The sequence below is a fragment of the Hemitrygon akajei genome, chromosome 1 (genome assembly GCF_048418815.1).
Source record: "Hemitrygon akajei chromosome 1, sHemAka1.3, whole genome shotgun sequence".
NCBI classification, from domain to species: domain Eukaryota; kingdom Metazoa; phylum Chordata; class Chondrichthyes; order Myliobatiformes; family Dasyatidae; genus Hemitrygon; species Hemitrygon akajei.
Window position 1 is genome coordinate 172,836,801 of NC_133124.1, and position 71,696 is coordinate 172,908,496.

Consider the following 71,696-nt stretch of genomic DNA (forward strand, 5'->3'; position numbering starts at 1 on the left):
CTTTGCATAATGAAGTGGTGACTGGGTGTCCTTTCGTGGTCTGCTGGTGCTGTGTGTTCAGGGATGCTCTTCTGCACACCACTGTTACAACACACGTTTATCTGAGTGACTGTCACCTTCACGTCAGCTTGAAGCAGCCTGGCCATTCTCCTGTGACCTCTCTCATTTCACCCACAGAAATGCCACTCGCTGGATGATATTTTTCTGTTTTGCTTTTCGCTCCATTCTCTGTAAACTCCAGAGACTGTTGTGCATGTAAATCTGAGGAGATGAGCAGCTTCTGAGATACTCAAACCACCCCTTCTGGCACCAACAATCTGTCAAAATCACTTATATCACATTTCTTTCCCATTCTGAGATTTGTTCTGGGTGACATCTGAACCTCTTGACCATGTCTACATGCTTTTATGCACTGAGTTGCTGACACATGATTGGCTGGTTAGATATTTGCATTAATGAGCAGTTGTACAGGGGTACCTAATAAAGTGGCCAGTGAGTATACATTATGATACTGGTATTCACAGTATTTATGGTATTGATGCAAACTATTTGTGTATCTGGCAGAGTGTGTTCATAATATTTATGTTGCTTGGTGCTCTGTCATCACGTTATTTGCAGGTTACAGTTCAAAGTAGGTTTATTAACAAAGTATGTACATTATATAGAACCTTGAGATTTCTCTCCTTACAGGCAGCAACAAAACAAAAAATCTCAATGGGACCCATTAGAAAAAGATCGTCAAACACCCAGTGTGGGGGACAAAAGCACTAATTTCTGAACTCTGCTGACCCACGACTGTGCTGCAACACACAGCTCGAACCACATCATCAAGTTCACCAATGACACGACCGTGGTGGGTCTTATCAGCAAGAATGACGATTCAGCTTACAGAGAGGAGGTGTAGTGGCTAATGGACTGGTGCAGTGCCAACAACCTGTCTCTGAATGGAAACGAAACAAAAGAGATAGTTGTTGATTTCAGGAGGGCATGGAGCGACCACTCCCCACTGAACATCGACGGCTCCTCGGTAGAGATCGTTAAGAGCACCAAATTTCTTGCTGTTCACCTGACGGAGAATCTCACCTGGTGCCTCAACACCAGCTCCATAGCAAAGAAAGCCCAGCAGCGTCTCTACTTTCTGTGAAGGCTGAGGAAAGTCCATCTCCCACCCCCCCCCCCCCCACCCCCATCCTCATCACATTCTACAGCGGTTGTATTGAGAGCATCCTGAGCAGCTGCATCACTGCCTGGTTCGGAAATTGCACCATCTCGGATCGCAAGACCCTGCAGCGGATAGTGAGGTCAGCTGAGAAGATGATCGGAGTCTCTCTTCCCGCCATTACGGACATTTACACTACACGCTGCATCCACAAAGTAAACAGCATTATGAAGGACCCCACGCACCCCTCATACAATCTCTTCTCCCTCCTGCCGTCTGGGAAAAGGCACCAAAGCATTCGGGCTCTCACTACCAGACTATGTAACAGTTTCTTCCCCCAAGATATCAGACTCCTCTATACCCAAAGCCTGGACTGACACCTTATTGTCCTATTGTCCTGTTTATTATTTATTGTAATACCTGCACTGTTTTGTGCACTTTATGCAGTCCTGGGTAGGCCTTTAGTCTAGTGTAGTTTTTTTTTCCTGTGTTGTTGTTATGTAGTTCAGTCTAGTTTTTGTACTGTGTCATGTAACACCATGGTCCTGAAAAATGTTGTCTCGTTTTTACTATGTACTGTACCAGCAGTTTCAGTCGAAATGACAATAAAAAGTGACTTCACTAATTATGCAAACTATAAAAGTAAGGAAATGTCATCCAGAACTGAAGTTACAGAAGTGAGTCCACAGCCACGAAGCCGGTCACAGTCGATCCAGGCCGTTAGTTGCAGGTTGCAATCTCAGTTCACCGCAGAGACAAGTGAATCTCACCGAGCAGCGAGCTGAACACTCACCCAACACCTTTAGCGTTCAATCTGGCCCAGAGTTTAAATCGGCCTAACAGTGGGTCATGTTTCGCTCTTTGACCCGGGCCATGCTGCTTTCATATGCTCAGATCCCATTGCCTCAATACGGCCCGTATCCAAACTTTACTATCTGACCGTACCCGACCTTTCCCCTCTGGCCCGTACCTGACCTTTCCCATCTGGCCCAGTGCTTAAATCAGTGAACATGAACATGGTCTCCCCTCTTGGGCCTGGGCCTGGGCCCTGCCATCTCAATTCAGCCCATATACACCACGTCACAGGTGTGCTGCACCGTCTAATCTCAGTTCACACCACAAAAATGCCAAGTCGCACGGGGAGTTCAGATGCTCAGCTGTGAAAGGGAAGTTATAGGCGACTGATCACAGTGATCGGTTTAGAGAAAAAGTGTGATTAATAAAATAATTAGTAGTTTTCTTTGTAGCTCGCAAGTTGTTGCTGTGTTCACCAGCACTAGCTTAAACCCTTTATCACTGCAGCTTGCTCACAATATTTACGGTTCAGGGCATTTCTCTTCCAATATTTACATTTCATATCGCATGTGCTCAATGTGTTGTGTTCACAATCTTCACAGTAGCTGGTGCAGAAGGTCCATAATATTTTGACAGTGAGACTGGTTAGATCCCACAACACCAAGTTCAGGAACAGTTAATCCCCTGCAACCATCAACTCCTGAACCAGCGTGGATAACTTCACTCCCCTCCACACTCAGCTGATTCTATGAGCTACAGACTCACTTTCAATGACTCTTTACAACCCCTTTAGTCAGGATTATTTTTTATTTGTACAGTTTTTTCTTCTTTTGCACCTTGGTTGTTTGCAGTCTCCACATACAGCATTTCCTAAATTCTGTGGTATTTCTTTTTCCGTAAATGCCTGCAAAGAAATGGATCTCAAGGTGCTCTGTGGTAACGTACAGCACGTTAATAAATTCACCCGCAACTTCGGACTTTGGTTTACAATATTTACGGTATTCAGAGGGGCTGGTTCAGTGTTTGCAGTTTTCAGAGGGACTGGTTTGCAACATTTCCCGTATCTGAGGCTGATTAACAATACGGGAGCCAGTGAGGCTTCTCACTGATATTTATTATACTGGGTTATAGATAGATAGATAGATAGATAGATACTTTATTCATCCCCATGGGGAAATTCAACATTTTTCCAATGTCCCATACACTTGTTGTAGCAAAAACTCCTTACATACAATACTTAACTCAGTAATAATATGATATGCATCTAAATCACTAACTCAAAAAGCATTAATAATAGCTTTAAAAAAAAAAAAGTTCTTAAGTCCTGGCAGTTGAATTGTAAAGCCTAATGGCATTGGGGAGTATTGACCTCTTCATCCTGTCTGAGGAGCATTATGTGTGTTCACACAATATTTTCAGTATCTTGGGCAAGTTTTTCCAGGATATTTACGATAATTCATGATAAGGACTGCTGACAGGTCGCTGACCTGATTAGACTGGCTGAGATCGGGAGTTTTTATTGACTTATTGAGGCACAGCGCGGAATAGGCCCTTCTGCCCCTTAAAGCCACACCACCCAGCACCCCCAATTTAACCCTCGACTGATCACAGGACAACTTACAACCAGCAATTCATCTACCTGGTAGGGCTTTGGCTTGTGGGAGGAAACCCACACGTTCATGGGGAGAACATGCAAACTCCTCAGAGACAGCTCTGGGAATTGAACCCAGGTCACTGGTACTGTAAAGCCTCGTGCTCAACACTACGCTCCAGTGCCATTGGGGGAGGGAGGGGGAAGGGAGGATATTCAGAGCTTCAGGAGAGGGCGTGCTGAGAGTGGGTGAGAACACAGAGGAGAGATTATAATGTGGAGATGTTTGGAGACATCCACTAAAGCACAGAACAGAGAGCAAAGTATTTGTTAAATTGTGGGAGATTGGTTAGTGTTGATGTTCAAAAGGATCTGGAAAGAGTTAGTCTGCACAACGCTGTGCCCTGGGAGTGTGAGTGACTGGGGGTGTGAGTGAGAGTGAGAGTGTTTGTGAGAGAGTGAGTGCTCTGCCCATTCTATACCATCCCCCTTAGCCAAACCTCCAACCCACCCCCACCCCCAAGAGAGGAAAATGCCACTGTCCCGTCAGATGGAGACTGATGCCACGGTGGGCTCCGAGGGCACCTCCAGTCTCGCCATCTCCCCCTCTCCGAGCTGCTGGTAACGATCCCTCGCCAGCCTGAGGGGTTGCAGCATCACCTCCTCCAGCTGGGGGAAGAGCTGGAAGAGAGGAGACAACGTCCCGTCACATCCTGGGAGCAGATTCGGACTCACGTTCCCCTCTGTTGGCATTCCCGGTCATCCTATCACAATCACAAGGTATCTCCTGATAATATTCCCAGGAATTCAAGCTCGGGGTTTCGGAGATGGGGAGGGGGGGAGGGGCGAGAGGGGGATCATGGAGACGAGGAGGGATGTAGGAGTTAGAGGGGTGTCACAGAGATACAGAGGGGTGTTGGGGCAGAGGGGTCTATATTCTTATCTCAAAGACAATACCACTGTTTATATTTTGAAGAGATTTGGTATCTCACCAAATACTCAACAGTTTTTTTAATAGATGTATGGTGGAGAACATTCTGACTGGCTGCATCACTACCTGTTATGGTGGATCACAAGAGGCAGCAGAGGACTGTAACCTCAGCCAGCTCCACTCCACCATGGCAGAACTGTCCCCTCCACTGAGTACATCGTCAAGAGATTGAGCCTCAAGAGGGCAGGGTAGGAGCGGCAGGGGATGGGATGCAGAGAGGGTGAAGACCTGCTCCCTTCCCCCTCCGCATTCAGTATGAGCCTGATTCCCGCTCCCCTAGTGAATTCACCCCCCCACCACTCTCACCCCCGTTACCTTGGTCAAGGACTCGAACATGGGCATGAGGGTGGAAGTGATGAATGCGCTCTGTGTGTGAGATTTCCACACTCGGTCCCGGTCCATGAAGGGCGACACTGGTAAACCCTCCGACTTCTCCCGGTCTCCCTGGAACAGGTCCAACTGCATCAGCAGTGATAGAGACCGAACCTCCCCTGACAGCGAGGCATCCCTTCCCTCCTCACCGCCCCTCCCACAGCGCTCCATCCTCACCACTCCTCCCACAACACTCCCTCCTCACCGCTCCTCCCACAGCACTCCCTCCTCACCACTCCTCCCACAGCACTCCCTCCTCACCGCTCCTCCCACAGCACTACCTCCTCACCGCCGCTCCCACAGCACTCCCTCCTCACCACTCCTCCCACAGCACTCCCTCCTCACCGTTCCTCCCACAGCATTACCTCCTCACCGCTCCTCCCACAGCACTCCCTCCTCACCACTCCTCCCACAGCACTCCCTCCTCACCGCTCCTCCCACAGCACTCCCTCCTCATTGCCCACCCACAGCACTCCCTCCTCACCGCTCCTCCCACAGCACTCCCTCCTCACCACTCCTCCCACAGCACTCCCTCCTCACCGTTCCTCCCACAGCATTACCTCCTCACCGCTCCTCCCACAGCACTCCCTCCTCATTGCCCACCCACAGCACTCCCTCCTCACCGCTCCTCCCACAGCACTCCCTCCTCACCGTTCCTCCCACAGCATTACCTCCTCACCGCTCCTCCCACAGCACTCCCTCCTCACCGCCCCTCCCACAGCACTCCCTCCTCACCGCCCCTCCCACAGCACTCCCTCCTCACCGTTCCTCCCACAGCACTCCCTCCTCACCGCTCCTCCCACAGCACTCCCTCCTCACCGCTCCTCCCACAGCACTCCCTCCTCACCACTCCTCCCACAGCGCTCCCTCCTCACCGTTCCTCCCACAGCACTCCCTCCTCACCACTCCTCCCACAGCACTCCCTCCTCACCGTCCCTCCCACAACACTCCCTCCTCACCGCTCCTCCCACAGCACTCCCTCCTCACTGTCCCTCCCACAACACTCCCTCCTCACCGCTCCTCACAGCACTCCCTCCTCACCACTCCTCCCACAACACTCCCTCCTCACCACTCCTCCCACAGCACTCCCTCCTCACCGTCCCTCCCACAACACTCCCTCCTCACCGTCCCTCCCACAGCACTCCCTCCTCACCACTCCTCCCACAGCACTCCCTCCTCACCGTCCCTCCCACAACACTCCCTCCTCACCGCTCCTCCCACAGCACTCCCTCCTCACCGTCCCTCCCACAGCACTCCCTCCTCACCACTCCTCCCACAGCACTCCCTCCTCACCACTCCTCCCACAGCACTCCCTCCTCACCGTCCCTCCCACAACACTCCCTCCTCACCGCTCCTCACAGCACTCCCTCCTCACCACTCCTCCCACAGCACTCCCTCCTCACCACTCCTCCCACAGCGCTCCCTCCTCACCGTTCCTCCCACAACACTCCCTCCTCACAGCACTCCCTCCTCACCGCTCCTCTCACAGCACTGCCTCCTCACCACTCCTCCCACAGCACTCCCTCCTCATCACTCCTCCCAAAACACTCCCTCCTCACCGCTCCTCCCACAACACTCCCTCCTCACCGCTCCTCTCACAGCACTCCCTCCTCACCACTCCTCCCACAACACTCCCTCCTCACCATCCCTCCCACAACACTCCCTCCTCACTGCTCTTCCCACAGCACTCCCTCCTCACCCATCCTCCCACAGCACTCCCTCCTCACCACTCCTCCCACAGCACTCCCTCCTCACCACTCCTCCCACAGCATTACCTCCTCACCGCTCCTCCCACAACGCTCCCTCCTCACCGCTCCTCCCACAGCACTCCCTCCTCACCGCTCCTCCCACAGCACTCCCTCCTCACCACTCCTCCCACAGCATTACCTCCTCACCGCTCCTCCCACAACGCTCCCTCCTCACCACTCCTCCCACAGCACTCCCTCCTCATCGCTCCTCCCACAGCACTCCCTCCTCACCGCTCCTCCCACAGCACTCCCTCCTCACCACTCCTCCCACAGCACTCCCTCCTCACCGCTCCTCCCACAGCACTCCCTCCTCACCGCTCCTCCCACAGCGCTCCCTCCTCAATGCCCCTCCCACAGCATTCCCTCCTCATTGCCCCTCCCATAGTGCTCCCTGCTTACGGCTCCTCCCAGAGCAGTCCCTGCTCACTGCCTCTCCCACAGCACTTCCTCCTCATTCCCCTCCCATAACGCTCCCTCCTCACCACCACTATTCTGATGCTTCCTCCTGACCACAACTCTCCCATCCCTCTGCCCCCCCCCATGACACTCTCCTCCCCACTGCCCCTTACTGAGTGCGACACTCCCTCCCCACAGCGAGGTGCTCCTGCCTCACTCCTTCCCACCACCATCCACCTGCATGAAGTACTCCTGTAACAAACAGTCGAGCCAGGGCTCAGAGACCTGGGTGGGCCGCACCTCGTTGGAGGTGTCACAGCATTTGATCAGTACTTGTTCCAGCTGTCGACAGGGAGGACGAGGGTGTTAGTGAGCTGCGGAGAAGGAGGACGTCGACAAGTCGCGGGTAGCCCATTCCCACCCCTCTACCCAACTTGTTAACACAGTGATGCCTGGCCCCAGACAGTCCCTCATCGTCAAACCTTCCCGCCACACCCCTGGGGAAGGTAAAGCTTCCTCGGAAGACACGTCCCACCAGGCTCAAACAGATTCCACCCTTCAGTTATCAGACTCTTGAGTAGACCTCTCGTACGATGAATGGACTCGACCTCACAATCCAGGTCAAGGCCGTGCACCTCATTGTCTACCTGCACGGCACTCTCCTTGTAGCTGTTACACTCTGTTCTGCAATCGGTTATTGTCTGACCTTATTCCAGCTGAATGCACTGTGTAATGATCTGATCTGTATGAAGTGTGCGATTCACTGTATCTCTGTATGTGACAATAATAAACCAATTCCAATTAGCAAGAACATTGAGTGTGTATCCCCATCTCTATCACCGCCTATGGCCCCAACATTCCCAGTCTCCATGTCACCTCCCTCCCTGCCGCTGGATTCTACAACCCTCCCCGTCTCTGTGGCCCACTCCCTCCCTTACACCCCTCCCCGTCTCTGTGGCCCACTCCCTCCCTTACACACCTCCCCGTCTCTGTGGCCCACTCCCTCCCTTACACCCCTCCCCGTCTCTGTGGCCCACTCCCTCCCTTACACTCCTCCCCGTCTCTGTGGCCCACTCCCTCCCTTACACCCCTCCCCGTCTCTGTGGCCCACTCCCTCCCTTACACCCCTCCCCGTCTCTGTGGCCCACTCCCTCCCTTACACCCCTCCCTGTCTCTGTGGTTCATTACCTCCCTTACACCCCTCCCTGTCTCTGTGACCCACTCCCTCCCTTACACCCCTCCCCGTCTCTGTGGCTCACTCCCTCCCTTACACCCCTCCCTGTCTCTGTGATTCCTTCCAGTTCCAACACACTCCCCGTCTCTGTGAGCCCTCTAACCCCTACACACCTTTCCATCTCTGCCACTCCTTCCACCCTCCAGTTCCTCTACCCATCCCATCTTTATTAACCCCTCTGACCCCTACACCCCTCGCTGTCTTTGTGCCCCCCTCCTCTCTGCCTTCAGCTGTCCAGAGTGCCCTGGGGTCTCGGTACTGACCAGCCGGACGTGTTCCTGGTTCTGGTCGTCGAACGCATCCATGATGTCCCCGTGCCTCGCCATGTCTGTGGCCAAGATCAGCTCCGTCATCCCCTGGGGGGAAGGGAGAAGGTCAGAGCCCCTCCCGTATACAAACACGTGGCTCACCCACCAACTCTCCCTGTAACAGAGCATTCGGACTGGTTGCATTGCCACCCGGTGTGGAGGCTCCAACACATGGATCACAAGAGGCTGCAGAGGGTCGTAGACACAGTCAGATCCATCACGGACACGACCCTCCCCACCACCATCACCGACACGACCCTCCCCACCGTCACCGACACGACCCTCCCCACCGTCACCGACACAACCCTCCCCACCGTCACAGAGACAACCCCCACCCCCTTCGTCACGGACTCAACCCACCCCACCATCACCGACACAACCCTCCCCACCGTCACGGACATCTTCATAATGCAATGCCTCAAGAAGACACATCCATCATTGAGGACCCTCGCCAGCCAGGACATGCCATCTTCCCATTTCTGCTATCAGAGAGCAAGTACAGGTACCTGAAGTCCCACACTTTTCAATTCAGAAACATCGTCATCCCCTCTGTCATCAGTCTACAAACACGACCTCATTTGCATTCTTTATTTGTTATTTATAGTCATTTTATGTGTTGTGTGTACAGAAAGTAAATTTCATGACATTTCAGTGACAATAACCCTGATTCTGAGTTTGGTGAGGCCACCTTTAGAGTGTTGGGTACAGTGTTGGTTACCGTGTTGTCGGGAAGATGTTCTCGAGCAGAACTTTCCTCCACCTTCTCCAGCTTCATGATATCCTTCCTATAGCTGGGCGACCAGAAATACACTCAAAACTCCAAGTGTGGTCTCCCCAATGACTTCTACAGCTGTAACATAATGTCCCATCTCCTGTCCCATTGCTACCTTGTCAGACCAATTTTTGTAGCGAGCCTTGTCTGGTTCTTCCTTGTTGGTTTTCAGTGTTTGGACTATTTCAGTATCTTTGAAGGATCAGTCACTCCCTGAAATATCCTGCGATGTCTGTGGAAATCTGGAAGACGTTGGATCATCCTTACCCCCTCCCATCCCCCTCCCGAGAGCTACCCACCCCGTAATCTTCGAAGTGAGCTTTTTCCCACTTCCTGCGGCCCCCTCCTGCATTTCCCTTTGTCGGTGTCGCCACCTCTCCTCCCCTACCCCGCCAACCCCTGCAGAATGTCTCACCTTCCGGATCTCCTCCGAGACTCCCGACTCTGTCCCAGCGAAGATGTCACAGTTGGGCTCTGAGAGTATCTGGAAGGCCACGGTGCAGTGATGCTGTTCCAGGGGGGAGTGGTTGCCGTAGCGACGTGCCAGATCGGTCTGAGCATTGACCTGGTATCTATTTGGGGGTGGTGTGGGGTGGGGGGGGGCAAGAGTCCAACCCTTAGACTGAGAGTGGGGACAGTCATCAGCGGCATCTCTCCTCTGCAGCGAGCTCGGCATCACGTTAAGTGTCAATTATTGGGATGATGGAATTGTTGGCTTTGTGGCCACGTTTGCAGACTGAACGAAGATAGGTGGAGGAGCACGTATTGTTGAGGAAGCAGGCTGTCTGCAGAAGGACTTAGACAGATTAGGAGAATGGGCAAAGAAATGCCAGATGGAAGAGTGTAGCATTGTGTACAGCCATATATTCTGGTAGAAGAAATAAAGGCGTAGACAAATTTCGAAATTGGGAGTGAATTCAGCAATTGGAGGTGCAAAGGGACTTGGGAATCCTTGTGAGGGTTCTGTGAAGGTTAACTTGCAGGTGGAGTCGGAAGTAAGGAAGGCAATCGGAATATTAGCATTCATTTTCAGCGAACTAGACTATAAAAGCAATGAGGTAATGCTGAGGTTTTATAAAACATTGGCCAGACCGCACTTGGAGCACTGTGAGCAGTTTTGTGCCCTTTAGCTACGGAAGGATAAGCTGCCACTGGAGAGGTTCCAGAGGAGGTTTATGAGAATGATTCTGAGAATGAAAAGGTTGATGTTTGAGGAGCATTTGGTGTACTCACTGGAGCTGTTGTTGGGAGACGGGGGAATCGGGATCAAGGCTGGCGTTGGACTGGAAATACCAGCTCGGAGTGACCCCTGGGGCTGGGCACTCAGACTCACGTGTTGTTAAGCCCGGGGTGATCCAGGTCGTGGCAGACAGCGGAGGTCATCAGGATCAAGATCTCAATGGGTTTCAGCCGGGCCTGAGATGACGAGGGAGAAGGACGGGGTCAGTGTACGTCTGGGCTCACACCTCCCCCTTTCCCACCACAACACGTCACCCAACTGGGGCTCTCTGCCCCCAACATCTCTCCAACACCTCCAAATCAGGGGGGAGTGTGAGGAGGGAGTGCTGTGGGAGGGACAGTGAGGAGGGAGTGTGGTGGAGGGGTGGTGAGGAGGAAGGGGCAATGAGGAGGGTGCAGTGGGGAAGGAGTGCTACTCTGTAGGAGTGAACTTGACCGAAGTGATCGTTACAGAGGGCTAGTACAGACAGGATGGTCGGAACGTGCTCCCATACACCCACCTGCAGCTCACACAGTTGGATCATGCCATGCATCGTCTGGGTGACGCAGAAGGAGTGGCGGAAGTTGTGGAACGGATTCTCCCTGTAGTTCTCCTGGACGCTCAGCTGTGGCACAGAGAGAGGGTGCAGACTGTTACAGACCCTTCGGTCCATCAGGTTCCTGCTGGTGCTCCGGCCTCATACTTGTCCAATCCCTCCATCAGGGGCTGTGTACCCTCCCCTCCTCGGCCCCTAACTACCCTCCCTCTGTCCAACATCAACGAGCCCCCAGTGGGATCGGGATGGGAGCGGTTTGTGGTGGGATCAGGGGAGGATCCCTCTGTTCCATCACTGGGTTCAACCTCATCAAACAGAACCAATTAACCCCTCCCCATCTCCTGTCCCTGTAACCCCCTTCAACCCCATTAGCCCCTGCATCTCTGTCACCCCCGCCGGCCTCTGCACCCCTTACCATCTCTGTGACCCCCTCCGGCACGCATCGCCATCCCATCTCAGTACGTCTGGAAGGGTAAGGGGAAGGATGCAGATGAAGAGATAGGGAAGAAGAAAGAGAGAAAATAGAGGGAGAGGCATTAGAGGGAAAAATTAAGAGAGATCAGAGAAGAATACAGAAATATATAATAATTGAGAGCCCTGCCCCACTCCCCCAACTCTTTCACAGAGAGATGGATGGGAAAAGGAGAGAGGGAGAGAGAGATGAATCAGGAGAAACATGAGGAGTGAGATGAGGGAGGTGTAGCAGACAGAGGGAGGGGCATTAGCCAGCTGGACAGGAAGGGTTTGGGATGGGGATCTTGTGGATGAATGGTTCCTGGGAGGGGTGGATGAGGAGAGGATACCTACCAGCCATCGCTTCAGAGTGATGGCATTGATGTTAAACTGGTTGACCAGGCCCAGTCTGTGGAACATGTACTCGATACAACTCAGCATCTGTGGGGAGAGCAGAAACACATCCAGATCCAGACCCCCATCCCACCCCCAATCTTCCCTCTTCTCCCCAGTCCTCCTCATCCCCAACATAACCCACCGGGGCTGGAGCCGACATTTCCTGGGGGAAGCTGTTGTGGTCTGGGACTCTCTGCTTGAAAGGGGGTGGGGAGAAATGGTGTGAGAGCAGATCTGAGGATGCAAACGAGAGAGAGAGAGGAGTGAGAGAGAGAGAGAGAGAGTGAGAGTGAGAGAGAGAGAGTGAGAGAGAGAGTGAGTCAGTGAGAGAGAGACAGAGAGAGAGTGAGAGAGAGACAGAGAGAGAGAGTGAGAGTGAGAGAGAGAGTGAGAGAGAGAGAGAGAGAGAGACAGACAGACAGACAGACAGACAGAAAGAGAGAATGCAGCAAAGCTGAGAAATTGTAGAGAATGAGATGCAGGGAATGAGAGAATGGAGAGAGATTTAAGAAATTGAAATGACAAGAAAGAGAGAGACAGGAAATAATGAGAGAGTGATGAATATTTGGGAGAAAGTGATCATGTGAATGAAGCAATAGATGGAGAGAGGGTGGGAGGGAAGGGAGAGAGAGCTGCAGTGAGTGAGGGAATTGGGGAGGGGAGGGAGATAGAGAGCACAACAGAATTAAAAGAGAAAGAGAAGGGGTAAAGAGAAACTGATGAAAACGAGTGATTGGGGAGATGGGTGAGAGAAAGACAGGATTGAGTGACTGGGGAGAGAGGTTGTGTACATTTGACGGACTAGGGGGGTAGTGACATGGGTTGTGTTGAGAGACTGGGGAAGAGAGGTGACAGGTTTTGTACATTTGAGAGACTGGGGAAGAGAGGTGACAGGTTATGTACATTTCATAGATTGGGACAGGGAGAGGTGACAGCAGAATCAAAGACCACACCCATCCAGGACATTTCCTCTTCCATCGGGCAGATGGTACAAAACCCTGAAAGCATACACCACCAAGCTCAAGGACAATTTCTATCTTACGATTTTCAGACTCTAGAGTGGACCTTTTATGTGATAAGGTGGATTTTTGAGCTCACAATCTCCCTCGTTATGATCTTGCACTTTATCGTATTCCTGCACTGCACTCGTTTGGTAGCTTCTACACTTTATTCTGCGTTGTTATTGTTTTGCCTTGATCCAGCTCAATGCACTGTGTAGTGATCTGATCTGTATGAACAGTATGCAACACGAGCTTTTCACTGTATCTCAGTGCACGTGACAATAACAAGCCAATAAAAATTCCAAGCAGAGTTGGCCAAGTACAATAACATTGTGTTCAAACAGGGAATCCCCCATGGAGTGGGACTCGATGAGGAACTGCACCTCATGGCCCGGTGATGGACTCTTGCTGTGCTCACAAGCTCCGCCTCTGAAATTCCCGATGCCTACCTCGTTGGGAGCCCACTGCCAGATGTCGAAGGTTGGCTTCTTCAGTGCCTCGATGGTCTCTGGAGAGAGGGTGTACTGGGAGGGAGAGGCACAAGGAGGAACAGGAGGTCAGTGTATGAGAGCAACATCTCCACGTCAAAGCCACATGCGTGTCTTAAACCTCCGCCCCACCAAACCACACACCCCACCCCTGGCCTGGCGCCTCTTCACAGAAGCACATACCTATGTCTATGCAGACGGAAACACCGCTCAGTAAGATCTCATAAACAGCATTCTGGGACCCCAGAGAGAAACACTCCCCCACCCATCCCAGACTCCCCATTTGTGACTGTGGGACTTTAACATGCACAGACCGGGCCTTGGATTAACGTCTCATCTGGAGAAAGTGTGAGCTTTCCTCCTCAGTGCCCCTCCTGCAGCGCGTTGCACCCTCCTAACCACCCCTCCCACAGCCCACGCTCCCTCCTCACAGCCCCCCCTCCCACAGTGTTGCGCTCCCCACTCAGTGAGGGGCGGGCTGGCAGGAAGAGCAGTTCACAGAAACAGAGAGGGGTATAGGAGCTGGAGGGGTTACAAAGACTGGGAGGTGTGCGGGGGCTGGAAGGGGTATAGAGATGGGGAGGGGTGGAGGGGTAGGAGGAGTTTACATAGACAAGGAAGGTTCTATGTGCTGGAGAAGGTCACAGAGACTAGGAGGAGTGACTGAAGACATTGGGAGAGGGCGTTCTTACCTTGGGATATGAGGGAACGTCACGGCGAGGGGTGAGCCTCCTGCTGGCAGGGGGACACGGGGAGTCACAAATCCAGAGGGATCTGAGGGAGAGAGAGACAGATCAGCTTTCAACATTCATTCCTCACCCCAATCCCACGACCCTTCACAATGTTACTCGTCGACTAGTGTCCACTCACCCTGAGCCTCAGTCCCTCCCTCCGTGTGTCCCCTTCCCTCTGTCCAACACTGGCGACCTCGCCCCACATTTCCAGGATGTTCTCGGAATTGCTGAGAAAATTCTGTCGAGGTTATTTTTTCGGACGCTGGTGACCCACGGTTGTCCATCACCTCTCGAGGAGCTCAATACCGCCCAGAACAGGGTAGGCCGGTCAATCAGCACCGCACCTACCCACCCTAAACACCTCACCCTCACCCTCTGCCACTGGCCCACCACGGCTGCAGTGTGCAGCGTCTACAGAACACTCTGCTGTTAGCCGCCCGGGCTACTCGGACAGTATCTACAACCGCACCTCTTACTACCCAGAAGGATGAGGGCAGCTTTATGTCTGTGGGGACAGTTTGCCCCCTCCTCTACTCCCACTCGGAAATCTGTGTGTCATTCCTTCACCGTCGCCGGGTCTGAACCCTGGGACTCCCTCTCTCCCCCACAGTACCGTGGACTGCGGCGGTTCGAAGGGGCGACTCAGCCCCACCTTTGAGGGAGGCGAGAGGGAGCCGATAAATGCTGATCCGGCCCAATGAGAGGGAAGAATTCAGCCTGAGGACATGGATCGGACGGAGGCTGGCCTCTTGTGTACCTCCTACCTCTTGGCAAGCTCTTCCCGCAGCCTCTCGATCTCCCCCCGACACTTGGCGATCTCGGCTCTCCTCCCGCTCTCCACTGCAACACAATCCAAGCCATTCCCGATTAACCGCCTCGTCTTCCGGGTCGGTGGGATCCTGGGATCAGCCTGTGCTGAGGACGCCCACGGAGGAGGGCAACGATCACGGGGAGCGATCGAACCGGAGCGTCGGCGTGTGGGCTGACCCGATCCGCCATTCGGACACGGCTGATTTACTATCCCTCTCTATCCCGTTCTCTCGCCTTCTCCCCGTAACCTTTAACACCCTTACTAATCACGAAATTACTAATCGCAAATGTTGTGAAGAAAGATGTTACAAAGTCACGAATCAAAAGGTTGAGCGTGGTGGGACTGGTGTTCTGAGCTGCGCGTGTTTCAGTGCAAGGAGTGTTGTAGGAAAGGCGGCCGAGCTTAAGGCATGGGTCAGCACGGGGAATTATGACATTTTAGCCATCTTTGAGATTTGCTGGCCCCTACCCATCACAGTATTAAATGATTCCCCCCGCCCCAGTTCTGATAACTCTGTCCCCTCAATCGAGAGACATTCCCACTGGGGAAACTATCTCCCCTTCCCTGTCCCCTCAGGATCTGAGAAGGTTCAGTGAGTTCACCCATCGTCCTTCTAAACACCGGCCTTCATCAGTTAGGGCACTGAGTACTGGAGTCGGACGTAATGTTACAGATGCACCAAACGTTGTTAAGGCTCCGCTTTGAATATTGTGTACCGTTTTAGTCATCCCGTTATAGAAAAACTACCGTTAAGCTAGAAAGAAGGCAGACGTCTATGGGAATATTGCCGGGACTCAAGGCCTTGAGTGATAGGAACACTCCTGGCAGATTAGGAAGTCATTCCTTTGAGCGTAGGAGACTGTAGGGTGAAATTATAGAGGTGTAGAAAATCATGAGGTGTGTAATTACGATGAAACTTTTTGCCAGGGTTAGAGAACCAAGAACTACAGCTGCGGTTCCCAACCTTTTTTATGCTATGGACCCCTACCCTTAGCCGAGGCTCCATGGACCCCAGGTTTGGAACCACTGGACCAGATGTTTGGGGTGAAAGGGGCGAGATTTAATAGGAACATCCGAGTGGTTTTTAAGAAGGCTTGTGGTGTGTTGGCCTTCATCAGTGGGGGGATTGAGTTGGGTTCAAGAGTTGCAGGGTGATGTTGCTGCTCTATAAAACTCTGGTTAGACCCCACTTGGAGAACTGTGTTCAGTTCTGGTCACTTCTTTATAGGAAGAATGTGGAAACTTCAGAGAGGATGCAGAGGGGATTTATCAGGATGTTGCCTGGATTAGAGAGCATGTCTTATGAGGAAAGGTTGAGAGAGCTCAAGCGTCTCTCAAAGAAGGACAGGGACACGAACGAGGTAGGGAGGCAGAACAAGGGTGAGGAGGATAAGTAGTGAGGGACAGTATGAAAGAGGAGGGGGTAGCTGCATGATGTTACTGTGGAAATGTCATGTTCCCCCCCTCCCCCAGTCACTGAGGAGGGGGATGGAGACCATGGTCGGATGTGCAGGGGTGCACAAACATCACTCACCCTCCACCCGTCTCTCCAAGACAGCCAGCTTATTCCGAATCTCGCTCTCGATTTCGTCCACCCTCAGGTACCTGCAGAGGGGAAGGGAGGGAGGCAGTGAGGAGAGAGGGTATAGAGGGAATTTTCCAAGAAATCAAGGGGGGGAGTGCAAAAAGATTAAGATTAAAGATTGGCTTTATTTGTCACATGTAACAACAAATCATTGATATGCACGGTGAAAGATGTCATTTTGCATCAAAGACCTACACGGCCTGAAGATATGGTGAGGGATGAGGGGAGGTTCAGGGAGAACACACGGAACAGAAGATGTTCTCTGACAGCCCGTTCCAGATAAACAACCCCTCTCTGTGTAAGAATGATTTTAATGTCCTGTGTGAAAGCAATTACCCCTCAGATGGACTTTACCCTTCCACCCTCTGCCCCCTTGGTTTTGATACCCATACATGAAAAAAGCATTAAAAATGAAAAACAATAACAAAATGCAGAATAAAGTGTTACAGTCACGGAGAAAGTGCAGTGCAGGAAGACAAGGGCTACAACGAGGTAGATTGTGAGGTCAGGAGTCCATTTTATCATGCTTGGGGATCCATTAACAAGGTAAAACTGTCTCCCCTACATGTTTCCCACAAATCCTATAGACCTCTGCTAGGTCACCCCTCAGCTTCCACTGCTCCAGGGTAAACAGTCTCAGACTATCTGGTCTCTCCAGTCTCCTGATGTCCATGGAGTTGAGAGGGAAAATAAATCAGCCATGATGGGATAGCGGAGCAGAATTCTCTGTCTTGTGGTCTTGTGGGCCTGGCCACCAGAGGCAACGGGGACCGTCAGCGATGAAGGGGACAGAGAGCGCCGGTAATCACGTTCCCGCTTTCCGCTGTTCTCAATCCAGTACCTGGAGAGCTGGACGGTGACATCAGTGCAGAATTTCTGTAGGAGGACCTCTCTGTCTGTGAGTGAAATCAATAAATCAGCTTGTTATTGTCACAAGTGCCGAGGTACAGTGATGTTACATTCTGTCTACACAGATCGTTTCCTCACATCAGTGCATCGACATAGTGCAAGGGTAAAACAGTATCAGTTACAATTGCCCAGGAAGCGCAGTCAGGCAGACGGCAAGGTACAAGGTAGATTGTGAGGTCAAGTGTCCATCTTATTGCACTAGGGGACTGTTCAATAATCTTATGACAGTGAGGTAGAAGTTGTCTTTGAGCCCGGTGGTACATGCTTTCAGGCTTTTGTATCTTCTGCCCGATGGGAGAGGGGAGGAGACAGAATGTCTGGGGATGGATGGGTCATTGATCACGCTGGCTGCTTCACCAAGGCAGAGGGAAATGTAAACAGAGTCCTTGGAAGGGAAGTTGGTGCCTGCGATGTACTCAGCTGTGTCCAACTCTCTGTAGTTCCTTGCGGTCACGGGCAGAGCAGTTGCCGTATCGAGCCCTGATGCTACGGCCCGAGAAGCGACGGGGATAGAGTGATGGGCAAAACGCTGGTCTGGGCCAGTGAGGGCCTGATACAGGGAAGAATTTAACATTTAAAAATTGTTTACCTGAGGGCCCTGATGATGTAACAACAACCTTATATGGTGAACTATAAAACAAATATTTCATAATTAATATCCGTCACTTTGCTGAACACTGCCCCCACCGTCTGAATCTCCTCCCACAGACACTCCGCACTCCCCATCACCAATTCCCCCCTCACCCACTGAATGCCCTCCCACAGCCCACAGACACTCTCCCCAAAATGAATCTCCAGCCACAGTCCACTGACAAACTCCATACAGATAGTGAGGAGGGAGGGAACGTTGCGTGAGGGGCCGGATCGAACCCAGGCCTCTGGGATTAAATCTCGACTAAACCTGTCCATTGTAAACTCAGTCATCTCCTCATTCCAAGGATATTCCCAAACATCCCGATGCCCTTGACCGTCGAATCCTACCTCTTGGGATTGGCTGGCATCTCAGGATCAATGGTCACCGGCGACCCCTTGTGGTCAAACAAGGACAGCGTGCCCCCTCTGGATAGGAAGAGAAGATCTGAGAATCAGAGCAGACTCCGCCTCAGCTTTCCATAAAACTCCCTCCCACAGTACTCCCTCTTAGCGGTCAGTCCCACAGTGCTCCCTCCACACCCCGCTTCCCGTAGCGCTCCCCCCCCTCACTACTCCTCCCCCAGCACAGACCTCGGTGCTAAGACGTACGGATTCGAACGTGCCACCCTCTGACTGAGGAGCGGGGAGTTAGTCGCTGCGCCAAGCGGCCCGACTGACCTGAGAAGCCCAGCAGCGGCACACAAGAGATCCCGGACGTCGGACAGACTGGATAAGCGGCTGAAGATCACCTGGAATAGAGGGAGGGGGAGGGAGGAAGGGCAGAACAGAAGAAGATGGGGGAGAGGGAGAGGTGAGGATGGGGAGGGGAGGAAGAGGAGGGGGGATGGAGAGGGGAATGAGGGGAGAGAGTAAGGAAGGGAGGAGGGTGAGGAAGAGAGAGGAGGGAAAGTGGAAGAATGGAGGAGAGGTAGGAAAAGAGGGGAGAGGAGCAGGGGAGAGGGGGAGGAGGGGAAGGGGAGAGGGGGAGAGGAGGAGGGAAGAGGCAGTCACGACAGTCATCTCTGTGCTGGTCTGCCTCATCACACATGGGGCAAGTGTTCTAGGGTTCAGTCCTGGGGAGGTGGATGCATGGATAGGGCAGAGCCCCTGGAACTGCTTTTGGACCTCTGCCGAGTGTTCATTGGGTCATGGAGCCAAATCGCCGCTTCCTCTGCTTCTGTGTCAGGGTCATTCGGCTGAACGATCTCCCTCTCCTCTCCCTCCGCTGCTGCTGTCTTCTAACAGGCTGGAGAGGGGCCGCACTGGTTTTTCTAAGTCCCGACCCAGCACACCCCCCTCCCCAGGCATAAGCACATTGGGCTTAGTTATACCAGCCTGAAATGACTTGGTGCAATTCAGGGAAATACACTCTGGGAGCTTGTGAGAGGATACAGGAGTGGTTTACCGGAATGTTTCCCGGGACGAGAGTGTTTGACTCTGGCAGGGAGACCAGAGGTGATTGAAAATATCCCCTTGGAGCCAAGGATAACAGTACCACACTGGAAAAGGTTCTTCCACCCACCATATTGTGCCAAACTATTAAAACTGATGTCACCCAACTCCTTCTCCCCACATCTCTCCATTGTCTGCACATTCCTGCACCTGTCTAATTGACTATTAACCACCTCTGTCGTATCTGCCTCCACCAGGCGGCACATTCGAGACAAAGTCACTGCTGTCCACTCCATACATACCACTTATCATATCGTACCCCTCTGTGAAGTCTCATTCCCCTTTGCTCCAAAGAGAAAAGCCCTAGTTCACTCAATCTATCATCAGAAGACATGCTGTCTAATCCAGGCAGCATCCTGGTAAATTCCCTTGGCTTCCACATCCTTCCTAAATTGAGGCGACCAGAAGTGAACACAATACTCCAGTGTGTTTTAATCAGAGTTTTATCGAGCTGCAATATCACCTGGCGGCTCCAGAGCTCAATCCCGTGACTAATGAATGCCAAAACACCAAGCATCTCCTTAACAACCCTGTCAACACAGTATTCCACATATTGATCTCCCGAAGTGGATCATTTCACACATGCCCGGAATAAATTCTGGGACACGAATTATTCATGTCACAATTCACCTTCGGAGATGAGCAAACCCACGGCCCATTGGGATTGGATGTGTGGAAGAAGGTTGTTCCATTTGATGACTGGTTCAGGAACAGAAGGTGGGAATGATGGGATTGATAAAGAGCTAGCACGGACTCTGAGCCGGCTGAAGCGCCTCCTTCCTGGATTCCCGGGTTTAGCAATGGGAAATATCCACTCCTGGGGACGATGATGTGATCGGAGCAAAAACAAAATGGTGGAGTATCTGCGGGGGTAGAACATTTACAGTGGAGAGGTGAAAGTAAGATAATGTTCTGTCTGAAAGGAGGGGGAAGTGCAACGGAAACAGATCGGGTGGGAGATTCCCAATGGAGAATAAACATCGGGAGAAGGAGATGGGAGTCTGATTGGAAAGGCTATTTCAAAGGCTGGAATGAGAGGGACGGGCCGAATGGCCTCACTACTGGCTGGCGATGGGAGAGACAGAACAGGCTGGAGAGGTTTCCCGGGATCAGGAGGGACCCTCGGCGTGGAGTGGGATCAGTCACCCCGGCAGCGCAAATGACGAGCTGCCAGAACATTTTGACAAGACAGGGGAGCCTTTGTCTCAGTTACTGACCCAGCTCTCAGACTGTGACTGCGAGGAAAACCGGTTACGTGTAAATTCCGTGTCGGAATGGGACTGCTCCGTGCACCGTCACAGTTAGGATGGGCCTTATGGCCACCTCCTGGGTTTCAAGGAAATTACCAATCTTCTTCCCAGTCTAGGACCACCACTAGAGATCAATGTTTCAAATATCCCATCACACGTTCCCGAGGTCAGACACCAAGTGGAACTTCCACCACACCATCACAGATTTCTAGGATGAGATACAGAATGAAGCTCCCTCCATACCGTCCCAACTCACACTCCTGTGGTCAGAAACAGAGCAAAGCTCCCTCCACACCAATCGATCACACACTCTCGAGGTTAGACACGGAGTGAAGGTCCCTCCACACTGTCCCATCACACACTCCCGGAGTCAGACGCAGAGTGAATTTTCCTCCATACCGTCCCACCATACATATCCATGTTATGGTAGGATTCCTATCCCGCGAACCCAGTTCTGGATAAGGGCGTACGCTATTCCTTCAAAGGATGAGCTGTTTCTGGGCACTGATAATGAGGGATGAAGTGAGAAACCATTGGACAATAATCCTACCTTTTGAATCCTTCCATCCACCTCCAGGTGAATGAGCTTGGACAGGGCTGCGGAAGGGGCAGATCCCATAGTGTCTCAGAGAACCGTGCTCCAGAACAACCCTCGCGGAAATCCAATACAAAGCTGGGATCTCCGAGTCTCTTCTGCTCTTCCTCCCTCTGCCTTCTTTCTCTCTCTCTCTCCCACCCTCCCCTTCCTCTCTCTCCCTCCCTTCCTTCTGCCTTCTCTTTCTCTCTCCCTCTCTCTCTCACTCACTCCGTCTCTCTATCGATCACAAACTGATTACAACTTCTCAATAACTATGGTGTTTGCTCTCCCCATCTCACACACTCGTTGTCTCTCTCTTTCTCTCACTCTCTGCCACTTACACTGCCTCCCACTCCCTCTCTCTCTGCCTCTCACACAAAATGATTACAATCTCTCAGCAAACTCAATATGCTTTCCTCGCTATCTCTATCACTATTTCTCCACCTCTGCCCCCTCTCTCACTCTTTCTTTCTCTCTCTGCCCTCTCTCTCACACTGATCGCAAACTGTTTTCTTCTCTCTCCCACCTTCTCCTCTCTGCCTCTCTCATGAGCTGATTACAACCTCTCTGCAACCCAGTTTCCAGGGTAACCCAGTCCTTGGCGTCTGAGGGATGGAAAATATTCATCATCGGCTCATTATCATCTCTTCTCTCTGCCTCTGGGAGCTCGGGGACGGCTGCTCGATCAGAACCCGTAGATGTTCATTGAACGGGTTCAGTCCTGAAGCCTGCCATGCCGGGGTGCTGGGTTTGGGGGAGAGTGTGTCACCGTGTCTGCATCACAGGGGTTTAATCCTCAGCAGATGCAAATCAGTCCTCAAAGCCGAGGTATTAATAGACAGACTAATTAACATCACAGAAACCTCTCAGCAGCCTCCCCGCTGACCTGTATTTACACGCTGCATGTGTGTCCACATTTCTTTCCAAAGCCCGAACCTTCTTAGCTTAACTCGAGGGAGACAGAATCAATAAACTGTGATTTCCCTGTCCCGAGAGGGTGTGATGGGACAACGATGAGGGAGTTTCACTCTGTGTCTGACCCCAGGACTGTGTGGAGGGAGTTTCACTCTGTGTCTGACCCCAGGACTGTGTGGAGGGGGTTTCACTCTGTGTCTGACCCCAGGACTGTGTGGAGGGGGTTTCACTCTGTGTCAGAAACGAGCCACGCTCCCGAATAATGGCTTCAAGACAAATTCAAGGAAACAAAGTTTATTAACAGTTCTGCAGAGCTGGGCCCCTCAGAGAAGGGAACCCTGAACCTTACAGGGCAGCAGGTTTTATCCTTCTTCCTTACCACCCCCCTCCCTGACTCGGGAGGTACACAGTGTTATCCCATTCCATATTTGGAGTTGTTTTTTTACACGTTTCTGTAAAACAATAGTCCATATCTCAGGACTTCAATGATTCCACAAACAGTTAATCTTGTCAGGGCTTCTGCATTCATAATTAAATCACATTTGTTTACAGACTTTAACCCAGACATAATTAAATCACATTTGTCCCTAGACATAATTAAATCACATTTGTCCTTTGACTTTAATCCAGACCTCTTTCAGAAACGCACATCTTAATTTTGAATCTTACAATTCCACCCTGTTTTTCTTTTTAAGATGTGCGTTTCAACTAGCATTTCTCTCACCCCCAGGGGGCCCACCACCCTTCCTCTGCCCCCCCCCCCGTGAGGGTCAACTTTCTTCTTTCATAGCATAATCTTTAGCTCATTCGTCCCATGTTGGGATGTCGCTACTGCCTGGAGCTGGGACACGTTACGCCTGACCAGTGCCTGTATACAAGGAATCAAGCACGGCAGGATCAAGAGAATCATTAGACCCCCGCCTGCTACGAGGAAAGCGGTACGCCACCAGCTCCCTCCTAGTAGCCCATCTAGCCAACTCATGTTCCCCAGGGATCTCCAGGTTTGTACTGGCATGTGGGCCAGCTTCCGAATTTTGTCAGATATTTTTAACACAGCCTTTCCACTGTCGTCTATCTTAAGGCAACAGTTTGTAAGATTGAACTTCCCACATACCCCGCCTTCAGAGGCCAATAGGTAATCCACAGCCAGCCTGTTCTGGTATATTGCTGTTCGCATCTGGCTCTGCTGTTTTGCCAACAGCTCCAATGCCAGTGCCGTTTGATTGGTTATCACTTCCACCACCGCCTGCAGTCTAATAATTCGGTTTAACATGTAGACAGGAGTGCGATACCCCCACGACCCATCCTGGGCCCAGGTCGCTGGCCCATAGTATTCAATGATGCGAGCCGGTGGCCACTCATCACCCCACTTGCCCACCTTTACCTCCCGTGTTTCTCTCCTTAATGAATCAAACAGCTTAATTCCCAGCTTCCGGTCACCCTCCTGAGGCAGGAGGAAGAACTCTGGTCTTATGAGACCCAGGAAGCAAACACCCACCCAATCCCACGGTAGTTTGGTATACGCCTGATTACCGCAGATCCAGAATAACCCCTCTTGGGCAAATCCTCCTTTCTTTGCTTCCTTCCATACTTCCCTGACCCTGGGGACCCCTTCGTACGGATTCGTTCCGCTGCACTTCCAGAATTTAGAGCCGTTTCCTACGGCCTCGCAACTGCCATTCGGTTCTCTGGTTATGTACCATGCTGGCTCCTCTGGCCACCAGGTAACATTACCTTCCCTCTTTGCTAATTTAATGCTTCGACAGGGACTTTCTCCCACCTTTACTTTCCCTTTCCTTTCAACACATACTTGTCCCTCCGGGTAATTGGTCAATTTCCACCTTTGCTTCTTCCGGTCTGGGACATTTGTCCAATTGTGCGCAAGCAATTCCCACACACTCAAGCTCTCACCCGTCCACGGCCACTGTTCACTCATGTGTGGTCCTCCACAGACCCAACAACCACTCACATTTAGGCTCGTGGCAATCCGAGTCGCTAAGTTTATAAAGAGGTTCTCTTTAACATCGGGGAGGACTATATCTTTCTCTATCTCCTGATATATAGACGGGTCCGTGGAGACCACTGCCGCCTTCCTTGTTTATACACAACCACCGGTCTTTCCTGGGACAGCTGAGACTTCTCATGGTCCCCCCCTGTCCCATGTATCCTTTATTATAGACTTGGTAATAAGGTTTACTATTCTCCCAACATGTTTCTCTCTTGCTTAGATCATAGCATCGATCATTCACATGCGAGTGGGACACAAATTATCCTGGGAACACCCTCTGCCCCACTCGTACCACGGTTCTGCACTTGTCACATTTCCCTTCAATTTCCCCGACATATAGAATCAAATATATTACAGTCAATAATGTTACAGTCCACATAGAGTTCATTTTTGCTGCCTTTTTAGCCTCACTACCAACGGTTCTTCACCGGGAACACAGGTCCACTCAGTGCGGCTTTCGGGCTTCACCGGTCCTTTTACCCTGGATGCGTGTGTCCACCCTTTTTCTTTTGTCCGTACAGCCGCCTCTGTTGTTAGCAGGACCTGGAAAGGGCCTTCCCACTGTGGCTGTAACTTCTCCGGCTTCCAGGTCCTTACCAGAACCCAATCTCCAGGCACGATCTGATGTAAAGCAAAGTCGAGCGGCGGAGTCTGGGCCAAGAGACCCTTTTTCCGCAGTTCTGCAAAGGAACGAGATAGTGCCAGTAAATAGTCCCTTACAAAGATATCACCCCCTTGTTGCGTGGGGTACCCTTCCACCTTATTCCAATACGGGAGTCCGAACAACATCTCATATGGGGATATTCCTATGTCCTTGCGGGGCACTGTTCGTATTCTTAAAAGGGCAATAGGGAGACACTTAGTCCATGGTAGTTTGGTTTCTAACATCAACTTGGTCAGTTGTGCCTTTAGGGTGCTGTTCATTCTTTCTACTCGTCCCGAACTCTGGGGATGCCATGGGGTATGGTATTTCCATTGGATACTCAGTGCATCACAAATTAACTGGTGCGTATCTCCTTCTTGGTACGTGGTAGTGACATTCCCGTTATTCCAGCTATCCTTTCTGGGGTAATGCATCGCTGTCCTTTACTGACCCGGTGTCCCAGATACCTTACTTCCTTTTCTACAAATTGTAACTTTTTCTTTGAGACCCGTAGCCCCTGCTTCCCCAGGAAGTTCAGTAGTCTGATGGTGTCTTCCTGCACCCCTTCCTGTGTTGGCCCGGATAGTAATAGATCGTCCACATACTGTAGCAGTTGGCTCTCTGGAGCACATTGGAATTCCGCTAGTACTTGCTCCAAGGCCTGCCCAAATAGGTTAGGTGATTCGGTGAACCCCTGTGGCAGGACCGTCTAACGGAGTTGTCTTTTCCGCCCCGTCGTAGGATTTTCCCATTTGAACGCAAACATGTCACGACTGCTCTCTTCTAGCGGGCAACTCCAGAAGGCGTCTTTTAGATCTATTACACTGAACCATTCATGGTCAGGGGAGATCTTACTCATCAGTGTGTAAGGGTTGGGCACTACCGGGTATCGGGTTTGGACTACTGCATTTAGGCCCGGCAGGTCTTGTACCATCCGATAAGTCCCATCTGGCTTTCGCACCGGGAGCATTGGGGTATTTTATGGTGACATACATTCCTCCAGTAGTCCGTCAGCGATCAGTCCTTCAATCACCGGCTGCAGCCCTTTTCTTCCTTCCATTGAAATAGGGTACTGTTTTCTCCGTACTGGCGAACTGTTAGGTAATAGTGAGATTTGCAAGGGGGAACGTTCAAACCCCCCCGGTTCCCTTCCTGGTACCATACCTCCGGGCTTATTTTCCTATCGTCTTCTTCCCTGAGGGCAAACAGCTGTACCATTATCTTCCCGTTCCTGGGCACAGTCCTGATGCCTAGCCTGACTTGCAGATCCCGCCCGAGCAGGTTGAATCTCGCAGAGGGTAACAAAAGTAGGTCCTGTCCCGTTACCCTATCCTCATGTTCAATTTTCACGTTTTCTATAACAGGTACTTGTATTATTTTGCCTCCAATACCGGATACTCCCATTACCTTTGTTCCAGTTCGGGCACCGGGAGGTATCTGGATTACGCTAGATCTTTCGGCACCTGAATCTACCATAAAGGTTGTATCTGACCCTTGGGGACCTACCTTTAAATTTACCAGGGGTTCCTGCCGATAATTCATCCCCAAGGGGTGGAACCCACGACATCCCTAGTCTTCATCTTCCATCATGGCATACGAGCGCACTTCCCGTCGGTATCTGGGGCACTCGCGCCTGAAGTGTCCCTCTTCGTTGCAGTGAAAACATCTTAAAGCCTTCCTTAGCCCTCCTCCTTGCTCCTGGCTACTACCTCGATCCAACCATGGTCCCTGTCTCTCTCTACTATCTGCGGTTACTTGTCGCACTGTCTGGACCATTATCCTTGCCGTCTTCTTTTGTTTCTCTTCGTCCCTTCTTACAAACACTTTCTGTGCCTCCCTAAGTAGTTCACTTAAGGGTTTAGTATTCCAATCTTCTAGTTTTTCCAGTTTTTTTTTATCTGGCCATGCTTTCGATACAAATTCAACACGAATCAGCTGTTGGCCAACCTCCGTCTCAGGGTCTTCAATTTGCGGAGCGGTAGGGGGCACATATGGGGCGGCAGGTGGTCGAGCACCTCGCATGTATTCTTTTTCTGTCCCCCTTCATTTATCATTTTCAATTTATAACTATTTGTCGTTGGTAACCAGCATAGGACGTAATCACTTTCTTCGGGTTTAACGTTAGGTTTTGAATTCACGTACAGATTAAGGGCTTGTTGTACCCAATCCTCGCTAGACCCGAACTTAGGCCACCACACAGCCGACCCTTGGATCGGCTGGCGGGACCAGAATTCACAGTACTGTATCATCCTTCTCATTGACTTCCCTTTTCGCCTCCCGTAATCCCAATTTTCTAGCATCCGTCCCAATGGACTATCAGGGGGTACCCCGGGGTATTTTTCATCATTGGCGCCTGGATTTCCTTTACCCTTGTCTCTCTTAGACCCCTTATTCCCCATCTCGAGGACTTGCCCAGTTCCAATCCACCCGCAGGCACCCCGTAATTCCAGAATTCTCGTGCACTACGTCTCTGCAGGAATTTAATTTGAATGTGACCCACCTAGCTCGGTCACTCCTGTCCAATTCCGGAACCTGTATTCCCGCGATCGCCCAGGAATTCACCTGCAGGCACCCCGCAGTTCCACAATTCTCGTGTACTACGTCTCTACAGGAGAAATCACCTGCAGGAACCCCGCAGTTCCACGATTCTCGTGTACTACGTCTCTACAGGAATTTAATTTCTTACCTGGGTCCTGTGCACAGAAATTACTCGATCGCTCACTGTCTCAACTGCCTCGACAACCCCTCTTTGTTTCCTTGAGTCCGCCGGATATCACTCGCTCAAGCCGCGCGGGGCGACGAGCAAGGAATCAGGGACTGCCGAACTCGGCAGGGTGCACCTTCTCCGATGTCCTTGCTTGCCCCCCTCACGGCTGGAGTGTGGATCCCGGACGAGCACCCCAAGTTGTCAGAAACGAGTCACGCTCCCGAATAATGGCTTCAAGACAAATTCAAGGAAACAAAGTTTATTAACAGTTCTGCAGAGCTGGGCCCCCTCAGAGAAGGGAACCCTGAACCTTACAGGGCAGCAGGTTTTATCCTTCTTCCTTACCACCCCCCTCCCTGACTCAGGAGGTACACAGTGTTTTCCCATTCCATATTTGGAGTTGTTTTTTTACACGTTTCTGTAAAACAATAGTCCATATCTCAGGACTTCAATGATTCCACAAACAGTTAATCTTGTCAGGGCTTCTGCAGACATAATTAAATCACATTTGTCCCTAGACATAATTAAATCACATTTGTCCTTTGACTTTAATCCAGACCTCTTTCAGAAACGCACATCTTAATTTTGAATCTTACACTCTGTGTCTGACCCCAGGACTGTGTGGAGGGGGTTTCACTCTGTGTCTGACCCCAGGACTGTGTGGAGGGGGTTTCACTCTGTGTCTGACCCCAGGACTGTGTAGAGGGGGTTTCACTGTGTCTGACCATGTGAGTGTGTGATGGGTCGGTGTCGAGGGAGCTTCACTCTGTGTCTGACCACAGGACTGTGTGGAGGGAGTTTCGCTCTGTGTCTGACCCCAGGACTGTGTGGGGGGAGTTTCAATCTGTGTCTGACCCCAGGACTGTGTGGGGGGAGTTTCACTCTATGTCTGACCACAGGACTGTGTGGAGGAAGTTTCACTCTGTATCTGACCCCTGTATTTCACAAAATATCTTTCTAAAATTCAGTGCTACAATATACACAGACCTGTAGCTAACACAATTAATACTCTACAAATAGAGAATACACAGTAAACTAATATGTTTCCATCTCTGAAAATGACAGTACTAAACCTCCACCTTCTCCCCCCCCCCTTCCCCCCACGAGAAGCCCACGATCCCGGAACGCCCCTAAGGTCGCTGCCGACAGCGCGTGCTCCTTCTGAATACCTACCGGGGCACGAATGTACCCTCTAAACATTGCCAGACAGTTTGCCCAGGCGGAACCCTCCGCCACTCGTTTCTTAGACCAACGGATGGCTGATCTCGCCAGCCCCAGGAGCAAGTTGACAAGGACATCCTCATCCCTCCATGTCCCCTCCTTACTGGATGACCATATATAAATAGGGTGGGGCTAAAGTGTATCCAGACGGCGAGAAGCAGCCCACGCAGAGACGCAAAAAGGGGCTGCAGCCTCGCACACTCCAGTTACATTTGGTACAAGGTCTCCTCCTTGCGGCTGGGAGATCCGTGTACAAACTAAATAACTTATTACAGGGCACTGCTCTATGCAGCAGCCTCCAGCCCATGTTCTTCATGGGAAGAACTCCCTCGTAAAGGGACTTCCATTCGGGACTCCCCTCACCTCCAGGTGGAAAGTCGGCCCGCCATGGCGTGTCGGGACGGTGGACAAGGGCTAGGAAGTGGAGGGTGTGGAGCAGCAACCCATACAGGTACCTCCTACTTGTATCCCTGAATGGGATTGTGGGTGTCGAGGAGTGACGGCTCAAGTTGTGTGGTCACTGGAACCTCGGGTCATTGGGAACTGTCATCATGAGGAGTACATAATCGGCTAGGCAGAGAGGATGACCTCATGTCCGGTTCACACAGAACCAGACCTGTCAGCCTTCGCCGAAGAAGGCTCAGGAATGGCTCGATACAGATCGCGTACAATTGACCGGACATGGACACCGCTGACGAACTCCTCTTCTGAAGGGAATGGGCATTGCCAGTGATCCATTGACCTTAACAAGGGACTCAGCGGCAGAGTATAGGAGCCGAACTCGGGCCACAAAGTATGGTCCGAGCCCAAAAGCCTGCAGAGTGGCCACCAGAAAACTGTGGTCTACCCGGTCAAATGCCTTCTCCTGGTCAAGAGAGAGGGAAACGTTGCCGGGGACCCGGTTTCCTGGAGCAGGTGGATCAGGTCCCGTACTAGATGGACATTGTCCTGGATAGAGCAGCGTGGGGACTGTGTAAGATTGCTCAGGATGGATCATTTATCTCAATACCCAACCAAGACTGTTGGCTATTGCCCGGGTGAAGATCTTGTAGTCCGCGCACAAGAGGGAGACCGGGCGCCGGTTCTTTAGCAGGCGGAGGTCTCCCTTCTTGGGCAGTGGGACCACAACAGCTCTTCGCCATGAGAGGGGCATTTCCCCGCTGGCTAGGCTCTCCTCTAGAACAATGCTGTAATCATCCCCCAGGACATCCCAAAAAGCCAGATAAAACTCCACATACAGTCCATCTAAGCCAGGGGATTTACCCCTGCGGAGTTGTCGAAGGGCAATAGACAGCTCCTTCCGAGTTAGGGGAGCGTCCAGACGCGCTGCGTCCTCTGGGCTGACCTTAGGCAAATCTTCCCAGACCTCAGTGCACGCCTCTGCATTTGACGGTTCTGGTGAGAATAAGGACCGACAGAATGAGCGGACTTCTATATTGATTTCGTCAGGATCCGTGATGGAGGAGCCATCAGCAGCCGGTAACTCCACTAGCTGCTTTTGAACTCCCAGCCACTTCTCCAACAGCAGAAGAAGGGTGAGCCACGGTCAGAATCCGGCAGCATTCTCGGGTCTGCTTGAGCTGCAGATTCCTTAGTGAGTCCTTCTTCTCCTGCTATTCCTGCCATTGAAGTTGGTCCCCAGCGGTCGGACCAAGACGGGTCTCTAGGTGAAGCAACGCTCTCTCAAGCCGCTCAATCTCAGAGCCCAGCCTCTTTGTCGACCCCCTAGTGTACTCCCGACAAAAAAACCTGTTGGGCTTTGCCCACTTCCCACCACAGCCGTAGGGAGCAGAACCCTCTCCGTCTCTCTCTCTCTCTCCAGGTGACCCAGAACGCTCGGAACGAATCCCGGAATCGGGGGTCCTCCAGCAGCTGGTTGTTAAAATGCCAATACCCAGATCGCACCCGAGGGTGCAGAGGAGTAAATTCCATCCACACAAGGTGATGATCCGAGCACGACACCGGCCGCATGGAGAACGCCGACACGCGGGAGATGTACGCCCCAGAGATATACAGGCGGTCTATCCGGGAACCCTCCTCTCGAGAAGGCTCTGGAGTCGGGGTGAAGATTCCGCCAGCTGTCCACCAAGTCAAAGGAGCCGACTAGCTCCTTTAACTTTTTTTGCCGATGCTGGGTCGCGCTGGAGGCCAGAGCGGTCCTCCACCTCGAGGGTACAGTTGAAGTCTCCCCCGAGGATGACGCAGTTCCCGGGATCAATGGAACTCAGCAGAGTGGACAGCTGATAGAATAGGCAGGTCTGCATCACCCCGCGCCTTGGAGTATACACATTGATTAAATGCAGAGGTACACCATCCAGGCACAAGGCCAGGTGGAGCAGACGGCCGGGCACGACATCTTGGACTCTTGGAATTTCCGGCTGGAAGGTTGGAGCCAGGAACCTTCCAGCAGGATCGCCACCCCACTAGAGCTGGAGCTGAGGTGGCTCATATAGACCTCTCACTGCCAGTCCAGCAGCCAATCGGACTCGTCCCCCAGGATGGTATGGGTTTCCTGCAGGAAACTCACCGGATATCTCCCATCCCTGAGGACTGAGAGATTGCCAAATCTGCGGATAGAACGCCTATTACCATTTACATTTAGTCTAACTGCGTTGAGCTTCATGTCGGGAGAACACCAGGGGGTGCTCTTAACCACATTTCCCGAAAAACAGCAAGAGTACTCTTTTCTTTCCGGGCCCGAGTGGTGCCAACTCCACCTTCTAACCCACCATCTCCCGAAGGAGTGAGACTGCCTCCCACTCTGATATCCCTCACCAGGTCATCCAGGAGGGATTTCAGCTGTCGCCTATCATTCCCCAACACGGCATTCCTCTTTCCCCTTCCCCTTCCGTCTGAGGATGACTCGCAAGGACTTAACCAGTCTCAGCATGCCAGACCAGAAGAGGGAAGCTAGTTTCGGCCGATGCTTTGCACCCTCAGAGGTGAGAATGAACTCTCTGATTTCCTCCACAGGTATCAACTGGGATTTCTCAGGAGGAGTGTGGAAGTCCATTGTCTCGCTATCAAAGGACTCTCCCTCCAACCCCTCATTTCCCATTTTCCTCCCCCTGTATTCTAATAGATGGCTGCACTTGTAATCCACACTGCGCAGCGGGTACCTCACTCATACCTGCCCGCTCCACAGTCACATCAATCATATCCACAGTTACAACAATGGAGGAATAATCCCCAGGGACTCCCTACGGGCTATTAGTTGATGGGGTCGGCATGCGGAGTATATCACCCTCCCCGAGGAGGACTCCAGCATCTCTGGTCCTAGGGATCCACCGGCAGCCTGATGCTGAGAGTGAAAGGGCTTGGTCTCCTTTCCGCTTGCATTATTTGATACACATGCCACCAGGGAGGCACTAACTACTAAGTCCTGGGTGGAGGGCTCTAGGGCTGTTCAATTGCGTAAATAGGGCTAACACTAGCTTTCTGCACAAACACTCCACCTACCACAGGACTGGTGGCTACATCTGGCGATTCAGTATTAGAACCAACCCGCACCCGGATTCCCACCTCTTCCTGGGACTCCCCCGTATCTACATTCCCTGTCCGCTTGGGGGAACATCCCCTTCTCCTCTTCAAGCCGGAGTAGCACACTGGTGCAGGATTCCCTGATGGGCCGGCACTCTCCGCTTCCATCACCCGGTCCACCTGTGCACTTCCCCGAGCCTCCCGCTCCACTTCAGGGCAGATGGGCGTGAGCTCTGCGTTCTCGGGGGCCGACTTCTTAGAGTGTTTGTATTTCTTCTTCGCTTTCTTGCCCCGCACAGGCTCCACCCCGTCCCCTGCCGGAACCTCCCTGCACACAGCCTCACGATTTCCCACCCGAACCACAGGGGCAGGAGCAGGGAATGAAGCAGGCGTAGGAATAGGGACAGGGTCAGGGGTAGAAGCAGGGGCAGGCGCACGAATAGGATCAGGGGCACAGGTAGCTGGGGCACTGTTGCCCGAAGTGGACTCCCTAAGGTTTCGGGTGTTAGGACAGTCCCTCCGGAAGTGCGTCACATCCCTGCACGCATGGCACCCTGGGCGCTCAGAGCTCCAGTACACCTCATGTCTACCCACTTGTGCCGAATAGTAAACCAGCCTTCAACGTCGTCCTCCCGTCCCAGCTGCATGAACACCGGACGCCGGAAAGTGATTACGTTGTGGAGGGTACGTTTCTTAAATATGTGTCTTCTGGCAGTTATCCCTGACCTTATTTGTCCCAAGCGGGCTAGTGGGGGAGACAGGAACACACACAAAATGCTGGTGGAATGCAGCAGACCAGGCAACACCTGAAGAAGTAATGTCGACGTTTCGGGCTGAGACCCTTTGTCAGGACTAACTGAAAGAAAAGATAGTAATAGATTTGAGAGAGGGAGGAGATCCGAAATGAAGTTGATTGGCAAAAGGGTTACACAGCTGGAGAAGGGAGAGGATCATGTGACGGGGGGGGGGGGCCTAGGGCGACAGAAAGGGGAAGGGGAGCACCAGAGAGAGATGGAGAGCAGGCAAGGAGTGATTGTGAGAGGGACAGAGAGAAAAAGAGAGAGAGCGAAAAGAAGAAAAAAGGGAAAATAATAAATAGATAGATTGAAAAATAAATAAACAAACAAACAAACAAACAAATAAATAAATAAGGGATGGGTAAGAAGGGGAGGAGGGGTATTAATAGAAGTTAGAGAAATCAATGATCATGCCATCAGGTTGGAGGCTACCCAGACGGAATATAAGTTGTTCCTCCAACCTGAGTGTGGCTTCATCTTGACAGTAGAGGAGGCCATGGATAGACAGATCAGAATGGAAATGGGACGTGGAATTAAAATGTGTGGCCACTGGGAGATCCTGCTTTCTCTGGCGGACAGAGCGTAGGTGTTCAGCGAAACGGTCTCCCGGTCTGCGTCGGGTCTCACCAATATATAAAAGGCCACTCCGGGAGCACCGGACGCAGTATACCACACCAGCCGACTCACAGGTGAAGTGTCGCCTCACCTGGAAGGACTGTCTGGGGCCCTGAATGCTGGTGAGGGGGACAGGGTGGGAGGAGGAGCAGGATCTCGTTGGGGGTGAAAGGCTTGACGTGACGGAGGACGATTTTCACCAGCTCCATCTGGAAAAAGATGTCTTCCACCGTGATCCCCCTACCAAGAGCTCTGTGCACTAACTCATCATTCTCCAGATAAAACACTGCCTTCCCGAACTCTTCCTCGGTGGCCAAAATACCACTTTTCTCAACCAAGTCCTCCATGGCCTCCGCACACTTTTCCAGAGCAATTCCAGGACACAAAATACATTGCACAGCGCATTCCTCTTCCACCGACCGAAACAGGGATTTGTCCGAGGCTGGAGAGGCAGCCGCCTTTGCACAACTCCCCGAAAGCCTGCGACTCCGTGCAGACCGGTCCTTCATGCTGGCACTAGGTCCGAATCGAGAAACATACTGCGGTGCCGGTTATAAAGTCCTGGAGCAAGTAGAGTAACTGGACGGAAAAGTTTGTACTGGAAAGTTCCGTGCTGCCTCGGCGCCACATATTCCAACGCCAGGAAAGGCTCGGCCGCTTCTAAAGAACTCCCAGGCCGTGAGAGGTCGAGACGTCTCAACAGATGCTCCGGCTCCTACACCGAACGAAGATCACGACGATAAAGGAAGAGGGACGTGGTCCCGATGTTAGTGAGGGAACCACGTTTGCTCCGGGATTTGGAGCGAAATGGCTTCCTGGCGAGTTGACAGCGGCTGCAAATGGGGTGACAGATACGGGGGAGTGGTATTCGTGTCGGAGGAGATCACAGAGAAAGGGAGGCGTGTAGTTGACGGAGGGGTCACAGAGACGCGGAAGGGTGTAGCGGCCTGAAGAGGGTTACAGAGACGTGGCGGGTTGTCGGGTCTGGAGGGGACACAGGGGTCAGAGAGGGTCACAGAAATGGAGAGGGATACGGGGGTCGTGGTGGCGGAGGGTTAGAGATAGGGAGGGGAGTAGGCGTCAAAGAGGCTGACAGACGGAGTGGGATGTAGGAGTCAATGGGGACGTGCGTCACAGAGGCAGGGAAGGGTGCAGGGGCCGAATGATGTCACACAAATCGGTGGAGTTCAGAGGCTGGACGGTGGATAGTGAGTGAGTGAATGGATGAGAAAGGGTATCTGTGAGGGAGTGTGGGAGAGAGAAGGGGGTTGGGGAGGGGGCGGGGACGTTGTTGAACCAACCGGCACAATCTTAGTCGGGTAACAACTTGTTCACTTTGACCCTTTGCCTCTAAAATTGACTTCTCTCTGAATCCGTGCTCTTCGGTGTAAAATTGCACCTAAGTTATGTTTGTCACGGTGCGCTCACGGAGATTGGACCCAGGCGCCGAGGAACGGCGGGATCCCCGGGAATAGACGGAAACAAGAGATTAAACGTCGGAATCAGAACCCCCGAAGTGCGAATGAGCGGCACCAGGAGAATTCATCCTCTCCCACACAATGACCCCACTGAGCCCCTGAATGAGAGTCCTCTATAATCACAGCATGTGGGAAACATGCGCCGGTCACAATTAACTTGACAAGATTAAACCGAAAACACAAGGGCCTATCCATTCCGGTTAAAATATCGATTCGCGAATACAGGTGCTCAAACACCCGGGAAGCTCAATGCTCTACGGCAAGCCGCAGGGCTCATGACCATGTTCTTCCTCATCTGATGCGATAATTCTGTGATTCTGCGTTACCTCTGACTTGATAGCGGCGTAGAAACTGAAAAAAGGCAAAGATCAAGCAGACAGGTCCGAGTATGCACGGGACAATAGACCTCAGAACAGTACAGCACTGTACTGGCTCTTCGACCTGGGCCGTCAGGGACTGAGGAACGAGAGGATGGAGGGAGAGAAACAGAAAGAGGAAGCGAGAAACTGGAACAGTATAGGGAGGGGAAGCGAGAGATGTCAGAGATAGTTTTGTTTTACAGAGTGGTTTCTCTTTGTTTATTAGTTATTTCTCTTCCTCACGCTCCCTCTCCCTCTCTAGCTCCCCCCATCCTCTCGTTCCTCAGTCCCAAGGGCCGCACTGTTCTCTGCTGTATTGGCCCTGACACCCATGGACTTGTGCTTCTGACAATTAACAGGTCATTAACCCTGGGGCGCACTCACATGCCGATGAAGAGGACGGCGATGGTGGGAATTATGATCATCTCGGCTATCTTCCATCTCTGGGCTTGCAGGGACTCGAGGCCTACGAGATCCCTCCTCGTCTTCGGCTGAAGCCTGGGAACTGGAATGGAGGGCGGGTCTCAGTGACGAGACTGGAACCACACTGACTCCCTCCGATCCAAGCCCACACAGACCCCTCTCATCCACACATCATACTTATCCCTCCCACCAGACCCCTCACAGCCCCCTACTCCTACACTCCTCTGTCCCCATACACTGACCTATCTCCTCAAACCGACCCCTCCTCTCACACCGACCGGTCCGCCCACGACCTACACCGACCTCTTTCCTTATACTGATCCGTCCCCACCCTACTCTCTGCCACCCACACCGACCCCTCTCCACGCCACACACTAACCCGTCTGTACAACATCCACCATCCCCCCCACTCCCCACTCCACACCGAGCCCGAGGGAGGGACGGGAAGGCGAGGTGGATGGGGTAAGAGGAGGTGAGGAAAGGTTAGTATCAGCCACACCTCCCAGCATTGACGTCGTACCTCTTCGGGATCGGGCGGCCAGACCCCGCGCTCTGCGCCGCCTCCCGCCTCCGCAGATGTGCGGCCAGTGACAGGGCAGCGGGTTTACCGAGCAGTTGCTGCAGAACAGGACCGGGACGGGGAAATCATTACCTAAAGCACACGGACAAGGCGGAGTGTCAGTGCAATTGGCGCCGCCTCAGTAGGGCACCTTCAGGAGGCGATGCCTCAAAAAGGTGGCATCCAACATTAAATGTCCCCATCACCCAGGACATGCCCTCTTCTCATTGCTACCGCGGTACAGAAGCCTGAAGACATTTCAGAAACTGCCTCTTCCTTTTCACCATCGGATTTCTGAACGGACAATGTACCAACCTACACCGCCTTACTATTTTCTTCTCTTTTTGCACTATTTCTTTATTTTAATTTCTTATTGTATTTCATTTTTTAATTATGTATAGGAATGTACTGCTGTCGCAAATCAACAAATTTCACGAAATACGCTTCTGATTCTGACCCGCTCTTCACCTCCAACCCTCAACCCACCGATCACACCCCGCGTCACCGCCGCAGGTATCCGAGGGTCAGTCTCGGGGGTGGGGAGGGGCGAGGTCCCCACAAATGGTGGTGTGGACCGGGAATTTGGGATGGAAGAGAGGCAATTCCCGAAGGTTGGGGGATCGGGGAAGGTGCTCGGGAGTCGGAATATTCCCAGCTGCCGGATCCCGGAGCTAAAGTCGCGAAATCTCGACGGGGAGGGTGCGAGAGGAGTTCTGACATTTCCCACCCGGGGCAGTTTCGGATCCGGACCGAGAGAAATTTTATTAAGGAGGTTGGGGAGGACTGTGTGTGTTTGGTGGGGGGGGGGTGTAGGTGGGAAGAGGGGTTTGTGTAACGGCTTCCCTCACCGTGCAACAGGGAGAAGAGGGGCCTAACGGCTGCAGCAAGTATCAGAATCCAATCGCACTAAAGGTTTACACGGCCACTTTAACACAAGTAAACGCCGCAAGATACTTAGGGAAAAAGAGATTTTGGGGGAAGTGGTTACAAAATATCCGGAGCGAGAGAAGGAGGGGAGGGTGATGAAAGGGTAGAGGGTAGAAGAAGAGGGAGAGGCAGGAGTGTCAGGGAAGGAACTCCGGAACTCGGGGCGCGCTCAATGGTGGAGCAATGGGGACTGGAGGAGGGTGAAGAAGCTAAAATTCGAAGTCCAAAGTAAATTTATTATCAAATTACATTTACGTCAGCATAGCCAGCCTGAGATTCATTTTATTGCGGGCATTCGGAGTAAATATAAGAGAAACAATAAAATTAATGAAATCCCGCACCCAGCAGGACTAAAGAGCAATCCTTGTGCAAAAGACAACAAACTATGCAAAGATAAAAATAAATAATGAAATAATAACACTAATAACAGAGCTAATCGAATATAAAACAGAGAAGCGGGATACCATACAACCGATGAAACATATCTGCATTTGGGATAAAGGGAAAACTCTCGACAGAATTTACTTCAAGGCGGAAGAAAATTTCCTAAACAGAACAAATAGTAAAAGAATAACGAAGCCAATAAATATTTTCACTCTCCCATATTAACGTGTTTTTTTTGGTATAATATATCGGTCTGAAACCGATCTGGAAAACTTGCAAGGAAAAATTAGAACTGAAATGACAAATTTTCGGAAAGACGCGAAGATTAACACGACCTGGGACAGAATGAAGAAGAAGGAAAACAAACATAAAATTACACAACAACCGGATAAAATGTCTAAGGATATATTTTCATCGTTAAAACATGGTTCAGCAGTCCATGCAAGCTGAGCAATTCGCCACAGAAAGTACAACGCAGAAAAATGAAATTATCACCATAAAGGAAAAAGTTAACCGATAGCAGAGCACGACTGTCTATGGAAGACATCCCCACGGTCTGAGCAGTCTAGATGTCGACAAGGAAGTGTCGAATGCCTGGCTCAGAGTTGGAGACCTCTTCCCAGACACAGAGGAGTTCTTTATGGCAATACAGGACCAAGTGGACCAAACAGAACGCATCAAAATTACACAGTAAAAAGCTAGCAAACTCAAGACAATAAGTGCAGAAAATGTCACGAGAAACGAGAAACAATCCAGCACATTACAGTATCCTGCTGCAGTTTAACTCAATCTGATTACTTACACGGGAACAATCACCATTCACTAAAATATTGATTAAAAATACAAGTTCATAGAAGACACAATTCGTTGTTATAAACACAAGCCTGATTCGGTTTAAGAGTCAGAATACCACAAATGATATTACTACCGATCTGTTATGACAGATAGTACAATCCATAATAACCGGCCGATATTACAGGGTAAACAAGCAAGAACAACTTACTTAATAGATATAGCCATTCCAAACACACAACCCGCATAAATTAGTACGTGAAGACAGAAATATGCTAAACTAAAACAAGAATTTGAAAGACTATGGAATGTAAACAAGGTATACATTATCCCAATAGTAATATCTATAACTGGTATCATCCCAAAGTCACTACACAATAACATTAAACAATGAGGCCGACACCGCAGTATTGATGTATGTATCCAGAAAGCCACAATACCAAACATCACTAGTATAGTCAGAAAGTTCCTGGCTATTGAGAAATGAGTGTGTTTGGCTATGTCCGTACCTCAGGCTTTACCAGCTTGAGCTGAGAAAGAAATAATAGATAAGTAAATAAGCGATAGATATGGAGAAGATCAGATGAAGAGTCCTTGAGTCCATAGATTGTGGAAACTGTTCAGTGACGGGCGAATGAAGTTCTCCCCTCTAGTTCAAGAGCCCGATGTTTGAGGGCTAATAGCTGTTTCTGAACTTGCTGGTGTGAGTCCCGAGGCTCCTGTACCTCATTCTGGATGTCAGCAGCGACATGAGAGCATGGCCTGGATGGTGGGGGTCCTTGATGATGAAAGAATTAGAGGAAGTAAGAGACTGAGGAAGATTTGTAGGGAGTCACAGAGACGGGGAGGGATGTAGGGGACGGGAGGTATACCGAAATACTGAGGAGTGTAGCAGGCGGAAAGGAACATAGTGACCAGTGGGGAGCACAGAGACAGGGACAGGTGAAGGGATGCGGGGGGGGGGGGGGGAGGCGGTGTGTGGAATCGTAGTCACGAGAAGGGTTTTAGGGACCAGGAGAGTGTCACAGAGACAGTGTGTAGGGTAGGGACTAGAGGGGGTCACAGACGGGAAGCTGTGTAGGGGACGGATATGCTCAGATACGGGGAGGGGTATAGGAAACCGAGGGAATCACAGAGACAGGAAGGGGGAAGGAATTAGACGGTGTCACCGAGATTGGGAGGGTTGTATGGACCAGAAGGAGTCACAGAGACAAGGAGGGATGTAGGGGACGGAGGGGCTCACAGAGACGGGGAGGATTAATATCTCCCGCACAACACACGTTTGAAAACAACTGTTGATTTGGAATTTGGTTTAAAAATATCTGATACTCACTGCAGTCGTCGCCACACACATCTGGGGTTGGGAAGGAGAAGGAGAAGACGATCAGTGGATGACAGGACCTGCAAGTCTATATTCTTATACACTAAGTGGGGAAACAGGAGCATTCTGTTCGGGTGTCAATGTCCACTCTCACCTTCCGAACCATTTATCCGGTGACTCCACTTCGTTGGGAGCTTGTCGAGAATTTAAATGTCGCCAAACACTTGCAAATCCCTACAGCTGTACGGTGCAGAGCATTCTGCAGAATGGAAAGGGGCTGCAGAGTGTTATAGACTCCACCAGCTCCATCACGGCCACAACCGTTCCCATAATCGAGGACGTCTTCAAGAAGCGGTGCCTCAAGAAGGTAGCACCCATCACTAGGACCCTCACCACCCAGGGCATGTCCGCTTCTCATTAAAACCATCGGGGAGGAGTTATAGGAACCCGAACATCTACACTCAGCGATTCAGTGGGCAGCACGGCAGTGTAACAGTTAACGGAACACTATTACAGCGCCAGCGACCTGGTTCAATTCCAACACTGTGGGTGAGGTGTTTGTACGATTTCCTCGTGATCAAGTGGGTTTCTTTCCGGTCCTCCGGTTCTCCCCCACATTCCAAAAGTGTGCGATTAGCAGGGTATAAACACAAGAATCTCTGCAGATGCGGGAAATCGAAAACAACAGACACAAAATGCCGGAGGAACACTGCAGGTCAGGCAGCATCTATGGAAATGAACAAAGGCGACGTTTCCGGTCCAAACCCTTCGTCAGGAGTGGAAAAGAAGAGGGAAGTCACCAAATTAAAACGGTGGGGGGAAGGGAAGGATGCTAACTAGAACGTGATAGGTGAAGACAGGTGGGTGGGAAAGGTGAAGGGCTGGAGAGGAAGGAATCGGATAGGAGAGGAGATTGAACCAGAGGAGCAAGGGAAGTAGAAGGGGCACAGCGGGAGGTGATAGACTGGTGAGAAGAGGTAGAAGGCTGGAGAAAAATAGAAGAAGGGAAGGAAAGATCTTCTTACTGTGTAAAAAAAAATCGTCATTTATGCCATTAGATTAGAGGCTACACGCTATATAAGGTGTTGCTCCTCCACGCTGAATGTGGCTTATCGCGGCGCAAGAGGAGACCATGGACCGACATGTTGGAACGGGAATGGGAATTGGAATTAAAATGCTGGGTCACTGGGAAGTTATGCTTGTGGTGGATACAGCGAAGGTGCTCAGTGAATCTTCCCCCTAATTTACAATGGGTACCATCAATATAGAGGAGGGGGCATCGGGAGCAGAGGACATAATAGACACCCCCAGCAAATTCACAGGTGAAGTGTTGCCTCGCCTTGAAGGAGTGTTTGGGGCTCTGAATGGAGGTGAGGGAGGAGGTAATGGACAGCATCATCCCTCCCACAGCCCAGTATCCCCCCCAACACTTTCCTCCTAACTGGGTCAGATCATCCATAGACGAATTTCAATTTTCACGGGGAATTAAAACACTAATTTACAGGAATTGTTGATATGATCTCAGGAAAAGAATTCTGTCTGACCTTCCTTCAATTTCATCTGAGTAAAGGCATGCGACATATCTAACGGTTCATAGTCTGCAGAGAGAGAATAACATTGTTAAACTCCAGTCTTTCATACATCTCTCTGCGAACAAACATCAGTACATATAGAACTCCAAGAGGACAGAACAACAAGACCCCAATGTACAGTGTTGGGTCTGCCGCTCAATGGACAGGCCTACACTACCGTTCCTCGGCAGTCCGCTTGGGGATCAGGGGTGGAGGGAGTCCCGGGGAACAGGGGTGGAGGGAGTCCCGGGGAACAGGGGTGCAGGGTGTCCCGGGGATCAGGGGTGGAGGGAGTCCCGGGGATCAGATCCGATGAAGCAGAACCATGGCTCGTTCCGCAGTAAACATTTATCTGGTTGAATGACAACAGACTTCACCGAGGTTCGATTCCTGCCGCTGACTGCAAGGAGTTTGTAGCTACAAACCGGGGGTTTCATCTAGTTTCCCCATATTCCCTGGATGGGAAGATTGAAATGAGTAAATTGTGTGAATGTTATGCTGGCACCGGGCGCGTAGCGGCGCTCGTGAGCTGCCCCAGGACATCGCAAACGATGACGCAAGTGACGCATTTCGCTGTCTGTGTCGATGTTCACTATCTGTCTCTGAGTGGGAACGGAAGAGTGAGGAACGTCTCGGAGTTCCCTTCCGCAATGTGGCGCTTTCTCCTCTTCCCCTCCTGCAGCGCGGTGCTCCCTCCTCACTGTAGTGGTCCACTTGCTCGGGGGGACTTTCCAGTGTGGTCTGACTCAGGGATACAGAGACTGGAACTGTGCACGGTGCTCCCGGTGTGGGTCTGACCCAGGGATATGAGACTGGAACCGTGCATGGTGCTCCCGGTGTGGGTCTGACTCAGGGATACGGAGACTGGAACTGTGCACGGTGCTCCCGGTGTGGGTCTGACCCAGGGATATGAGACTGGAAATGTACACTGTGCTCCCGGTGTGGGTCTGACCCAGGGATACGGAGACTGGAACTGTACACGGTGCTCCCAGTGTGGGTCTAACCAGAGATATGGAGACTCTGTGCGAGCGAACAATTCTACTTTACAGTCATATGGAGCTGATTACCAGGCGTGTACCCCCTTTCCTCAACAAGACCGAGCACTATATCTAGAACCACAACTTACCCAAGGTAAACATGAAAGGATAAATCAAATCCATCAGCTCCAGGAATGAATAAATCATTGTCTCTGTGTACACTAACGGGAGGAAGAGACAGATTGGGTCATAGCTGTGGTGAGATTAATTCCAGAGCAGTGACTACTGTATCTCAACCGAACACCGGTTTAACCTTCCTCCAGGACAGCCTGACTCTTGCCAGGGCACATACTCAGTGTGCTGTACTCAGGCACACACACCGACCCTAACTGAACTTTAATAGCTCAGCGTCCCCTCCTCACCGCCCGTCCCACAGGACTCATATCTCACCATCCCTCCCACAGTGCTCCCATCTCACCAGACCCTCCCACACTGGTCCATCTTCACCGACCCTCCCACAGGTCTCCCAAAACCGACCTACCCACAGCACTTACTGCTCACCGCCTCTCCCACGGCGCTCCCTCCTCACCCTCTCCCCCAATACACCGTCATCACTATCCCTCCTTCAGTGCCCAATCCGCACCCTCTATATCACAGCATGTTGCCCCGGTCTCACTATCACTTGGGAGATATCTGGCCGGATGATGACCACAGTAGCTCTCGAGTTGTGGAGTTGACCCGTTAAACCGCCCCTCTTCTCGCCTTCATCCTTCCCCCATTGCCACTGTCCCATCTCCACGCTGGAATCTTTTACCCATCTTGGAGACAGAAACTGCTGGAAGTATTTAGCGTGTAAAGCAACATCTCTGGAGAGAAATAAACATTCGACCTTTCGATTGGAGACCCTTCGCCAGGACAGGAAAGGAAGAGGCCAGATACCAGAATAGGAAGGTAGCTGGGTGGGGGGGGGGGGGGCAGGTGGAGTACAAGCTGGCAGATAATAGGGGAAATCAGGTGAAGGAAAAGGTGGTGAGTGAAGGGGGGAGGGAGATGAAGTGAGAAGCTGGGAGGTGATAGTTGAAGAAGGAATCTAAAAGGGGGAGGAGACTAGACCGTGTAATAATGAGAAGGAGGAGAACCAGAGGGTGTTCGTGGGTAGGGGAGGAGAAAAGGTGAGATGATAACCAGAATGTGGAATAGAAAATGAAAGGGGGCGGGGGAGAGAATTTACTGGATGTTAGAGAAATCGATATTCATGCCATTGTGTTGGAGGCTAACCAATGGAAAATGGGGTGTTGTTTTTTCAACCCTAGTTTAGACTCGTCGTGTCAGCAGAGGAAGCCATGGGCAACCACTCATTTGTGAATGGGAAACAGAATTGAAATGGGGGCCACCGGGAAATCATGCCATTTGCAGCGGACATAGCGGTCTCCAGTTTTGTGTCGAGACTCACCGATGTGGAGGAGGTCACACCAGGAGCATCGGATACAGAGGACGGCACTAACAGACTCCAGGTGAAGTGTTGCCTCACCTGGAAGGACTATTTGGGACCCTGGAGGGTGGTGAGGGTGGAGGTGTAGCAAGTCATGCTTGCAGGGTTAGTGCCAGGAGGCTTCTACCCCCATTCCGTTCCAGCTTTGAAGAAGGGTCTCGGCCCGAAACGTCGACTGTTTATTCATTTCCATAGATGCTGCCTGACCTGCTGAGTTTCTCCAGCGTTTTCCGTGTGTTGCTCATGAATTCCAGCGTCTCCACAATCTCTTGTGTTTACCCATCTTGAAGTTCCTGGTGTAGCTGACGAGAGGATTCAGCCGTGAAGAACATTCTTGCTCGTTCGCTACCACCAGGCAGTGGTCCATCATCTCCCGAAACTTGGACCACAGCCTCCGGTCACAGGTCACACAGGCGCGTCCCCGGTTCGGCAATACGGCGAGTAGGATTAGCACGGGCGCCAGGCTGGAGCGTGGCATCTCCGTGTCGGAGCCGCCTTCCGAGCTGCTTCGGGAGCGAGGCGGGGCGGTGGTGGGTTAGGGGGAGCAGGCTGCTGCGCAACAGAGGTCTCCGAACATCGGACGGTCACTCGGCGGTTGTTCCCGTCACAATAGGGTCACCGCTCCCCTAAGATACAACGAACACCGGTTATACTTGTTTTTCTATTTTCTGGTATTTGGCTGATACGGGGGTGCATAATTTTAATTATATTGGAGAAATATTTAGTAAATGTCACAGGTAGTTTATTTTACACAGAGGGTGTTAGGTGCGTGGGACGCACTGCCAGGGGCGGTAGTAGAGGCAGATACATGAGCGACATTTAAAAGACTCTCAGACATACACATGGATAAAATAATGGAGACAAGAAGTAAGTTACAGGGTCTGTACTACATCGTGAATCTCTAAGGGAGGACCGAGTGTAGTGTATTTAAGTTTGCCGATGATAGTAAATTGAGTTGAAAAGTAAATTGTGCAGAAGATACGGAGAGTCTGCAGAGAGATATCGAAGGGTTAAATGGGTGGGTGAGGGTCTGGCAGATGGTAACTGCGAGCTCATCAAATTTGGAAGGGAAAATGGAAGAGCAGACTATTATTTAAACGGTAATAAAATGCAGTATGCTGCTCTGCAGAGAGACTTGGGTTTGCTTGTGTCTGAATCCAGCGGCTGTGGTTCCCCCTCCCTCCCGCCCCCCCCCCCCCCCATGCGGCACAACCTCTACTTCACCCGAAAGTGCAGCCCAGCGCTTGACAGCAAACAGTTGTACCGAGCTGGGTGGAATTGTGCTCAAAATCGCTGGGTTAAGGGTTCAGTGACCGGGGAGGCGTGGATTCAAATCCCAACCACTGTCAATGGGCAGAGCTTCTGCCTCTTCTGTCCCGCCAGGACAATGCACGAGAAACTGCTTCCCTCGATGAGGATGGGGAATTAGTTATGAGTTATTAGTTATATCAAGGGATATTAGAAACTTGGTTCGAAAAAAGAGGGATGTCTACAATAGATATAGGCAGCATGGAGTAAAGGAATTGCTCGAGGAATATAAAGAATGTAAAAGGAAACTTAAGAAAGAGATTAGAAAAGCTAAAAGAAGTTACGAGTTTGGTTTGGCAAATAAGGTGGAAGTAAATCCGAAAGGCTTCTACAGTTATATTAAAAGCAAGAGGATAGTGAGGGATAAAATTGGTCCCTTAGAGAATCAGGGTGGTCAGCTATGTGTGGAGCCGAGGGAGATGGGAGAGATTTTGAACGATTTCTTCTCTTCGGTATTCACTAAGGAGAAGGATATTGAATGGTGTAAGGTGTGGGAAACAAGTAAGGAAGTTATGGAACCTATGACAATTAAAGAGGTGGAAGTACTGGCGCTTTTAAGAAATTTAAAGGTGGATAAATCTCCGGGTCCTGACCGGATATTCCCCAGGACCTTGAGGGAAGTTTGTGTAGAGATAGCAGGAGCTCTGACGGAGATCTTTCAGATGTCATTAGAAACGGGGATTGTGCCGGAGGATTGGCGTATTGCTCATGTGGTTCCATTGTTTTAAAAGGGTTCTAGAAGTAAGCCTGGCAATTATAGACCTGTCAGTTTGACATCAGTGGTGGGTAAATTAATGGAAAGTATTCTTAGAGATAGTATTTATAATTATCTGGATAGACAGGATCTGATTAGGAGTAGCCAGCATGGATTTGTGCGTGGAAGGTCATGTTTGACAAACCTTATTGAATTTTTTGAAGTAGTTACGAGGAATGTTGACGAGGGTAAGGCAGTGGATGTAGTCTATATGGACTTCAGCAAGGCCTTTGACAAAGTTCCACATGGAAGGTTAGTTAAGAAGGTTCAGTCGTTAGGTATTAATGCTGGAGTAATAAAATGGATTCAACAGTGGCTAGATGGGAGATGCCAGAGAGTAGTGGTGGATAATTGTTTATCGGGATGGAGGCCGGTGACTAGCGGGGTGCCTCAGGGATCTGTTTTGGGCCCAATGTTGTTTGTAATATACATAAATGATCTGGATGATGGGGTGGTAAATTGGATTAGTAAGTATGCTGATGATACTAAGGTAGGAGGTGTTGTGGATAATGAGGTGGGTTTTCAAAGCTTGCAGGGAGATTTATGCCGGTTAGAAGAATGGGCTGAACGTTGGCAGATGGAGTTTAATGCTGAGAAGTGTGAGGTTCTACATTTTGGCAGGAATAATCCAAATAGAACATACAGGGTAAATGGTAGGGCATTGAGGAATGCAGTGGAACAGAGAGATCTAGGAATAACAGTGCATAGTTCCCTGAAGGTGGAGTCTCATGTAGATAGGGTGGTGAAGAAGGCTTTTGGAACGCTGGCCTTTATAAATCAGAGCATTGAGTACAGAAGTTGGGATGTAATGTTAAAATTGTACAAGGCATTGGTAAGGCCAAATTTGGAATATTGTGTACAGTTCTGGTCACCGAATTATAGGAAAGATATCAATAAATTAGAGAGAGTGCAGAGACGATTTACTAGGATGTTACCTGGGTTTCAGCACTTAAGTTACAGAGAAAGGTTGAACAAGTTAGGTCTCTATTCATTGGAGCGTAGAAGGTTGAGGGGGGATTTGATCGAGGTATTTAAAATGTTGAGAGGGATAGATAGAGTTGACGTGAATAGGCTGTTTCCATTGAGAGTAGGGGAGATTCAAACGAGAGGACATGATTTGAGAGTTAGGGGGCAAAAGTTTAAGGGAAACACGAGGGGGTATTTCTTTACTCAGAGAGTGATAGCTGTGTGGAATGAGCTTCCTGTAGAAGTAGTAGAGGCCAGTTCAGTTGTGTCATTTAAGGTAAAATTGGATAGGTATATGGATAGGAAAGGAGTGGAGGGTTATGGGCTGAGTGCGGGTAGGTGGGACTAGGTGAGATTAAGAGTTCGGCACGGACTAGGAGGGCCGGAATGGCCTGTTTCCGTGCTGTGATTGTTATATGGTTATATGGTTATATGGTTATTTGTCTGATCTCTGTTTGCAATGGGACTGTTATGGTTTGAATTTATAACAAATGTCTTTTTTTGCAAAAATTAAGGAGCCCTTGCGGTGTCCCGGCACGCACTGGCGGTCAGAATTTCTGCCGGGGAAAGAGGAGATTCTCTTCAGGGGACGTCCTTTTACGAGGGTGTCCTTCCCGTGTACATCGGCGACCGAGAGTAGAGGGTGCTGCATAGACCGGTGTCCTGTGATTAAGTTCACAAACAAGAGAAAATCTGCAGATGCTGGAAATACAAGCAACGCACACAAAATGCTCGAGGAACTCAACAGGGCGATATCGACTGTAACTGTTTTCATCGTTGCTGCCAGTCCTGTTGAGTTCCTGTAGCAGTGTGTGTGTGTGTGTGTGTGTGTGTGTGTGTGTGTGTGTGTGTGTGTGTGTGTGTGTGTGTGTGTGTGTGTGTGTGTGTGTGTGTGTGTGTGTGTGTGTGTGTGTGTGTGTGTGTGTGTGTGTGTGTGTGTGTTCTCTGTAATAATTTCATCAGTTTGTACGGGGATCTCCCAGCCGCCTCCCGCTTCTGCGGACGGGAAGAGACCGAGTATCACATGTACATGGAGTGTGCGAGGCTGCAGCCCCTATCCGGATATCTGAAGAGGCTGCTCCTCTCGCGTTGCATTGCAGCCCCACCCCTTTCTTATGCGGGCATCTGTGGGGGCGGGAGGATGGTGGGGTTGGGGGAAAGGAGGTTGGAGAATGTACTGATAAACTAGTTCCTGGGGCTGCTAAATATTGCTATCTGCGTGTCCCAGCGGTGGGCAGTGGAGGGTACTGGGAAACTAGTTCCTGGGGCTGCTAAATATTGCTATCTGCGTGTCCCAGCGGTGGGCAGTGGAGGGTCCTGCCCGGGCTGACTGCCTGGCGATACTCCGGGAGGTATGTCCGCGCCCGGGTAACCGTGGAGAGATAACACGTGGTGTCCACAGGTACTACTGGGGTGTTCCGGACCCTTTGGGAACTGCAGGGGATAAATGTCATCCTAGATGGCTCCTCGGTAGAGATCGTAAAGAGCACCAAATTTCTTGGTGTTCACCGAACGGAGAATCTCACCTGGGTCCTTCAACACCAGCTCCATAGCAAAGAAAGCCCAGCAGCGTCTCTACTTTTTGCGAAGGCTGAGGAAAGTCCATCTCCCACCCCCCACCCCCATCCTCATCACATTCTACAGGGGTTGTATTGAGAGCATCCTGAGCAGCTGTATCACTGCCCGGTTCGGAAATTGCACCATCTCGGATCGCAAGACCTTGCAGCGGATAGTGAGGTCAGCTGAGAAGATCATCGGGGTCCTCTTCCTGCCATCACTACACGCTGCATCCACAAATGAAGCAGCATTATGAAGGACCCCACGCACCCCTCATACAATCTCTTCTCCCTCCTGCCGTCTGGGAAAAGGCTCCGAAGCATTCGGGCTCTCACGACCAGACTATGTAACAGTTTCTTCCCCCAAGCTATCAGACTCCTCAATACCCGAAGTCTGGACTGACACCTTGCCCTACTGTCCTGTTTATTATTTATTGTAATGCCAGCACTGTTTTGTGCACTTTACTCAGTCCTGTGTAGGTCTGTGGTCTAGTGCAGCTTTCTCTGTGTTGTTTTTAATTACGTAGTTCCGTCTAGTTTTTGTACTGTGTCATGTAACACCATGGCCCTGAAAAACGTTGTCTCATTTTTACTATGTACTGTACCAGCAGTTATGGTCAAAATGACAATAAAAGTGACTTGACTTGACTTGAGATCAGGATGGGAATATTTTAGTTTAATTTAGTCTGTGGTAATGTTTGTTAGTTACCGTATTTATCGTAGTAACGTAGTATGTAATTTGTAGAATGCGTGTTTAATTTAATCAGTGTTAGTTGTTGTGCTTGTTGTCGTACTGTAGAGTGTAATTTCTAATAAACACATTTTTATAAAACAAAAATAAAATGCGGCGGCCTGACACGCAGCGCGGTCAGTTTTTCCACCTGGGAGTCGGATGTGGTGAGTGGCCATGTTCCCAGTGGAAGTCAGTTTACGAGTGTCTCCTTCCCGTGTACATCAGGGACCTGGGGTGCAGGGTACTGCACAGAGCTGTGCCCTGCAACAAGTTCATCACTTTCTACACGGATCTCCCAGCCACCCGTCCATTCCGCGGGCTGGAAGAGACCGTGTACTTTATAAACAGGGACTGTGCGAGGCTGCAGCCTCTAGTCAAACATCTGCGGGAGCTCTTTTGCGCTTTCTGGTCGCATTTTAACCCCACCCTCATTATCTTTGTTCATCCAATAAAGAGGGGAGTGGGAAGGAAGGAGAATGTCCTCGTTAATCTGCTCCCGAGGTTGGCTAAGGTACTAAGGTATGAGTCTTGGAGACGTACAGTGAAGGTTCTGACCAGGCTGGTCAGACCTGGTGGAGAGGGAAGAGAGCAAAAATAGACAGACTGGGCTTGGATCGGAAGGGGAGTGAGTTTATCTGAAAATGAAAAATTTAATTATTCATTCAATTGGATTTGCAGATGAGACAGGCAGATTCAGACGTGAAATTCTTAGCGTTTGATTTGTACAGAATCTACCTGTCACTTCCGCAACCATTCTCACTTCCCATCATCAAACCACTCTCTCTCCACCTCCCTCCCAATCACCTATTGGGGGGGGGGGGTTCAATTTCCTCCGCTGAAAGTAATTTTTATGTTCTCGCCGTAACCGTGTGGGCTTCCTCCGTGTGCTCCAGTTTTGCTCTAATATTCCAGTGACTCACGAGTTCGGGTTTGTAAGTTGTGGGCATTTTATGCTGACGGTAGAAGCATGGTGACTCTTGCGGGCTGCCCCAGTACATCCTCGGCCGGTGTTACTCGTTGACGCAAATGACGCATTTCACTGCATGTTTCTTTCTTTTTCAATATTTTTATTAATTTCTCACATAAAAGAATACAGGGTACCGTAAGAAATATAATATATAAAATATATAAGATATATCGATTACAAAATATTGAAATCACAGATGAGGTGTAATTATCCCATATAGATTAAATTTAAACATAAAATTGAAAAGAAATAATTTTTATACAAAAAATCTAAACCTGCTACCAGAAACAAACAAACAGAAAAAATAACTGTCTGGTTAAAAAAACTGAAAAGGAAAAAATCCTTAACATATAGTAAAACATATTACTAGCCAACATCTGTGCTTAATAGCAAATCAAAGATTTTGCAAGTAATTCAAAAAAGTCCCCAAAATGTTAAAAAATCTTGTCGAAGTTCAGAAATTGAAAAGCGAATCTTCTCTAAATTTAAGCAAGACATTACATCGTGTAACCAATGAGTATGAGTAGGTGGAGTGGCATCCTTCCACTTAAGCAACATTGCCCTTTTGGCTATAAGAGAAATAAAGGCCAAAATAACCAAATCGTGTGTCTCCAAAATAATATCATTTCCTCCAACAATACCAAATAAGGCAATCAAAGGATTAGGTTTAATTTTTACTTTAAAATGCACCAAAGAAGTTTGAAATACCTCCTTCCAATATTTTTCAAAACTCGGAACATATGGATTAGTCCAAAACATACGGATTAGTGACGCTTCTCCATATTACATCAATCACAATAGGGAGATATATCCAAATAAAAACGAGGCTGTTTATCTTTAGACATATGGGCTCTATGAACCACTTTAAATTGTAGAAGGGAATGACTGGCACATACGATGAGGTATTAACCAACTTAATAATTTCATTCCAAGTGTTTCTCAGAAATTGAAATCTGTAAACGTTGTTCCCAAAGATTTTTAATTTTATCTAAAGGAATATTTCTCATTCCCAAAATCATACCATAAATATTAGATAGAGATGCATTATGGAAGGGTTTCATATTAAAAATTGTATCAAGTAAATTTTTATCTGGACTTTTAGGAAATGTATGTACTTGAGAATGCAAAAAATCTCTAATTTGTAAATATCGAAAAAAGTGAGTTCTCGGTAGACTGTACTTAACTGACAGATGTTCAAATGAAGAGAGACTATCACCAACAAACAAATCGATGGACTGAATGGCCTTATTCTACTTCTGTGTCTTATGGTTTTATGGCTTTATATATCGTTCACTTCCTGAGAGAAGAAATTGCTCCTCGAGTCCCCATTAAATCTCTCCTGCATAACCTTAAACCTGTACCTCTGTGGTCTTGATTTCCCAACTCTGGGAAAAAGACTGTGAACTTTTACGCTGTCTCTGTCCGTTATGATTTTATACACCTCAAAATGATCACCCTGTATGATACACTCCGATGAAGAATGTCTCAACCAGTTCAACCTCTCTCTGTAACTCAGTCTCTCATCAGGGTAGTGGAAGCAGCTTTAACAAGATTAACCGGTGGGAATTGGATCATTCGGGGATGGAACGTGTGGGGAAGTGGGGCGAGAGCCCGGCTGATTGGTGAACAGCTTCACAGAGACATCACTGGCTCGATAAGAATAGTCAGTGACAACTCAACAGTGTTGGTTCAGTCTTGATGATGGTGGAAATGTGTGAAACCACGGGTGTTGGGCAGTTCTCAGAACTCGGCTGGTTAGTTTCTCAATATCACACATCAACAATTAGCTCCCACAGTTCAAAGTTCAAAGTACATTTATTATCGGAGTATGTAGAATATATACAATCTTGAGATATGTCGGGGAACAGTGAGCTGAACCTTGTCTCCCGCTCTGACACCCTCACCTTTTCAGTCTGTCCCTGCACTTAAATTGACAAACTTTGGGTCGTTCCTCGCTCTCGGACCCGAATCCTGCTGCTTTGATACACGCTTGGGTTCGGGCCTGGGTCCCACCACTTCCACTCTGCCGCACCTCCACTCACATCACCTCTGTTCTACCGCATCAAATTGCCTCCAGGTCCTCGTTAATCTCCTCCTGAGTTGGCTGAGGTACCTATCCATGAGTCTTGGAGACATACATTGGAAGTTCTGCCTGGGCTGACTGCCTGGTGGACAGGGAAGAGAGCAAAAATAGACAGACTGGAGTTGTGTCGGAAGGGGAGTGGGCTTATCTCAAAATGGAAAATCTAATTATTCATTCAATTGGAGTTGCGGATGAGACAGGTGGAATTCAGATGTGAAATTCTGAGCATTTCTTTTGTAGAGAATCTACCTGCCACTTCCGCTACCAGTCTCACTTCCACTATCATCAAACCACTCTCTCACCACCTCCCTCCCAATCACCTATGGTGGGGGGTGCAATTTCTGCTGTGTAAAGTAATTTTTATGTTCTCCCCGTAACCGTGTGGGCTTCGTCCGTGTGCTCCAGTTTTTCTCCAACATTCCTGTGACTCACGAGTTCGGGTTTGTAAGTTGTGGGCATTTTATGCTGACGGTAGAAGCATGGCGACTCTTGCGGGCTGCCCCAGTACATCCTCGGACGGTGTTACTCATTGACGGGAATGACGCATTTCACTGCATGTTTCAATGTACATTTGACAAATAAAGACAATCTTCTTAACCACCTCTGGACTCGACCACCCCATTCACCCTGAGTACTCTCTCTCCGTCCACTCTGAGTTCTGATACAGTGTCTGGACGTGAGACGTTGACCATTCCTTCCCCATCACACATGTTGCTGGACTCGTTAAATTCTCCAGCAGATGGTGAGTCCTCCATATCGCAGCGTCTGCCGTCTCTGGTATCTGAATATTGTCTGCTCTTGCTCTGTGTACGAATGGACTGCTCGGTTCACTGTGGAGTTGCAATTGGGATTGGACAGAGTGTGTGTGAGGGTGGGGGTAGTCGTTGGGAAAGTGGGAGAATAGAATGGGATCCTCGTGTATTGGTATTGGTTTACTATTGTCACATGTGCCGAGATACAGGGAAAAGCTTGTCTTGAGTACTGTTCAAAAATATTAAATTATTACACAGTGCACTGAGGTAGAACAAGGTAAAACAATAACAATTCAGAATAAAGTGTAACCATTACCGAGAAAGTGCAGTGCAGGTGAACGGTAAAGCGCAGCATCATAATGAGCTCCTGTCGATTGTGATGTCATGAGTCCAACCTGTTGTACTGGGGAACAATTCTGTCCTGTTATAAACATGAGATAGAATCTGTCCTTGAACCTGGTGATACTGTCCCTGTTTAAGGCTTTCATCTCTCCTCCCCAATGGAAGGGGGTATAAGAGATAATGTCCATGGAGAGTGGGATCCTTGAGTATGCTGGGTGCTTTACTGAGACAGTGGGAAGTGTAGGCAGAGTCGATGGAGGGAAAGCTAGTTTTGGGGAAGTGCTGAGCTATGTCCCACAACTCCTGGCAGTTTCTTGTGATCCTGGGCCACACCGTTGCCATTCCAAGCCGTGATGCATCCATTAGAATGGTTTCTCAGGTGCATCGAGAAATTTTGTATGGGTTGACTGGGACTTGCTAATTTTCTTACTTTCTCCAAAGAATACAGTCTGTGAGATCACAGTAAAGAATACAATCTGTGAGATCACAGTAAAGAACACAGTCTGTGAGATCGCAGTACAGAATACAGTCTGTGAGATCACAGTAAAGAATACCGTCTGTGAGATCGCAGTAAAGAATACAGTCTGTGAGATCGCAGTAAAGAATACAGTCTGTGAGATCACAGTAAAGAATACCATCTGTGAGATCGCAGTAAAGAATACAGTCCGTGAGATCGCAGTAAAGAATACAGTCCGTGAGATCACAGTAAAGAATACAGTCTGTGATATCACAGTAAAGAATACAGTCTGTGAGATCGCAGTAAAGAATACAGTCTGTGAGATCACAGTAAAGAATACAAACTGTGAGATCACAATAAAGAATACAGACTGTGAGATCACAGTAAAGAATACAGTCTGTGAGATCGCAGTAAAGAATACAGTCTGTGAGATCACAGTAAAGAATACAGTCTGTGAGATCACAGTAAAGAATACAAACTGTGAGATCACAATAAAGAATACAGACTGTGAGATCACAGTAAAGAATACAGTCTGTGAGATCGCAGTAAAGAATACAGTCTGTGAGATCACAGTAAAGAATACAGACTGTGAGATCGCAGTAAAGAATACAGTCTGTGAGATCACAGTAAAGAATACAGTCTGTGAGATCACAGTAAGGAATACAGTCTGTGAGATCACAGTAAAGAATACAGTCTGTGAGATCACAGCTCTCTAGTTGTAAACAACACTCAGTGGAAACTTTATTGAATACACCTGAACACTGCTTATTAATGAAGATATCTTATCAAGCACACATGTGCAGGAACTTAATGCATAAAACATGCTGATACTGTCAAGAGATTCAGTTGTTGTTCAGTCCAAACATCAGAATGAGGAAGAAATGTGATTTCAGTGAGGTAGTTTGATATCCCAGAAATAGCTCTTTTCTTGGGATATTCAGATACAACAGTCTGTAGAGTTTACAGAGAAGGTGTGAAAAACAAAACAACAAATCCAGTGAGTGGCCGTTCTGTGGGTAAAATATCTTGTTAATGAGAGAAGTCAGAGGAGAATGGTTAGACCGGTTCAAACTGACAGGAAGCAGCAGATTACAACTGTGGCTTGGGGAAGAGCATCTCTGAATGCACGACACGTAAAAGCTTGTGTGTATGGGCTACAGCAGCAGGAGACGATGAACATACACTCAGTGGTCACTTTATTTGATACAGGAGGTTCCCCGAGTGTGTTTCTGACCAATCAGAGCAAAGGGAAATAGAGGTCACTGAAATCATTTGGGTCCACAATCGCCGATGTGTTCTCTTCTTATTCAGTATGTGGGTTCTGACCTAACAGGAAGGTAGAGTTGTCCCACTACCATGAACTGCTGCCATTCATGTGGTGACTGAGGTGTGTGCACATTGGCTTCTGTGGTTCCCAGTGACCACACATCGAGCTTTCGTCATTGGCTGTCAGGTTTTGGGGGGAAACCCAAGATGGTGGAAAGTAATGAAATGATTGGTTTTTTTGTATCCTCCTTTCCATAGTTCCCATTCCACACCGACATGTCTGTCCATGGCTCGAGGTCACATCTGTCACCAACATCGCATGCCCACAACTTACTCACCCTCACCCGAACGTCTTTGTGGGAGGAAACTCAAAGGAAAGCCACTCCCCCATCTCCCTTTTTTAGTTATATTCCTCATTACCCATTCTGGAAGCCCTTCTCATCCCCTCCCCCGCCCACATGACCTGTCCATCACCACACTCTGGTTCCCCACTGCCTTTCCTTTCTGCCGTGGCCCACTTTCATCTCCTATTGGATTCCTCTTCTACCCTTCACCTCTTCCACCTATCACATCTCAGCTTCTTACTTCATCGACGATGATGAGTTGGAGTACAGGGAGGCTTCTGAACTCCCTGCCGTATCACATTCAAAGTGTCTGTGTCTGTGGCAAATCTGTCTGTGTCTTCCAATATTTAATTTATAAAATTTACTTTATTTATTCTTAATTCATCTGTAGATTTTATCCTTTAAGTTATTGTACATGTATGTTATGTGTACTACTGTGCTTTACACCTTGGTCCAGAGAAACATCGTATTGTTTGATGATAAACATGTATATAACCATATAACAATTACAGCATGGAAACAGGCCATCTCATCTTTTCTAGTCCGTGGAGAACGCTTATGATTAAATGACAATAAATTTGACTTGATGGGGTGGGGAGAGGTGAGAGTGTCCGGGGTGTGTGGGGGCTTTGACAATGCTGGTTGCTTTACTCAGGCAGCAGGAAGTGTCGGCAGAGGCCATGGAGGGGAGGCTTGTTTCTGTGATGTGAAGTTTCTTGCGGTCACAGACAGAGCAGTTACTGTACCAAGCCATGATGCAACCGGACAACATGTTTTCTATGATTCGAATAGAGAAGGAAGTTCATGATGAAACTGAACCCAAAGCTGTGAAGCTTAAAATTATTGCTTGTCTCTGCGGACGTGTAACCTGTGGTTTGGTGTATGAGTGTGCTGGAGGGTGTGCAGTTATCCACTGAGGATAGTTGAGCCTTGTGTCTAGTTCTTTGCATTTGTTTTTCTTATTCTCCACCCTCATCAGTAGAGACCCTCAAAGTCTTCCACTAAACCCACAGAAGTGAACTCCCTGAACCTGGAATTATTTCAATTTATCTCTACCGACACACCGACCTTTTCCCAAAATATGACGACCAGACTAAACATCTGAACAAGGGTCCCTAACCTGTGGTCTGTGGACCCTTGGTTATGGTGGGGGTCAATGGCATAAAAAGGTTTGGAACCCCTGTACTAGGCTTTTCAGAATGTTTCATTGTGACCATAAGTCCAGAAGACAGAGAAGCAGAAATAGACCATTCGGCCCATTGAGTCTGCTCGGCCATTCTATTCTGGGCTCATTTATTATCTCTCTCAACCCCATTCTCCTGTCTGCTTCCCGTAACCATTGACACTCTGACCAATCAAGAACCTATCAACCTCTTTCTTAATTGTTTCCTGAGACTTGGACCCCACAGCCATCTGGGGTAATGAATTACACAGATTCACCACCCTCTGGTCAAAGTGATCTCTAGCTTCTGCCACTATTCAAAACATTTCTCGAGTCACTTCTTCACCTGCCTTGCCCCCTGTGATGAACTAAGCACATTCTCTCAGAGTCTTTCTCCTTTCTAGTACTGTTTCCAGAATTGCATCCTCTTTTTTTTCTTCCTCCCTGCACTTAGCACTTCTCCTTTCTCAGTAAAAACCTACACCTGTCCATTCTCTGCTACCTCCCCGTCCTATATTTATCTCCTTGAATTCTCCCACGGTCCTCCTCTCGTTCCACCCCTTCTCCAAGTTCACTTCATCTGCCAGCTTGGAAACTCAGTCAAAATTTCCAGTCATTAACATATATTCAGAAAGGGAAAGCACTTCAAAAGTGCAAAGCTGAAATAAATTTATTATCAAAGTATATATGTGTCAACATAGGCAAAACTGAGTTTGAATTTCTTGCGGGCATACACAGTTAATCCAAGAAGCACAATAGAATCAATGAAAGACCACACCCAAAAGGACGGACAAACAACTAGTGTGCAAAGAGAACAAACTGTGCAAATACAAAAGAGAAAAAAAAACAATAAATATCGAGAACATGAGATGAAAGTCCTTGAAAGTGAGTCTATCGGTTGTGGGAACAGTTCAGTGATCTGATCCACTCTGTACTTCCGTTTATTCTGAAAGATAACATTTTCAGATTTAATTCTTTCCTGTTGCTCAACAAACTCTCAGTCCAGTCTGTTTACAGTTCCGTATCTCCTGAGGACATTGGAGACATTTGGCCCATTGAGTCTAAATCTGACAGTTTATGGGGTGATCCCAAAACCCACAATCTATTTGTAAATTCCCGTCAGTTCCTCTCAGACTGTACTGAATAGCTGTTTAAAATGGCCAATTAACCTATCTGGGCTGCACCTTCAATCCTGACGTGGTCTCGCATCACTTGCTTTTTCAAAACTATCAGCTGGATTCCCCTCATCATCCCTATTTATCGATCAAGAGACTCTGAAATTTGGATGAGACAACTGGTCCAGAGGGGGTTGGGTTACAGAGACAGGGAGGGGTGTGTGGTCCAGAGTGGGGTTACAGAGAGAGGGAGGGCTCTGCCTGAGAGTCCTATCCCACAGTGCAGCAGTCCCTAGGCTAAGCAAAAATAATGTCACTGCTGGATTGAATGGGTTAATCATTTGTGAATACTTCCTCATTTTGTTTCCCTTTCTTGATTTAAGTGTTCTCTTCAGCAATTTTATCCACACAGTGCAGCTGCTGCAGGAGAGGGCAGTGACCCCTGAAGTGTCTGTCTGATTAACTCTGGAGACGAGCAGTGGACTGATCCTGGGTATGTAATTCCATGCTTGTAGCCAACTCTGGCAAGAACTGGTGAATGTGAGACGTTGTACAGAGTCCGATCATTGATGCGATTTTTGGGGTTCTACGTCCTGTTTAATGGTGATGTGAGACGTTGTACAGAGTCCGATTATTGATGCAATTTTTGGGGTTCTATGTCCTGTTTAATGGTGGTGAGAACTTGTACAGGGTCTGATCATTGATGCAATTTTTGGGGTTCTACGTCCTGTTTAATGGCGGTGGGATGCTGTACAGAGTCCGATCATTGGCGGACATGGTTGTGGTTCTCAGTTCCCGGCTTTATCCAGGACAGCAATGGGCTCTCCAGCCCTCCACACTCCTGCTGTCTCGTCTGCCTTTTTGCCCACATTAGGTCTGTATCCTTCTGTTCCTGCCCATTCTCGTGCCTGTTACAATGCATCTTAAACATACTGAATGTATCTGCCTGGGGCACCTCTGACAATGCAATCAAAACTAAACCAGCAGAAAATAATTTCTTCTCAGACCCCCTTTGAAACCCCTCGTTGGCACCTTCGCCCTGCATCCTCTTTTTGCTGACACCTCACCATGACAAAAATACATTCTAGTGATCAACCCTCTCTGTGCCTCTCCTAGCATTCTATTCCTATCAGGTCACCCCTTGTCCTCCTTCACTCCAGAGAGAGAGAGGGTGAAAGGGTGAGAGAAAGGGAGAGGTTGGGAGGGAGATGGAGAGGGAAAGGGGGAGTGTGAGGTAGAGGGAGAGGGAGAGGGTGAGAGACAGGAAGAGAGAGACACAGAGGGGGTGGAAGAAGAGAGGGCGGGAGTGAGCGAGAGTGGGAGAGAGGGAGGGGGAGAGAGGGAGCAGAGAGGAATGGAGAGAGAGAATGAGAGAGAGAGAGATAGAGAAAAAAGAATGATAGAGAACAAGCTCTATATCTCAGTAAAATGGATGTCTTCCAACCCAGGAGGCATTTTAGTGACCCCTCTGTATGTTCCTCTCCTAGCATTCTATTCCTAACAGGTCACCTCTTGTCGTCCTTCACTCCAGAAAGTGATATGATGAGAGAGGGAGGGGGGGAGGAGGAAAGAGAGAGAGAGAGAGAGAGAGAGAGAGAGAGAGCGAGAGAGAGAGAGAGGAGAGAGGAGAGAGAGAGAGAGAGAGAGAGAGAGAGAGAGAGAGAGAGAGAGAGAGAGAGAGAGAGAGAGAGAGAGAGAGAGAGAGAGAGAGGAGAGACAGAGGGGAAAAAAGAGAGAAAAAAATGGATGTCCTTCAACTAGGAGGTATTCTGGTGAATCTCCACTGAGTTCTCTCCAGCACAATAACCTCCTCTGTATAGTGTGATGGCCGTAATTGCACACAGTTCTCCGAGTGCAGTCTGACCGGTGGCTTGTAACATTGCAACATATCATCCCAACTCTGATATTGTGCACACTGACCCATGAAGGGAAGTATACTGTAGCCTCTTTCACTGTCCCATCCACCTGTGTTACTACTGTCAGACAACAATGGTCTCCGAGTCGCTGCTTATAAACACAAGCCATTCTGCAGATGAGGGACAGTCTGAGCGACACATAGAAAATGCTGAAGGAACTCAATGAGTCAGACATTCTGTGAGATTTGCTGAGAGTCTCTAGTATTGTTGAAAGTTCTCTGCTTGTCACCTTTCCTTGTGGCCCCACTATTTAGTGTCGGCATTGACTTTCCAAAATCCATCACTTCACACTTGTTCGGGTTAAATTCCATCTGCCATTGCATCACCGAACTTTTCACCTGCAGTTTGTCCTGTGGCAACATTTGACACGCTTCCCTGCTAACGACAATTTCATCAATTTACATGTCGTTTGCATACCTACTGACCTCCGGCCTCTGGAGACACAAAGGACGGCAGATGTGGGAATCTGGAGCAACAAACAACCACAGGAGGAACTCAGTGTGTCAGCAGGTCTGTGGCAGGAAAGGAATCGTAGATGTTTTGGGTTGAGACCCTGAATCTGGACTGAGATGGGGGGGGGGTTGGGGAGTGGTAATAAAGATAGTCAGTACACACATAATACTAGAGGAACACAGCAGGTCAGTCAGCATCTATAGAGAGGAATACACAGTGTGTTTGCGCCAAGACCCTTCATCAGGATTGGGAAATAAGGGGGCAGGAACCAGAATAAGGTGGAGGGAGGAGGGGCAGATACTACACCTGCCCTACACCCACCTGCCCCTCAACGTCCTTCCTCTCCATCATTCAAAGCCCCAAATAGTCCTTCCATGCTCTTCACCACACTTCCCACACTTCACCTGAGGTTCCGTCAGGGTCATCAACTGTATTCGATGCTCTCGGTGTGGACTGCTCTACATCAGTAAGACCCGACACAGATTGAGGGACTGTTCTGTTGAACATATTCGCTCCATCCACTGCAAAAGGCAGATCCTCCATCGGTGACCCAGTTCAATACCCATTCCCATTCTGACATGTCTGTCCATGGCCACCTCTACTGTCACAATGAGGCCAAACTCGGGTTGAAAGAGCAACACCTCATATCCATCTGGGTAACCTCCCACCTGATGGCAAGAATATCGATGTCTCTAACTTCCAGCAATTTCTCTCCCTTACCCCTTCTCTCTCTACCCAATCCCTATTCTGGTTCCCCACTCACCCCTTTTCCCTCGTGCCCATCACCTGCCTCCGATGCCCCTCCTCCTCCCCTTTCTTCTGTTTAGAATGACCAATTAACCTGCCAATCAGTGTGTCTTTGGATGTATGAGGAAGCCACACAGAATGTACAAACTTCTTACAGAGAGCAGTGGGAATGGAACCCTGGTCACTGGTACTGTAAAGTGTTGTGCTAACCACGATGCCACCGTACCTCAGTGGACTGTGTCGCACATCAGACAAACCACCGCAGAGTCAGTGCTCAAAGAGTGTCACACTGTCGAACGATGGTCGAGTCAAACAGCACAGGAACAGGCCCTTCAGCCCATCCAATGCATGTCGACTAAGCCAGTCCCATTTGCTAGCATTTCCCCATATCCTTTTAAAACTTTCTGATCAATGTACTTTATCTGTCTGACTGCATTTTAAATGTAATTGTACTGCCTCATGAACTTTCTCTGTCAGCCTGTTCCAGGTACAGAGCACCCACTGAGTGAAAAACCTGTTTCTTCAGGCTCCATAAAATCTCTCCAATCTTACCTAAAACATAAGCCTCCTGTTTCTTAATTCAGCAGTCCTGGTAAAAGACTGGGTTCATTCATCCTATCTCCACCCCTCATGATTTTATGCACCTCTAGAAGATACCCTACATTCTCGTTGGCTCCAATGAATAAATCACAAAATACACAACTTCTCTGCATAACTCAGTCCCTCGAGTCTGATCAACACGCTCCAAAATCTACCCTGCATTCTTTCCACGTAATGAGATTTGTACTTCGAACGAACAGTGACAGGGAACAGGGAACATTATTCGAGTGATGGAAATGAGGAAGTGTCACACTGTTAGAGGGATGGCATTGAGAGAGTGTAACACTGTCAGAGGGACAGTACTGAGGGAGTGTCACACTGTCAGAGGGACAGTACTGAGAAAGTGTCACACTGTCAGAGGAACAGTACTGAGGGAGTGTCAAACAGTCAGAGGGACAGTACTGGGGGAGTGTCAAACAGTCAGAGGGACAGTACTGAGGAGGTGTCACACTGTCAGAGGGACAGTAATGAGAGAGTGTCACACTGTCAGAGGGACAGTACTGAGGGAGTATCACACTGTCAGAAGATCAGTACTGAGGGAGCGTCACACTGTCAGAGGGACAGTACTGAGGGAGTGTCAAACTCTCAGGGACAGTACTGAGGGAGCGCTACGCTCTCAGAGGGACAGTACTGAGGGAAGGTCACACAGCCAGAGGGACAGTACTGAGGGAGTGTCAAACAGTCAGAGCGACAGTACTGAGAAAGTGTCACACTGTCAGAGGGACAGTACTGCGGAGGTGTCACACTGTCAGAGGGACAGTACTGGGGGAGTGTCAAACAGTCAGAGGGACTGTACTGCGGAGGTTTCACACTGTCAGAGGGACAGTACTGAGGGAGTGTCACACTGTCAGATGATCAGTACTGAGGGAGTATCACACTGTCAAAGTGTCAGTACTGAGGGAGCGTCACACTTCAGAGGGATAGTACTGAGGGTGTGTCACACTGTCAGAGAGACAGTACTGAGAGAGTCTTACACTGTCAGAGGAACATTACTGAGGGAGTGTCACACTGTCGGACGGACTGTACTGAGGGAGTTTCACACTGTCAAAGGGACAGTACTGAGGGAGTGTCACACTGTCAGAAGATCAGTACTGAGGGAGTGTCACACTGTCAGAGGGACAGTACTGAGAGAGTGTCACACTGTCAGAGGGACAGTACTGAGAAAGTGTCACACTGTCAGAGGGACAGTACTGAGGGAGTGCTACCCTGTCAGAGGGACAGTACTGAGGGAGTGTCACACTGTCAGAGGGACAGTACTGAGGGAGTGTCAAACAGTCAGAGGGACAGTACTGAGGAGGTGTCACACTGTCAGAGGGACAGTACTGCGGGAGTGTCACACTGTCAGAGGGACAGTACTGAGGGAGTGCTACCCTGTCAGAGGGACAGTACTGAGGGAGTGTCACACTGTCAGAAGATCAGTACTGAGGGAGTTTCACACTGTCAGAGGGACAATAATGAGGGAGTGTCACACTGTCAGAGGGAAGGGTACTGAGGGAGTGTCACACTGTCAGAGGGACAGTACTGAGGATGTGACACACTGTCAGAGGGACAGTACTGAGAGAGTGTTACACTGTCAGAGGAACATTACTGAGGGAGTGTCACACTGTCGGACGGACTGTACTGAGGGAGTTTAACACTGTTAGATGGACAGTACTGAGGGAGTGTCACACTGTCAGAAGATCAGTACTGAGGGAGTGTCACACTGTCAGAGGGACAGTACTGAGGGAGTGTCACACTGTCAGAGGGACAGTACTGAGAAAGTGTCACACTGTCAGAGGGACAGTACTGAGGGAGTGCTACCCTGTCAGAGGGACAGTACTGAGGGAGTGTCACACTGTCAGAGGGACAGTACTGAGGGAGTGTCAAACAGTCAGAGGGACAGTACTGAGGAGGTGTCACACTGTCAGAGGGACAGTAATGAGAGAGTGTCACACTGTCAGAAGATCAGTACTGAGGGAGTGTCACACTGTCAGAGGGACAGTACTGAGGGAGTGTCACACTGTCAGATGATCAGTACTGAGGGAGTATCACACTGTCAAAGTGTCAGAACTGAGGGAGCGTCACACTTCAGAGGGATAGTACTGAGGGTGTGTCACACTGTCAGAGAGACAGTACTGAGAGAGTCTTACACTGTCAGAGGAACATTACTGAGGGAGTGTCACACTGTCGGACGGACTGTACTGAGCGAGTTTCACACTGTCAGATGGACAGTACTGAGGGAGTGTCACACTGTCAGAAGATCAGTACTGAGGGAGTGTCACACTGTCAGAGGGACAGTACTGAGGGAGTGCTACCCTGTCAGAGGGACAGTACTGAGGGAGTGTCAAACAGTCAGAGGGACAGTACTGGGGGAGTGTCAAACAGTCAGAGGGACAGTACTGAGGAGGTGTCACACCGTCAGAGGGACAGTAATGAGAGAGTGTCACACTGTCAGAGGGACAGTACTGAGGGAGTGTCACACTGTCAGAAGATCAGTACTGAGGGAGTGTCACACTGTCAGAGGGACAGTACTGAGGGAGGGTCACACTGTCAGATGAGCAGTACTGAGGGAGTATCACACTGTCAAAGTGTCAGTACTGAGGGAGCGTCACACTTCAGAGGGATAGTACTGAGGGTGTGTCACACTGTCAGAGAGACAGTACTGAGAGAGTCTTACACTGTCAGAGGAACATTACTGAGGGAGTGTCACACTGTCGGACGGACTGTACTGAGGGAGTTTCACACTGTCAAAGGGACAGTACTGAGGGAGTGTCACACTGTCAGAAGATCAGTACTGAGGGAGTGTCACACTGTCAGAGGGACAGTACTGAGGGAGTGTCACACTGTCAGAGGGACAGTACTGAGGGAGTGCTACCCTGTCAGAGGGACAGTACTGAGGGAGTGTCACACTGTCAGAAGATCAGTACTGAGGGAGTTTCACACTGTCAGAGGGACAATAATGAGGGAGTGTCACACTGTCAGAGGGAAGGGTACTGTGGGATTGTCACACTGTAAGAGGGACAGTACCGAGGGAATGTCACACTGTCAGAGAGACAGTACTGAGGGAGTGTGACACTCTCAGAGGGACAGTACGAGGGTGTGCCGTACTGTCAGGGGGACAGTACTGAGGGAGTGTCAGATGTTCAGAAAAAAAGGGACTGTACTGACGGAGGGTCAGACCACGTCACTTTTCTGAGAATACGTTCGTGCCTGTCTGTGCTTGGAGAGGGAGCACGCGGTTGCAATGTGTACAGTGGGGGACATCTGGGAGCAGTGGGCCTTCTGGGATATTGATTGTTTTATAGACTGCAGTAACGTTATTTTAATCTGAATGTACTAACTGCCTTGTAAATATTGACTGTACCTTGTGAATATATGATATAGATAAACGTTATAATTTTGTGAAAAAAAGGGGAAGGTACTGAGGAAGTGCTGTAAATACACTTTTGTAGTTTTGTTAAAAATGGGGCGAACTGAGGGAGTATCACACTGTCAGGGGATGGTACTGTGAAAGCCTCACTCTGTGAGAGGGACAGCAGTGAACGAGTCTTTGACTGTCAGAGAGTCAGCGTTGAGCGAGTGTGACATTGTCAGAGGGACATTACTGAGGGAGTATTACACTGTCAGGGGACGGGACTGTGAGAGTCTCCCTCTGTGAGAGGGACAGCAGTGAACGAGTCTTTGACTGTCAGAGAGTCAGCGTTGAGCGAGTGCGACATTGTCAGAGGGACATTACTGAGGGAGTGTCACACTGTCAGAGGGACAGTACTGAGGGAGTGCCACACTGTCAGAGGGACAGTACTGAGGGAGTGTCACGCTGTCAGAGGGACAGTACTGAGGGAGTGTTTCACTGTCAGAGGGACAGTACTGAGGGAGTGTCACACTGTCAGAGAGACAGTACTGAGGGAGTGTGACACTCTCAGAGGGACTGTACTGAGGGAGTGTCAGATGTTCAGAAAAAAAGGGACTGTACATGCAGGGTCAGACCACGTCACTTTTCTGAGAATACGTTCGTGCCTGGCTGTGCTTGGAGAGGGAGCATGCATTTGCAATTTTTACAGTCGGTGTCTTCTGGGAGCAGTGGCCATTCTGGGATATTGATTGTTTTATAGACTGCAGTAACGTTATTTTAATCTGAATGCGCTAACTGCCTTGTAAATATTGACTATACCTTGTGAATATGTGATATAAATAAACGTTATAACTTTGTAAAAAAAATGGGGAAGGTACTGAGGAAGTGCTGTAAATACACTTTTGTAGTTTTGGTAAAAATGGGGCGAACTGAGGGAGTATCACACTGTCAGGGGACGGTACTGTGAGAGTCTCCCTCTGTGAGAGGGACAGTAGTGAACTAGTCTCTGACTGTTAGAGAGTCATCGTTGAGGGAGTGCTACATTGTCAGAGGGCAGTACTGAGGGAGTGTTACACTGTCAGAGTGTCACACTGTCAGAGGGGCAGTAGTGAGGGGGTGTCACACTGTCAGAGGGACAGTACTGAGGGAGTGTCACACTGTCAGGGGGACAGTACTGAGGGAGTGTTACACTGTCAGGGGGACAGTACTGAGGGAGTGTTACACTGTCTGAGTGTCACACTGTCAGAGGGACAGTACTGAGGGAGTGTCACACTGTCAGAGTGCAGTACTGAGGGAGTGTTACACTGTCAGAGGGGCAGTAGTGAGGGAGTGCCACACTGCCAGAGGGACAGTACTGAGGGAGTGTCACACTATCAGAGGGACAGTAGTGAGTGAGTGTTACACTGTCAGAGTGACAGTACTGAGGGAGTGTCACACTGTCAGAGGGACAGTACTATGGGACTGTCACACTGACTGAGGGACAGTACTGTGGGAGTGTCACACTGTCAGAAGATCAGTACTGAGGGAGTTTCACACTATCAGAGGGAAAGTACAGTGAGATCACAGTAAAGAATACAGTCTGTGACATCACAATAAAGAATACAGTCTGTGAGATCACAGTAAAGAATACAGTCTGTGAGGTCAGTAAAGTATACAGTCTGTGAGATCGCAGTAAAGAATACAATCTGTGAGATCACAGTAAAGAATACAGTCTGTGACATCACAGTAAATAATACAGTCTGTGAGATGACAGTAAAGAATACAGTCTGTGAGATCACAGTAAAGAATGCAGTCTGTGAGGTCACAGTTCTCTAGTTGTAAACAACACTCAGTGGAATACGCCTGTATTATTTAACATGCCTGTACACTGCTCATTAATGAAGATATCTTATCAAGCACACATGTGCAGGAACTTAATGCATAAAACATGCTGATACTGTCAAGAGATTCAGTTGTTGTTCAGACCAAACATCAGAATGGGGAAGAAATGTGATTTCAGTGAGGTGGTTTGATATCCCAGAAATTGCTCTTTTCTTGGGATATTCAGATACAACAGTCTCTAGAGTTTACAGAGAAGATGTGAAAAACAAAACAACAAATCCAGTGAGTGGCCGTTCTGTGGGTAAAATATCTCGTTAATGAGAGAAGTCAGAGGAGAATGATTAGACCGGTTCAAACTGACAGGAAGCAGCAGATTACAACTGTGGCTCGGGGAAGAGCATCTCTGAATGCACGACACGTAAAAGCTTGTGTGTATGGGCTACAGCAGCAGGAGACGATGAACATACACTCAGTGGTCACTTTATTTGATACAGGAGGTACCCTTGAGTGTATTTCTGACCAATCAGAGCACTGGGAAATAGAGGCCACTGAAATCATTTGGCTCCACAATCGCCGATGTGTTCTCTCATTCAGTTTGTGGGTTCTGACCTAACAGGAAGGTAGAGTTGTCCCACTACCATGAACTGCTGCCGTTCATGTGGTGACTGAGGTGTGTGCACATTGGCTTCTGCGGTTCCCAGTGACCACACATCAAGCATTCGTCATTGGCTGTCAGGCTTTAGGTGGAAACCCAAGATGGTGGAAAATAATGAAATGATTGCTTTCTTTGTATCCTCCTTTCCATAGTTCCCATTCCACACCGACATGTCTGTCCATGGCTCGAGGCCACGTCTGTCACCAACATCGCATTCCCACAACTTACTCACCCTCACCAGTATGTCTTTGTGGGAGGAAACTCAGAGGAAAGCCACACCCCCATCTCCCTTTTTTAGTTCTATTCCTCATTACCCATTCTGGAAGCCCTTCTCCTCCCCTCCCCAGCCCACATGACCTGTCCATCACCACACTCTGGTCCCCCACTGCCTTTCCTTTCTGCCGTGGCCCACTTTCTTCTCCTATTGGATTCCTCTTCTACCTTTCACCTCTTTTACCTATCACTTCCCAGCTTCTTACTTCATCGACCCTTCCCCACTCACCTATCTACCCCCTCACTTGGACTTGCCTATCACCTGACAGATTGTAAACCCCTCCTCCAGCTTCTGACCCCTTCCTTTTCAGTCCAGATGAGGGGTCTTGTCTGAAATGTTTATTGATTTCCATTGATGCTGTCTGACCTGCTGAGTTCCCACAGCATTTTGTGTGAGTAGCTTAGATCTTCCTTGGTGTCTGATATCCCGTGTTCGAGAGCCACCCATCTCAGAGAGCCATATTAATCCATGGAGAACTACATGATGGCAGTTTGCTTCAATTACAACATTTTCAAATCGCAAGGAGGCAGGAAATGATGGAATATTTGTGGCCAGGCAAAGGTCACGGAATTGTCCATCACATTGGGCAGAGAGCTCTATAGTTCCCTGTTTTATCTCTCCCTCCTTAGAGAGTGGGATGATTTTTGCCTCACGACAATCCATGGGAAGAGTTGTGAAGGCAGAGGATAACTGGAGTTTTCACTTTCTTCTCAGCTCCCTCACACAAAGCTCTGAGATGTTGATGAACAGAAATACTTCAATAGGAGTTTGAGGAGAGTTGGAATGTCACCAACCACTCAAGCAAGTTTCTACAGATGTACCGTGGAGGACATTCTGACTGGTTGCATCACCGTCTGGTATGCACAAAGTTGTAAAAAGCTGCAGAGGGTTCTAGACTCAGCCAGCTCCATCACAGGCACAACCATCCCCACTATCGAGAACATCTTCAGAAGGTGATGCCTCAAGAGGGCAGCATCCATCATGAAGGAACCTCACCATTCAGGACATGCCCTCTTCTCATTGCTGCCTTCGAGGAGGAGGTACAGGAGACTGAATAGACCCACATTCAGCGTTTTAGTCAGAGCCTCTTCTCCTTTACCGTCAGCTTTCTGAATAGTCCATGAACCCATGAACACTATCCCACCATATTTGTTAATTTTTACTATATTTCTTCTGCTTTATGTATTACACTTAACTGTTGCCACAAAACAGCACATCTGCTGATATACATCATTGATAACAATCCTAATTCAGATTCAGATTTGAATTTGATGATTACCCTTCACCCTAAGAGGAACATGCTGCCTCTGACTCTTGTTATGGCCCTTCTGAAAGCCCTCCACATTCCAGCCGACCCCAGCTAGATCCTGCCTAATGGCCTCCAAGTTAACCCTGCTCCAGTTCCAGATCTGAACCCGTGGGCCTGCACTCTATATGCACAACTATTTAGAAGCTGACACTGATACTGAAATCAGTGTATTATTGTCTCATATACCAACACACTGAAAAGCTTGTGTTGCATACTGTTTCTACAGATCAGATTATAACACAGTGCATTGAGGTAGAACAAGATAAAGCAATAACAGAATGCAGAATGCAGAATAAGCAAGCAGGATGGACAAAGCAGAATCGGATGACGTTGAGTACATGGATTTTCAGAAGGCCTTCAACAAGGTGCCACACACGAAGGTGTTTAACAAGCTACAAGCCCATGGTTTTACAGAAAAGATTGTAGTATGGATAAAGCAGTGACTGATTGGCAGGAGGCAAAGAGTGGGACTACAGGGAGCCGTTTCTGGTTGGCTGGTTCCAGTGCTGTTCCAGAGGGGTCTGTGTTGGTACTGATTCTTTTTCTTTTATATGTCAATGATTTGGATGATGGAATTGATAGCTTTCTTGCAAGGTTTGCAGATGATATGAAGACAGGTGGAGGAGCAGGTAGTTTTGAGGAAGTAGAGAGCTTACAGAATGACTTAGACAGATTAGAAGAATGGGCAAGAAAGTGTCAAATGAAATACAATGTAGGAAAATGCATTTTCATGCACTTTGATTTTAGAAATAAATATACCAACTATTTTCTAAATTTGGAGAAAATTCAAAATCTGAGATGCAAAGTGACTTGGGAGACTTTGTGCAGAGGTTAACTTGCAGGTAGAGTCGGTTGTGAGGAAAGCAAATGCAATGTTACTTTTCATTTCAAGAGGTCTGCAACATAAGAGCAGGGATGTGATGCTCAGGCTTTATATGGCACTGGTGAGGCCTCACCTTGAGTATTGTGAACAGTTTGGGCTCCTCATCTAAGAAAAGATTTGCAGATATTAGAGAGGAAGAATGAAAGGGTTATCATACAAGGAACGTTTGATAGCTCTGGGTCTGTACTCGAAATTTAGAAGGATGTGGGGGCACCTCATTGGAACATTTTGAATGTTAAAAGGCCCAGACAGTGCAGCAGTGGAAAGGATTTTTCCCATGGTGGGGGAGTCTAGGACAAGAGGGCAGAACTTCAGGATAGAGAGACATCCATTTAAAACAGAGATGTGGAGAAATTTCATTAGCCAGTGGGTGGTGAATTAGTAGATTTTGTTACTACAGGCAGCTTTGGAGACAAGGTCATTGGGTGTATTTAAGGCAGAGTTTGATAGCTTCCTGATTGGGCACGGCATCAAAGGTTACAGGGAGAGGGTCGGGAAGCAGGGCTGAGGAAGGGAAAAGAGGATCAGCCATGACTGATAGGTCGAGCAGATTCACTGGACCAAATGGCCTAATTCTGCTCCTATGACTAATGGTCTATGATTTTATGGAATTCAGATGACTACAAACCACAAGTCTACCCTCCGGGTCAGGGACCAGGATGCCCCACTCCTCGACAGGCTGAATATCTCTGTCTGGCTGAAGCTGAGGCGAGGAAGACCCTGGCCAAGTCAACTCACGCAAAGCTGCCGGGCCCGATAATAGACCAGGTCAGGTTCCAAAAGACTGCACAGCCAGATAACCAAGGTGCTGATGGATATATTCAACATCTCTCTGGAAGGGCTGATTGTCCCCTCCGTTTACAAGATGGCAACCTTCATTCAATTTCTAAAGAAGGTGATGGTAACCTGTCAAAATGACTATTGTCTGGTGCCATTAACATCAACCATTATGAAATACTTTGAGTGCTGGTTATGGAACGCATTCAAGCCTTGTTTCCGACCACATTGGACCTTTTCCAGTTTGAATATCACTTCAATTTTCCTCTGCCAATCAGTGACCTCTGCCCTCCACTCTGTGCTACCCCATTTGGAAGATGGGGTCTCATATGTCAGGCTGCTGTTATAGATTTCATTTCAGCATTTAACACCATCATACCTCAGGAAATAGTGGGGAAACTATTTTCACCAGGTCTTAACACCAACCTCTGTAACTGGATCCTGGACTTCTTAACACAAAGGCCACAGTCAGTCCGTGTAGGCAATAATATCTCTAGTCCCAGTACACTGAGCACGGGTACCCTCCAGGGCTGTGTGCTCAGTCCACTGGAATTCACAGTCCTGACCCGTGACTCAAACCATGTCAATTAGCTTGCAGATGACACAACATTGACGGCAATGATGAGTCAGAGTACATAGAGGCTTCTGAACTCCCTACTATATCGCATTCAATGTGTCACCTACAAATCTGTCTGTACCTTATAATATTTAATTTTTAAAAGTTACCTTGTTTATTCATTCTTAATTCATCTGTAGGTTTTATCCGCTAAGTTATTGTGCATGCATGTCATGTGTACTACTGTGCTTTACACCTTGGTCCAGAGAAACATCGGATCGTTTGACGGTGAATATGTATATAATTAAATGACAATACACTTGACTTGATGGGAGAGGGGAGAGGTGAGAGTGTCCGGGGTGTGTGGGGTTTTTGACAATGCTGGCTGCTTTACTCAGGCAGCAGGAAGTGTAGGCAGAGGCCATGGAGGGGAGGCTTGTTTCTGTGATGTGAAGTTTCTTGCGGTCACA

The 71,696-nt window shown here is 49.3% G+C and overlaps 2 protein-coding genes across 8 annotated transcripts; both read right to left on the reverse strand.

Annotated features, from left to right (window-relative positions):
* Positions 1–2,775: 2,775 nt before the first annotated feature.
* On the reverse strand, positions 2,776–22,000 carry LOC140732416 (high affinity cGMP-specific 3',5'-cyclic phosphodiesterase 9A-like). 7 transcript variants are annotated; one of them, XM_073055100.1, is made up of 17 exons: positions 21,404–22,000; positions 18,830–18,900; positions 18,500–18,577; positions 18,108–18,148; positions 17,451–17,505; positions 16,559–16,629; positions 14,978–15,053; positions 14,172–14,253; positions 13,441–13,515; positions 11,949–12,035; positions 11,106–11,210; positions 10,700–10,782; positions 9,782–9,938; positions 8,550–8,642; positions 7,290–7,394; positions 4,852–4,980; positions 2,776–4,226 (listed from the first exon to the last, which is right to left on the reverse strand). In XM_073055100.1, the coding sequence occupies exons 1-17, from the start codon at positions 21,470–21,472 to the stop codon at positions 4,092–4,094; spliced, it is 1,512 nt and encodes a 503-aa protein (XP_072911201.1). In that variant the 5' UTR covers positions 21,473–22,000; the 3' UTR covers positions 2,776–4,091. The 7 variants fall into 7 exon arrangements, with proteins under 7 accessions (XP_072911201.1, XP_072911148.1, XP_072911163.1 ...); XM_073055047.1 differs by lacking the exon at positions 7,290–7,394; XM_073055062.1 differs by lacking the exons at positions 7,290–7,394; positions 18,830–18,900.
* Positions 22,001–22,711: 711 nt separating this feature from the next.
* On the reverse strand, positions 22,712–28,176 carry LOC140732376 (endogenous retrovirus group 3 member 1 Env polyprotein-like). The gene is made up of 2 exons (XM_073054933.1): positions 27,683–28,176; positions 22,712–25,033 (listed from the first exon to the last, which is right to left on the reverse strand). The coding sequence occupies exon 2, from the start codon at positions 24,279–24,281 to the stop codon at positions 23,130–23,132; it is 1,152 nt and encodes a 383-aa protein (XP_072911034.1). The 5' UTR covers positions 24,282–25,033; positions 27,683–28,176; the 3' UTR covers positions 22,712–23,129.
* Positions 28,177–71,696: the final 43,520 nt, after the last annotated feature.

Coding starts and splice junctions, on each gene's coding strand:
- LOC140732376 (XM_073054933.1), bottom strand. CDS start 24,281: ATGAGTGAACAGTGGCCGTGGACGGGTGAGAGCTTGAGTGTGTGGGAA.
- LOC140732416 (XM_073055100.1), bottom strand. CDS start 21,472: ATGGGATCTGCCCCTTCCGCAGCCCTGTCCAAGCTCATTCACCTGGAG. Junction 16,630..17,450: donor GTCACCGTCCAGCTCTCCAG/GTACTGGATTGA, acceptor TCCCCTCTGCAG/GTACCTGAGGGTGGACGAAA. Junction 4,981..7,289: donor TACAGGAGTACTTCATGCAG/GTGGATGGTGGT, acceptor GACCTGTTCCAG/GGAGACCGGGAGAAGTCGGA.